Source organism: Lagopus leucura, unplaced genomic scaffold (assembly GCF_019238085.1).
Source record: "Lagopus leucura isolate 7727_CA_CO unplaced genomic scaffold, USGS_WTPT01 Super-Scaffold_100001, whole genome shotgun sequence".
NCBI classification, from domain to species: domain Eukaryota; kingdom Metazoa; phylum Chordata; class Aves; order Galliformes; family Phasianidae; genus Lagopus; species Lagopus leucura.
In genome coordinates, this window is record NW_024962262.1 from 42,327,952 (window position 1) to 42,400,040 (window position 72,089).

At 39.5% G+C, this 72,089-nt stretch overlaps 1 protein-coding gene across 1 annotated transcript; it reads right to left on the bottom strand.

Moving 5' to 3' along the window:
* Positions 1-5,133: 5,133 nt before the first annotated feature.
* TUBGCP3 (tubulin gamma complex associated protein 3) lies at positions 5,134-51,177 on the bottom strand. The gene is made up of 22 exons (XM_042867842.1): positions 51,029-51,177; positions 40,201-40,308; positions 38,346-38,413; positions 36,260-36,337; positions 35,485-35,702; positions 31,057-31,229; positions 28,555-28,673; positions 24,972-25,097; positions 21,523-21,591; positions 20,309-20,441; positions 19,002-19,168; positions 18,385-18,495; positions 17,879-17,987; positions 15,632-15,821; positions 14,331-14,466; positions 13,447-13,515; positions 12,128-12,263; positions 9,569-9,657; positions 9,301-9,432; positions 8,792-8,932; positions 8,030-8,146; positions 5,134-6,307 (listed from the first exon to the last, which is right to left on the bottom strand). The coding sequence occupies exons 1-22, from the start codon at positions 51,102-51,104 to the stop codon at positions 6,149-6,151; spliced, it is 2,724 nt and encodes a 907-aa protein (XP_042723776.1). The 5' UTR covers positions 51,105-51,177; the 3' UTR covers positions 5,134-6,148.
* Positions 51,178-72,089: the final 20,912 nt, after the last annotated feature.

A 72,089-nucleotide genomic window follows, 5' to 3' on the forward strand; every position in this document is an offset into this window, starting at 1 on the left:
GCAACCTGATCTGAATGTCTATGTTTGGTGGCCCTGCTAGGCAGGGGGGTTGGAACTACATGATCCTTGAGGTCCCTTCCAACCCGGGTGATTCTGTGATTCTGTGATTCTGTTGTCTCGTTACATCAGCACTATCAATCACTTGTCCAAGGAACTGCAAGAATGTCAGGGGAAGCTTAGTCCTGCAGTCTTGGTAATGCTTCCCAGTGAAGCTGAAATGTTTCAATTCAATTCAACACTGAAAAACCCATAGCAAAAATGTCTGTTTCATTTTAAGACTGGAGAATACCCAATAATAAAGAACAAAAATAAATGCATGCAAGCCCCTTTCTTTACAGCTTATGCAGCCAGACAGCTACGTGGCTTGGTCTATTTCCTGACTTCCATGCTCAGCACTTGTGCCCCAGTAGCCCTGACTTACCTCCACAGAAAAACAAGCAAGAAACACAGCTAGGCAAGCTGGGCCACTTTCATACGGAGAATAGCACACACATTTCCAACAACGTGTGTTCTTTGTTGATGCTCCAGCATCACCCATACACTCTTTGGCCTTAGGGTTCACTGTGTGTAGAAGCCATGAAAGGATAATACTTGTTCGGCTGTTCTCTCACTGTAAAAGCTTAAACATTGTTGAAATAGACCCCTTTGTGGCCTTAGAGATTTTATAACATAGATCTCATAGATCTCATGTTATAAAATCTCTAAGGCCACAAAGAAGTCTATTTCAACTCACCTGCCACTGACACTGAGAAGTAATAGCTCTCATAATGCCATTTGCAATGCTGCACTTCCCCAGCTTTATAAATGAGGTCAGTTATAAAGAGTGCTTTAACCATTCTAAAATGTCATCAGAAAGGCCTAAAAATGAGTATTCTTGTCTTTTGTCAGCCTACGAGGGATCCCCCATGGGTAGGAAGGAAGGAAGATACCACTATATAGCACTCAGATGAGCATACTGCAAAGGCATACCTTTACTAGATTTGAAAACTGATTCTCTTTTAAGACTTTACCACCAATATCTGGAAGAATTTGGATCAAAACTTTTCTGTTTCAGTTCACTGTTTTTGCACAGAAAGCAGATTTTTGTCTTTTCTACAGAATAAATTGCTTCACACCTGACAGCTTTAATATAAAACTTCCAGCAAGGTCTACATCAAGGAATAGAAAACTAAAAAGGTACTTGCGTACAAAAATTTTGAATGTTTCATGATCAGTGTTTGAAATATGAAATGACATCCAAGAATGTAAAATCTTGAGTGTTCATTTCTTCTCTTAAGGTCATTATATTCCCTTAACAATGATTTATTTTAATATTATTATTTCATAACTTATTTTGATAAAATGAATTTACATACAAAGTCCATTGAAACGAGAAGCAGAATATTCCTGAAAATAGATACAGGCATGTGCTCATTGACAAATAATTTGTGTGAAATATATATAGATCACAAACTCCTTTGGATTTCACCTCAACTGATTTCATCTTGACTGTTGTTACATTACCAGAAGAGCCCATAAGGCACTGCCAATGGAATCCCTTTCTCGTTCTGCCTGCGGCACGATGTGGTGGAAGCACACCATCTTCTGGCAACACAAGATTACTTCTTAAAAGCTTAAAAAAGATCTTTGTGAGTCACTCAGGAAATTAAGAACACTCCTCAGATGGATCAAGGAAACATCCTGAAAATCTGTTTTTCTTCTCAGTGGAAAAAAAAAAAATCTATATGGAGAAGGTAACCTGAGGATAGCACACGGCTTTCTAGCAAAGCACACTGCCAGTTAGCACTGCACTTCCAGCTGAGAGACACGAGAAGGTGACATCTCTCCTTGCTCTGGATAACTTGGATAGGATAGACAAGTGGTGTTTTTGTGATGAAACTTCCAGTAGGAAACTAACAAGGCAGCATTTGGGGAGTTGCCAGACCCCAGCCAACAGCTCACCCAAACTCCTCTGCAGTGCAAAGGAATGCAGACCTGTGTGATCCCTTCAGTATTTAATCATTAGGCATCTGCATTGCATCGTACCAAGCAAGCTTTTCTCCGCTGTACTCCATTCCAGATGATTGCGTTGGCAGCGCACGTCCAACTTCTCCCATGAAGACTGGTTCTGAGCCTCGTGGGAATCCCAGAGGTGAGCTGTCAGTACTGATGTCCTTGGAGACCTCATTCAGGCCCCTCCACACCTGGCAGAAGCCACCCAGGCGTTACATGATCCTCCGACAGCCTGTCATTCCATTATAGAGAAGCCTAGCACAATGTGGAAAGAAAAACAGAGCTACTAGGTCATATCAAGGAGGTGACCAGGCCCTGTGCAGCAATTACTAAAGAACCCCACCACAAAAGATCATAACATTTTCCATGTTTTCTTAGAGCTGTTCCTCTAGGGCCTCTGGTCTGGACATTGCTCTTGAGCTCTGTGAAAAACACAGGGATATGCTGTCCATGACAACCTTCTAAAAGCCATAAATATCTCTCTTTTTATATTTTGTTCCTCTCAAAAGTTCAGTGTTGCCCCTCCTCCAGTGTGGGCATCTCCACTCAAACACAGATCTTACATCCTCCCATCCTCACCTTGCATCAACAGCAGTTCCTTTTTTTGTGCAGCCTATTACAATACAGAATGAAAAAAACAGCGGGATCACAGAGGTGAGAAGTCTCACAGAACACACATTTCATTTCAGCTTTTGTTCTTATGATATAGCGGACCACTTCCTGCTAATGCTCTGCCATGCACAAGGGCCAAGTGGGATCTGCTGGGAGAAAACTGTGAGGCAATAATTGTGTATCCAAGGTGCATTTCCCACCTTTCAAAGCTGAGGAAGGATACTGGAGTGTTTCACAGCAGCCATTCTCTTCTGCCTCTGGTTGCAGATGCACCCACAGCTGCCAGCTCTGCAGCTGTGTGGCAGAAACCTGATTTTGAGACATTGAGGAATCACTTGTGTATGTTGAGAACATGAAGTTCCTCCACTCAGGTCATCCAGGCACCGCTGCAGCCTTGGCTGCCTAGATCTATGCATTTCCCCTGCTCCCCTTCCATGCACTTAACATAAAGAAGTACTTGGCAACATCTGGGGAACTTTTCCCTATGTATTTACGGTTGTAGCTGTAGGCCATGTTTATCCAGCTTGCGATTCAAATGCCATTCTAGATACTCAGGCAATATTCATCTTCCTTTCCCACTGGTTTTCTTTTTAATGACTTCAGTATATTTTATCATACTCCCAATGAATCCAGGGGCTCCAGCAAACAGCCCTTGTCCAAAGCCCAGAAGCACAGCTGGAGGCAGCAACAGTTCAGCCTTTCATTTGTGAGTGCATTCTTCTTTGTGGGTGACTGGACCTGATCATCCCCATCCTCTGGTGCTAAGACAGGGGAATGAGGGACAGAAACCAAGTGCAGAAGAGAACCACTTGGGCTCGTCAGTACACTGGGAGACAGACAGCAATGCAGAACTCACAAACAAGAATCATTTCTTCCAGGTACTGGTGCTGAGAGATCTCCAGAGGTCACATCATAAAGGCACAGAAAGGCTGCAGCTGTGGTGCTGGCCACCCTGGGGTCCATGCTTGGCTGTTGAGAACACACCACCAAAGAATAACTGTAATTCCATAGTGTCTCACTCACTAGAACTGTAGTCTCGCCTAAATAAGAAGTCATCTGGAAAATAAGTGTAATCCATGAAGGATAGCAAACAGAAAAAAAAAAAAAAAAAAAAAAAAAAGACAAACAGTTTCCAAATCCTGTTCCACAAACAATCCTGCTGATGTAATTCTTTCCAAACCCAAAGGAAGACTGGAAGTAGATGCTATTCAAAACTTGATGAGAATCTGGCTATAACAGTATAGGGCCAAAAGATGGTTCAAATACCTTGTTGTCTCTACAACTGTTTTGTTGTTCCATTTTATGCAGGTTGCTCTGAAAGTAATGCCTCCTGTTTATTTCCATGGAAACTACAACAGATACAAAGAGCACAGTAACACTACTTGAGATCAAATTCTCAGCTTTAAAACACTATTTTCCACACAGTCACCACTATTAGCTATGAATTTTTCACCAGCAATGAACAAGAGCCTACAAGCCACGCTCAAAAATCTGCATGGCTGTCTGGAACATGGCTTGTCTTTCACATCACTGTGGCCATTGATGAAAGGCGCCACCTACTGCCTCACTTTGCCCACATCCACTGTTCGGCCTCCATAAATGTTCAGCAAGCGTCCATGAATGTCAATAGGTGCAATGTTTTCCATATAGAGGAATTCAAGTTCAGCTTCTATTGCCATACCACCAACATCCACCTCTGATGCAGACCAACAGAGTAAACTAGGAGGCATTACTTTTGGAGCAGCCCTTGTACATGTCTTTCAAGAAAACAGCCAATAAGAGTAGCCATGCAGATACAACTTTTTCAGCAGTTTTGGGTGGAGGAGAGGTATTGGTCAAAACCCAACCCCCAAAACTTTTTAGTTCTTTCAGATATTGCAAGAACACTACATTATCACCACACACACAAAACCAGAGTATTCCTACCCGTAAAGTGGGTTTTATTGTTATGATGCCAAGCTCTGAAACCTTCAGCTTTTCCCTGGCACACAGATTATTACTTGCTTCAGTGTCGTGACTTTCTTATGGCTGAAATGCTGCCTGCAGATACTCTAGTGAATTGAGGTGCACTGGCAGGTTGTTTAACACAGGGCTAAAGAAAAGGCTTACATGTTTTATTTAATAAAAGTAAGAACCCCAAAACCTGTGTTACAACATTTTTGGGAGCACTGCAGCAGAATTCTGGAAGGCAAGCCTGCTAGTCCAGGCCTGCACGTTTTATGCATCATTCCCACAAGAGGTCCTGCCACTCATGATCACATCAGCTTTGCCTGAATGGCCTGGCCACTCCTTCTGCTTCCCAAGGTTTAGACAGAATAAGGGCAAAAGGCAAAAAAGCCCAGAGAGTTGTTTCATCAGAGGGAAGCTGTTAATTAATGAATTACATACAACTGTAAGAATGGATAATACCATACCAAAAGGCTGTAGTGAGCAGAGATCTGTAGGCCAATACATTCCCAGATGTGAGCTCCTCCTTTCTTACCCTGTCAAAGAATCATAACTTTCCAATTACAAAAAGCAAAGCCAATGTTTGAAAGATAGTTGTTTTTATTTTTCTAAGCTTGTACCTGTGGAACATAATAAATGACCTGATATAGTGACAACTTTGCAAAAGAAGAATCCCTCCTCTCCCCACATCTGGACAGCAATATATAAATATTTACAATGAAAAAATAGGCAAGGGAAGAGAATGAAATCGACATTATCCAATTTAGATTGCTTCTACACATCAGATTTTGAACACCAATTATTTCATTCACTTTAATCTTAATTGAAACTTTCACTTTTACAGTACTGAGTAATTTCAGTTCTTAGATCTTATGTGCAATAGATTTATTTCTGGCTCTATCTCTATAGTTTTCTCCTGTACAGTAACTATAGAATTTGCCAAGTATTTTTCTTTATTTCAAATTGTAAACTTTGAAAACAAAGAAAAAATTAAATAGAAGTTTATGTCTCCAGATACAAAGTTTCTTACACAGTCAAACACATCACAAAACTGAAAATCAGCATAATGAAATGCTGGATAGGTTCATAATGAGGACAAGAGGTCTGTGTCCTGATCTGTTGGCTTTAACAAAAGCTCTTTTCAAATAGAACAAGTACATATAGAAAAAATAACCTTTTTATTTTCTTGTTAAAAAAGGAAATGGTGCTTTCTGAAACAAAAGATGTGATTTTTTCGACACAAATATAAGTTACAGTGGAGAGAGCTTACAAAGCTTCAAATAAAAATGGCATTTGTTTGAAAGGATGACTTAAGGATAATTCTAACAGTTTCAAGAAGCCCATTTACTCTGATAATTCTATAAACATTAGTGTAAAAAAAAAAAAAAAACAAAAAAAAGAACCAAAATCCACAAACCTACTTTTTTGCTTCCTGTTATATAGTGTCACACAATCACATGACTGAAAACATGTTGTCTGCAGAAATGGTGGACACCTACTACACACAATTTGGTTTTATTATGTCAACACTGACTGCCTTGTCCAACAAGAGGTTCAACATCCTTCGGATACCGAGGTGCAGTCCTTAGCAGCTATTTCACATATGTGAGCTTCGTCTGCCTCTAGTGCCCAAAGACACACGAAGCCTTGGTTCTCTTGCTTTATAATGCTCATTGAAGTCCAGTCTAAAGCTAAGAAATCGAAGGCTTTCATCAGAACTGGTTGTCAGCAAGACCAAGAACTGCTGGACGATTCCCTAAATGAGAAAAAAAGAAAGAATCAAGAAACAGCTAAGAAAGCAACAGTAGTATGCTTCACACAGGTATTCTAGGTGGTGTCTAAGCCTGACAACAAGGTTTATTCAACAGAGGGAATCCAGGAAAAGACAAGCACAAGAATTTATATTCAAATGTTAGCAAATGAGTTATACACAGGACTTACTCTTTCTACAAAAAGCCCACAGCTTGCTTTTACCTTCAAATTTCTGCCATAGACACTTCAAAATTTTCAGTGCATATAGCTCAGTCTTTCAAACAGACCATCCCCTTGCCCAGCTAGGACTCTCCATCTCTCCTAAGGCTTCAGAGGCTGCAGAGGAGCATTCCTGTGTGCCTGCTCTCCCAGGGCAGCCCCACTACACTTAGGGTAATTCAGGACAAGGTGACCTTAATGTTTGTTTTTATGTTCTATGTACAATACAGACTAGAACAGCTATAAACCATTGCTTATTTCGAACATACTATTTGATATTTGGAACAGCAAAAGATCTGCAAAGTAGGGCAGCCAGGGCTGCAGACTCAGTGACTAGACCGCGTATTGGAAGCAGTTTTGACTTGGGACTTGCAATTAGGAAGTTGGAGGCACACTTCTGGCCAAGGGGCTGCAGGAGCTCCACAGCATACAGGAAAACACACAGCTTAGGGAGGATGGGAAAACTCCCATCAAGAGCTCATTCCTGATCTCCATTAAATACTAATATGGACATGCCTACGAGCAAGCACCTCTCATTTACCTTCCTAAATACTTCCAATGACAACTACGGATGGCCAGAGAGGTCCTTGCATGAGAAATCTGTGGTAGGGCTGACAGGAATACAGCCCAAGCTGACAAAGCTATGCTGCCAACTTGTAGCACACTGCTGACTTGTAGCAGTCCTGCAAAGCACACAAATTATGATCTATTCACAGCTTACAGCTCTTAAGTTATCTGACTCTATTTTTCTCTGAGAAAAGAGGAGAAGTACAACTGAGGGAGAAGTACAATATTTGGATGCAGGAGGCAAAATCCTCCCAGATTTGAAGTTCTCCTATCAAAGCCCAGGATCTCTACAGCCTTCAAAAAAAAGAGACACCAATATTTGCTATATTGAGCACAGTATTCTGCTTTCCTTAAAATCTGCATGCGAAATCAACACTCAGCATCACTTCATCCAGGACAGCAATAGTGCAGGAAGAAAGCAAACCCTGCAGCTTTAATTCAAACTTGGCATCAATATCATTAAAAAAATCTTATTTTCAGGTATGCCAAAGATGATATTCAAGAAAAGTTAAAGGCAGACTATACTATACCAAGAATTTCTCATATGTGAAAGGCAAGAGTGGAGTTTGGGGTAGGATTCTGGGTTTTCTGTGCTCTGACTCTGAAAGTCTGCTGTGGCACATAATGCTGTGCCCCCTTTTTCACTGCTTTCTGAACACTCTCCTCAAAATGTATCAGCTCATTTTCCTGGGAAATGGGAGCTCCAGTAGGAGATATAACATACTAAGACAAAGCCAGAATAATTCACATCACATCTGTGCTGTCTATTAAGGAATGGTGAACGCAGGCATCGAAGTACAACAAAGAAATAAAGACCTAGATCCACAAACAAAAGTTACCCTGTATGTGAAATTGATTTCTACACATTGTAATTAATGACTCATATTAAAAAAAAAAATATATATATATATATACACACACACACATATCTAAAGGGTACCTGGTAAAAGTGAGTGAGTATTCGGAGCTGTGAGCACATTTTGGGTATTGAGTCTTGAAATTCTTTTATCCTTTTCTTCTCTTCTTCTTCTTCTGATGCAGTTACACCCCATTTGCCCTACACAGAGATAAAATGAATAAGAATTCAATTGTCACGTGATAGAAGTTGTTAGCTCTGTCCACCTTCTGCCAGGCTGAACTACCATGTTCACATGGTCAAATGCAGCCAAAGAAAGCCAAACACGGACCTTCTAAGGCTGAAATTATCAGTCCTCTCCGTGGTTGTACAGCACATGAAAACATTCAAGGTGTGCTATTACATGATTTTTTACAATGGCAATTTAGAGAAGCTCTTCTCACATTCTTCACACAAAGACTTTTACTACCAAGGAAGTCTGAGATAAGCAAAGCAGTTGAGTCTTGTACCAGCACTGCACATCCCACGTGCCAGTATGCAGGCATTATTTGCAAGAAGATTCAGAAAATTCAAGGCTCTACCATTTCCTTCACCTAAAACATCCCCAAATGCCTTGTCCTTCCAAGCCCAGTGCAAACTCCATCCACTCAGAGATTTGAGTAAGACACAAATGAAACGTCATTTGGAGGTTTTGTTTAAACTCACTACTGCTGATGAGTTTCACATGCATCTCAATACATTTTTCATTTCTTTTGTAGCTGTAGCTGAAGTAAAAACCCTCCATACCAGACAATAATTAGATATTATTCAACTAGTTTTCATATTTTAGTAATGTTCTTACTGTACCTCAAGCTCACGCTGCTTCTTCCTCTCTTCAAATTGCAATCTTAGTTGCAACTCTTCCAGAGCAGCTCTGTACATTGCATCTTGGGCATTCTGAAGCTCAATGATCTGATCAAAAACAGCTCGAAGTTGGTTGAGAAGTACCTGTGAGACAGTTAAGTAACAAAACAATGAAAGAGTATTACAGTAAAAGCATTTCATTTACTAGCACTCTTGAGAACGTAAGTAAATTAAATCTTCTCATGTTTAGCTGAAGAAACTGCTTTGCAAAGTTCCCAGTCAATTGCTGCATAACAACTTTGCTTCTCAGGACTATAAGCAACTGGCCCACCTTGCAAAAGTTTTATAACCAGCATCTATTAGTGTGTGCAAGGAGCAGCCTCCTACAACAAGGTCTTATTTGAGAGGGAGAAAACTGACTTTTCTCCTTGGTCCTGGAATGTAAGAGAAGGTGGTTCGAAATTCATAAGATAAGCTCACAGTTACAATTTAATGCAAAGGAGAAGACTTACCCTGGAATCACTATCCAGCAAGCACCGAGCTATGATTGTGTCCAGAAAAACTTCATGAGCTGCAATGATGTGATCTAAGTCCTGCGCTTGCTGGACCTTGTTCCAGAGTTCATCCCACGAGCATTCAAGCACCTGGAGTACAATGATTCAGGATTGGGCTGTTTTGATTTGCTAGATGACAAGCTCTTTGAAACTTAAGACACACAACACACACAGAATATTAAAAGTACTTCATTTTTAAGCAACATATTGGATGGATAGAGTATACCTCAAATGTAATGTAATACTGCATTTGATGAATGAAATGGACCATTTCTGATGCCAGAACGTGACACTGATGCAGCACCCCAGAAAGCTCTGTAAAGAAAAAATTCAAAGAGATGGCATGTTAAAGACCACAAGGACAAGCACAGCCATCAAACCAGCTCGGTAATCTTTTTTCTACCAAACTGAATACCTCATAAGACAGCCACTAGTCTTGGATGGCAGTAGCAACACTGGAAAAAAACAGCTGAACAAAGAACGTTGCACAATTAGTTCCTCAAAAATGTTAGCTGAAGACACCAACTGCACGCTCAGACAGCACTGGAAATTCGCAGACTATCACAACTGAGACCCTTTTAGTCCTTAGAGGCAAAAATAGAGCATGTTCCATGCTCTCTTTTGGCTGAAAAATCTAAGGCCACAGATCTGCAGTTCATCTGGGACCTCTTGTACCTCCTGCCACTAGTCTTCATACTACAGGTGGCATATTTTGTACTACCACATTGAGAAGAGAAAAGAGGGGGGCTGCAACAGGAGTAGGGAATCTGTGGCTCTAGTAGTCCAGGCCTATTCACCCAGAGCATTTGTCTAAGACAGAAAAGGGTACCATTAAGATTATCATCAACTGCAAAAACCCTCTAGAATGGAGGATTCTTCCGTCTGGAATCAAGCAGATCCAAACAGAGGAAGTCATTTCTAAAACGCTGCCAAAGCTATGAGGCTCCAAAACAAAAGAAATTCTGCATTTTCCTATTTACAATGTTACAGACCCATCTAATGATCTCATTGACAGCACAACAAGGTATTCTGTTCATTTGCTATGCCTTTGTAGGAAGACTCTTTCATACATATATTGCATCTTCTTTAAATAGGGTCAATTAAAAAAATAAATAAATAAATAAATAAAAAATGCCAGGACTGGTTAAACAACAGGAACTGCCCAACATGCCTATGTGAGTTGCATACATCTATATTTTTTATCCAATTTCCTGATAAGAAAAAAGCAAGACTGGCACTACAGTTTAATAGTGGTCCTTGAAAGCATTAAAAACCCTGGCTGTTAGGGAATGCTGAGCAAAGCTATCCTACAAAGTCAGTGCTACCATATGGTGGTTGAAAAACAAAGACCCTCCTACAGGCACTTCTATCAATTACTGTCTTCCAGTTGCTGCTCTGTGTCTAGAAGGGTAAGGTACTGTTCTGGAGGAAGAGAAAGAAAATGAAGCAAGTTCTGCTGCTTCTTTGCAAATCAGTGCTGTGGCAGTCTCTCCACGTATTGCACATATTGGAAGAAAAATCTACCCACAGCTTCCAACTTAGACATGTCAGAGAATGAGAAAGCCTCCAGTCCCTTCAGGCAGAAGGCAGATATTTGTAAAACACACACTCCTCTGTCAGAGCATTACACTCAAATGCAACACTGAGCTCCATCTGCTAGCAATAGCTGTAACATCTTGGGTAGCATTTTAAATGCAAAGCATTACCTAAAAAGTAGCCAGATCTAAAGGTGACAACCTGTTACGATTTAATCTATAGAATGGTCCACAAAAAAAGCATAAGAAAGCTCTCCCAGGTATGTCTTCTGAGAGCAGAAAATATGTAGCCATAGGAGATGGTTTCAGCCTGAAGACCTTCAAGTGATGAGAATAAAACCACACCCTATTCTCAAAGGGAACATAAGGAGAGAACACAATACACCACAGGTTTTAAGTCAAACAAGGACTTCTTTAGTATAAAGGAGCAACAGTAAAGTAAATCTAAGGTTTACCCACAGAAAGGAAACTTAGTCATTCTGTATAGTCCAGAGATTAGCCCTGCAAGCTGATCTTTACAAGAGCTCCCGAGGCCAAGGTACCTGCTTCCACTCATCAAACAGTTCCCAATTATAAAAGTATTTCTGTAAACACTACTATGCCACAAAGAACTGTAACCCCCAATAGCTTTTTTTTTTTTTAAACAGAGAAAATATAGTTAGGTCAGAAGTCAACCTTGAGTCAGTACAGATGCTCAAACAATTCTACATTCTCTACAGGAAAACACAATCAAAAGTTCCCAAGCACAAAGAGCCACTACACTTAACAGCTTTCCTGTTGCTGCTCAAACACCTGCTTCTCTTATCTTAGTGTCTTCTGTTCTTAGCTAAATAACAGAAAAAGAAACAAATAATGGTAAAACTAGTAAATTTGGAAGTGCGTATGTGGAAGACTTAGTACTCCCAGCACAAGACAAAGGGAAGTAGAGGGTACAGATCAAGGAAGGGAGGGAAGATCAAGGAAGATGAATAAAAGGAGATGAAAGAGTAACGGTCTCTTTCCAGAGACATGGGATGTTTCATTTCCTCATTGCTACAAAAACCCATAATCTAGGACTAGCTTAAACAAGCAGGAAACTTCCATACACAATAAAGCTATTTCATCTTCACTCCCTATCATTAAACAGTCAATCAAAACCAGCAACAAAATACAAACTTCATTTGTCACAACTGATTTTTTTGGCCATTTAAAAATCAGTTACAGTAATCTAAACCCAGTTTATGAGTATGTCATCCATTCAGACCTCTCACCTGGCATACTTTTCAAAAGCTTTGCATTGCACATGTGTCCTTTCCATATATCAGTAAGAATGTACTCCATTCGCTTCGCTCTCCAAAGGAAATTAAATACTCTTAAATAGTGGCTCATGCACTCACGTGTAAACACCTACAAAACAAAGTATCAGTACAGATTTAACAGATCTCATGTGTTCTGAAGGACCAATAACATCTTCCCAGTTCATCTATTCTGATCCATGCAGTTCATTGTAAAATATCAGCAGAACAAAAAAAGCTCTTGGGAAAATGCTCCCTCAAGAACTGAGCTGAGCTCTCCAGCATTCAAATAAGCACCAAGCACTGCTAACAGCAGAGCTGCAGCACTCCATGGTCGAGCACTCTGGAGTATGTTCCACAGTACACTTCAACTGTGTCTTCTTACAGCACTGTCACTTTTAATTTTTTCCTAATTTAATACAAAAGAGATTCCTGCATTATCAGTATTTCCACACGGTATTTCTTAAGAAGACTGCAGAAAAATGGAATAAAAATGCACTAAAGTTTATTTGTTCTGCATAAAAGAGTCTTCTATTTAAGTACACTGAAATAAATGTAAATAATTCTCAGAACTGCCTTAATGCTTTTGCCAGTTCCAATTCACTGTACAAATGTATTTGTTGTTCTAGCAGATTGGAAACTGAAAAAGCTTGAACCTGCAATTGCTTCTTGAGAGGTTTTCCTCACTTCCAATCTCATGTGCATAGAAGGGTAAGAAAGGGTGAACAAGAAAAACCTTAAACATTTTGCACTTCAAACTACATACGTATGTAACAATTCCTTCATGTTTTGGTGTTACAACATTTTTACAGAGACTGAATGCATTCTGATCAATACTGCTATTGATTCTATCAACACAATTATTTCCTCAGTATTTCTTGTGAGCACTACCTATCAAATTTAATTTAGTTAGTGCAAGTTCTCCTCAGATACACTCTCCAGTTCCTTGCAAATTATCTCAGAGTAGCTGTTACAGTCTCGTAATAATGGTCTATAAGGAGCAGCACTCCATTTATTAAGTATCTGCCAAAATCTCTGCTAGAACAAATGAACTACTGATTTTCAGTAATTAATGTTTTGGATGTAATTTTTCAGCACTCACTGTTAATTTATAAGAACTGAGGTTTTGGCTCAGCTGTTGGATACATCCTTGATGCTGAAAAAAAAAAAAAAAAAAAAAAAGGAGTCTCTCTGATCGTACACTCCAGAGTAAGAAGGTTATTTCAATAACAAAATGTTTAGCAATCTAGCTCAGCATCTGAGACATGTTCACAACCAGCAATATATGACATTACCGTTGCTATTGGTCCGTCAACATGATAGTCCAAACTGAAGACATCCCATCCAGTGTCCCCAGGAGATACCTGAATTGAAAAGACGTGTAAACTTGAGTGCTAATCAGAGTATGATAGTGCAGAAGAGCTGCTGCTTCTTCTCTCATGATGAAATATGAAAAGCTGATATGAAAAAGCAAGCAACCACAACAATACGTGACACAGGAGTTCATTGTCAAGAGTAGTAGATTAAGCCAAAATTAACCTATGTTTTACACAATGGCAGGATTCACCTCACCCAGTTGCTGATGTTCATGCTGCCAGTGTTTTTCCACTGAAAATATTAAAATAAATGAAGGGGAGACTTCTCAGGCAGAACTTTGCCTAAAGAATAGGCTTACTTCAGTTGCCTGAGTTCAGACAGTTCCCACCTCTGGGGCTGGAACCTCCTCATCAACTCAAGTTTCTTAGTAGAGGTATCCTTCACAAAATGCACTTGCATTTCTCCACTCTTCATGACTACTGGTGAGAGGAAAAAAAAAAACAAAAAACAACCACCCCAAGATTCTTTTAAGAGCAGTGTCAGCAAGAGCTGCTTGCAGAACCCCAAATCAGGGCCATCTGCATCTATTACTTGACCCAAATACTTGACCTTGTTTTGTCAGTGAAATGGCTGTGCAAACACAATTCAAAATATAAACAGACAACAGGCAGGAGATGGGAAGAGAAGGCTTAAGTGAGGTTTGCATATTTCAAAGTGGACTTCAATGGAGAAAGGGGAGGACAAAATAATTACTATGTGTATATATCAAAATTTTGTTTCATGTAGATGCCTGCGTACACAAACACTGTATGTATTTTTATTCACTTCTGTTTCAGGTCAGAGTCACCATAATGCAACAAACCTCCAGAAGTCGAACATCCAATCGTTTGAGAATCTCAGGATTATCGAACTGAGCATTAGTTGCCCTCACTGCTGTTTCAAGAATTCCTGTTAGGTTATGCTGGTACAAGGTTGTGGCTGGTCGTGCAAGCTCAGGTCTGAAAGTTAAGAAACAAAAAAGTCATGGCAGACTTCTTAGATAGCCTGTAGCAGCAACTGGTTCTAACTGCAGCATGCAGTGAAATACTTTCCTGAAAATTCAAAACCTCTTATGTTACTCTTCCAGTCTTAACCACAAAGAAAATCAATGAGCAAAATATTTATAACTGTTTATATATGCGCAGCTATACATCTGAGCATCAGCACGAGGAGTAAGATTATCCTGCTTCAATGCCACTCATCTCAAATTACTAGCACTGCTATAAGAACGATTAAGAAATCTCACTTGCATTTGTATCTAAAATGAGGCAGATTAACTCATCAATGCATCAAACCACAAAAGCTGTTTCACTGTTTTGAGACACTTACTGATAGGCACCTCATGGGCTTCGAACTGCTGACAGAAGAACTCAAACCCACTCCCTCTGTGCAACCTTCCAAGGACAGCAACACGCAAGCTTTGCAATCCTCTCCCCCATGATCAGTGCTGGAAAGCCCCTCTCTATTTCTGTCTCAAATGTAATACTGACTCTCATGCACCAATCTTGTTCTGCTTCACAGTATTTTCCACATAAAAAAGCAAGGTTATGTACAAAGAAGTTGATGAAAGCTTTATTAGAAAGCCTGCCTTTCAGAACAAAGGAAAGCTTTGTTAAGGATATTTCTGGTAAACTAAGCAGCACCTGCTTGTAAAAGCAGCCAGCTTGCAAATTCACTTTATGAACTTAAACTTCTAGGTACTCTTGAATGCTTAAAACAGAGATTGGTGAGGCATCAATTAAATAAAATAGAAAGGAATTAAGGATGTTTTGGACCAAATGCATCCAAAATATAGAAGACTAACACTCAACAGTACTAACTAGAGGTGTCAGGAGCTCCAGAAACTGAACTTTGTTGCTTAAACTTGCTGACAGGAGCAAGCAAAGTATAAACATCCCTGGGCCTCTCACAGGCTCGATGAAAAGTGTAGCTTTTCAAGACACTATAAAATAATACTGAATGTACTTCCTACCTTCAGCCCTCGGGGTGCAAATAGGATTTCAAAGTTGTTCAGGTAAACCTTTGAGTAATAACTCAAGCATCATCTTCTGACAGCAAAATAGTACCAATCATGAACACTTGGGAGCATCAGAAATTCACCATAATTACCCTTCTTATTCTTACTTGAGCAAATCCATTAAATGTCTGATAAAGTCTCCTTGACCAAGCAGTAAGTAACGCCTCATGGCCTGCATGTGTTCCAGTAGATTGTACTTCCTATTGAGAACATCCAACAAGTATTTGCTGGTCTCAAAATAAGCTGCATCAATTTTCTCTTGAAATGCATTTTCCAGATCCGTGAACAAATCAGCAGCTAAAAAACAATAAATTAGAATTAAATTTGTATTTTTCCAAAAAAATGAGGCAAACAAGCTTTGAAATTGAAATGTACAAGCAGAGGAATTGCTATTTATTTTGATCCACTATATTACGCATTAGGTATAGCCAAAGCGAAAGCAAGTCTAAAGCAGCCCACAGTTCAACAGTATTACTTTTAGCATGTACCCAGCCTGTACCTTCCGAGCTCATATTACATTATCACTACTACACAGAAAGTGAATTTTCCTTTAAGTTTGTTGGAGTATGGCAGTTTACAGAATGAAATCATCTGAAGGAGATCAAAAAGTACAGATCGGGAAAATCTTTGTTGGGGACGGATCTAAATTAGGAGTCACATTTAAGGGTAGAAGAAAAAAACATTCAAAGGATCAGTCAGAACATCCAACAGAAAAGAGTTTCCACAGATACATCAGAACACGAGATGAGGGAATATGCTTGCATTATCTGGCGGACAGTCAGAAACATTTTGCTTTCTTCTCCACATTTAATGTACAGCAATTTGGGACCAGAAAGTAGGACATAAGCAGTGTATTTCACTCTTTTCTATAGCTATAAGCTTGTTAAGAAAGGGACTGCAATAAAGCTCCTATTAGATAGCAAAAGTAACATAGCTTCTTTCAGCAAAACTCCAAATAATGGATGATGAACTATCAGGCCTTCCTCAGCATTAAAGGATACACTCCCGTTTTTCATCAGTTTTTCATTCTACAGCAGCTGCTCTAAAAGGTAGAGACCAGAGGTCCAGGTATCAAAACAGCACGCTGCCTGTTCAAGAATTAGTTCCAATCTGCGCTGCAGATAGGAAAAGTTAGAACCAAGTTTCACGTGCTGCTCTGCTGAGATTCAGCCTCAACTACTAAAGTGCTTCTAAGCTTACTAAACAAAAAATGATTCTAACAAAGAATTCACTCTTTAATGAGGCAAACTTCACAAAGTCCTATCACCTTCTGCAAGAGTAGACAGTGATAGGACAAGGAGGAATGGTTTTAAGCTCAAGGAGGGAAGGTTTAGATCGGATGTCAGGGGGAAGTCCTTGACACAAGAGTGGTGAGGTGCTGGAGCAGGCTGCCCAGAGAGGCTGTGGATATTCCATCCCTGGAGGCATTCAAGACAAGGTTGGATGGTGCCCTGGGCAGCCTGGTCTAATAACAGATCTGGAGGTTGGTGGCCCTGCCTGCTGCAGGGAGTTGGAACATGATGATCCTTGGGGTCCCTTCCAACCCAAACCATTCTTTGATTCTTTGTCTCTGAGTCTGGTTCAATGGCACACTGAGGTTTCCCAACTCTCAGTAACCTATAAAGCTCTCCAAAGGATACCAAGTACAAACATATGTAAAGAATTCACAGATATTTGCAAAAGACATCACTATGCTCAAAATGAAAATCATAACTCTAACCTTTTTGTAAAGAATAAGCTACCACAGGATAACCATAAATACCATATACATTAAAACTGAAATCTCTTCTAAATAGCAAGAAATAGTAATAAATACTCCGAGGAAGTTCTGAAATTAACCTTAAGTTGGCTTAATGGTCAACAGCAGGCAAACCAATTTTCAAGTCTTCAAAAACAATTTTACTAGCATCCCACATATAATGGATTTTTAATTACCTTTTTTTAAATCACAGAATTAATTTATTATTATTATTATTATTATTATGGAATTATGTGATGTGTATTTGATGAGAAGTCTCAATTCTCATAGCAACACTCAAGAATATGCCTGCTCTCATCCTACTCCTCCAACTTAAAGTCAGCTGAAAGCAGGCTGATCATGCCTGGATTCATTCAGAAGCTCAGTACGTTAAAAACCATTCAGCAAACCCATCAAATTAAGAAAATTATACACACGCATCTCCATACCTGTTCTGCAAAATGAAATTAACCAGTTAAAAAAACAACCCTGCAATTTAAAGGTGGAACTTTTGTACTCCTTTCCATCTCATTATCTAAAGTGTGAATTTATAGTCTAAGCCACATACTGCACAGAGCTCAGTTGAAAGGGAAGTTGACCAACACTGATACCCTACCACCCTTCGAAGATTCTGCAGATTTAGCCACAGCAATCATCTTTGTGGATGGAGTTTGATCATGACAAACTTGATGCAAGAAGTTTATGGATTTTCCTATTAGGAGGACCTAAAAACAAGAAATTATTATTATTAATTCAATAGTTACTTGCATGTTAGGTAAAAGTTAACAAAAAGTCCACCCGCAATCACCACAACAATAATTTATCGTCACCTTTCTTCACTCTTAGCTTCGCAATCTCCACCACAGCAACCCAGAACTCCAGTGACACTCAAAATCTCTTTAAACAAAGACCACTAGTCAGAAAATTGAAAAAAAAATCCAACAAAACACAACAACAAAAACCCTGAAACAGTCCTTAGTCCTCTTTAGTACATAATTCTATTAATTTAGTTATTTTTAAGATGAATACCTACTGCTAACTTTGGTCTCCATTTTCTTAATAACTGTCTAAATAGCAGCACAGGCCAACAAATCATCGCAAGATTGATTTTTAAATATATACCTTTTTTGATTGCTCCATTGTAATAAAAGAAGGGATCATTGATTTCCTCAAAGTGTACTTGTCATGCCACAACCGGTCAGTTTTGACTGTAGGATCTGAAGCTACAAAGAACTGTAGATTGAAATAAATATTAAAATCAAAAGAAGAATGTGAGCCATAGAATAACTACGGGATTTCTAGAGGAACTCTGCAACCATCAGCTGTTCCATCCCATCTGACAAAGCACAGATACTTGAGGCTAGAGATAACAAGAGGTACTCTAAGTAGAATATTCATTCTAAACAGTTACAAAGAACTCTGCATACATTACTACTGCTCCTAAACAGGAGGATACAGAGATGATGCTTTGATCAGAAGAGAGAATTTATCATTATTCCATTATTCTGCATCTATAAACAGATCCAGGATATGATTTATTGAAGACAACATATTGTATCACTGTAACTTCAGGACATCACACTAATACTGAATTCATTAAGCAGAGTCACATTTCACGTTGTAACTGTATGCATTACTTACTTAATATGTTTACATCACAATTTACTTCTTCAGTTCTCCTCTTCCTACAAGCTTCCATAAAGCAAACGAACAAAGATAATATATTTCTTATATATTACCTCATGGTATGTATCCTCCAGCTCTCCATCATAAATCCATCGATAAAGAAAATTCAGTACAGGATGGGAGACCAGGCCAAGAATGTGCTGAACCAGAGATCTCATGTAGGGATCTCCTGTTTTAGTATAGGCATGAACAGCTGAAGCTAGTTCACCACCTTTTCTTCCTGTAAGTTCATAGGGGAAAGGAACAGAACTGTATGAAGGAATTAAAATACTCCATAAATAAATTCAGCAGCCATCAATTTTAAGTAGTCTCATGTCACTGAGAGCTTATTGAACACGCTTCTAAAATGTACAGAAAGTAAATTTTTTAGTGTTGACTGGGAATGCTTAGGTTTTAAGGCATGAATCATTAATCTCACTGAAGTATTAAGATGTGGCATTCTGTCTGGCATATAGTAGCTTGCAGTAACGTAAAATTTACAGAATCAGATCACCCACAAAGGTTGACTTGATGCTTCCTTTCTTTCCAACCACACCAGTAAGAGTGTTGGAGAAGCTATAGTATTTATTTTCTTTCTATCTTGTACTTGTCTCTCTCAGCTGTTCTGTGTGCATGTACAAACACAAATGTATCTTTCCTGCTTCGCAGTTACAGTCTCCTCCACAGTTCCCTTTATAGGTGTCATAACCCATCATCCTCCAATTGAAAAGTAAGAAGTTGCCAAAAAAAAAAAAAATAAAATAAAATAAAACATGTCTAGCACTTGTTTTGCTGTTACGCTGCATAGTTTAAAATGTCCTTGCAGTACAGGCCTAGGTTGGTTAGTGACCAAGTTTTGATCAACTTCAACACCATTCCCCAGCTCTTCCTTGTGGATCATTACCACATACTTCTTTCAGATTTGGGAAGTTTGGCTGTTTTGCATCAACCTGCAGACAAGTTGCAAATTGCTCCCATACGCCAGCTTGCATAGAAAAATACTCATACCCAGTGAAAAGGCTGAGCTAGTCATTTTGTAGTGTTAGTAGGGTTTACCACAGTACAATATTCTCTGAAAGATAACTAAAATAACTGAAAACAGTGTGAAAGGTATGTCCCTAAAATTTGAAGGATATTTTAAACATGTCCTAGTTTAATAAAAATGTTTCCAACAAACAAACAAAACACCCACCAATATGTTTAAGTGCATCTATTCATCAGTTTCCTGCTTGAAGTACCAAAAGAGATACTCCAGAAGATGAGCTACTTAAAATGTTCAGAAAAATATAACAGCAATATTAGTGATACCCACAGTTAGCAGGCACAACCACTCAGAAGTTAAATAACTTTCCCAAAAGTGTTAGATGAACATTAAACGGACCTTGACAGTGATCAACAAGTGCTGCAAGGGTCTTTAACCTTATTTTAGGATCATATGTCCAGACGAGAAGACGACGAAGTGTTAAGCTGCTCTCAAGTCCCAAATTTACACCCTGATCATCTTCCAGTTGGAGCTGATCAAATAAGAAATAGATAGACGTATCAAGGAACAAAACTGGCAAGTGCTGAAGCATGAAATGGTGTTTCATAGTTTTTGTCCTGTAATTAGCATTTTACTAATAAAAGCTCAGAGAATAGAGTAGGGAAAGCAGAAAAAAGTTCACTGTGACAGCATTTGCCTTCCCAAGCACACTGAGCCCTGCTTTCCAGGAAGAGATTGGACATCTGCCTGCTGATGGAAAGTAGTGGATGAATTATTCCTTTTGCTTTGCTTCTGCACAAAGATTCTGCTTTCCCTGTCAAACCATTATTAATTCAATTATGTTTTTGCCGTGCTTCCATTTTCTCCCCACCTTCCAAGAAACAAGACTGAGTGAGAAGCGGGATAAGAGCTTGGCTACTCACTGTGGTCAACCCAAGTGAGTGGCACTAGAACCTTCCTTTTTCCATCATATGCACCTCCTCCCACCAAAGCCATCACTTATTTGAAAGCAGGAAAGGTAAAGAGGTTTGAAAGCTTTATTTCAAAGAAATCAAATATTTTCCTGGTGAAAAAAGCTACAGCAAACCAAAAAAAGAAAATATCAAAGTTATTGTGGACAGAACAGGAAATAATTACTAAAAGATTAACAGGATGGCAGCTAGGAAAAAATACAAGAAGTAATAATGACAAGCGCTCAAAAGTTATAAATGTTAAAGAACTGTCCTTGTTCCCAGCTTCTAAGCTACAAGTTGCTTGAAATACAGAAAGAACATTTTTCTCCTTTCTCAAAGATGTGCCATGCCATTTGGGATTTGAATGACAGAAACATCACATAAGATGAAACTGACAAAAGCGAAGCAAAAAGGGACGGAGGCTTAGGAACACCTGTTACATTTCTTGCTCACAAAAAGCATCAAATTTCTGAGTGAAAAACATTTATGAATATCTACATCCAAAGAGTAAGTAATGTGCAAGTTACAGAGTATTGCATCTACTTTCAATAGCATCTGTTGTACATCCTTCCTGCTCTAAGAAGGATACCTACACGCACCTTTAGGAGTTGCTTTGTTTTAGACTATCTGAATGAGCTAACTAAGAATCATTTAGTTTACCTGAGAATGCAAAACAGACAGAAGTCGGTAGTATTCTTTGAGTTCCTGATGTAAGGCTGCACAAAAACTCTGTAAGAGAAAGAAAAGGAAAAACTGTCAGGAAACATCTTTCTGGTTTAATGTAGACAGCCCTTTTTATCCTACCATCACTCTGTAAAGGTGGTTAAAAGTTTTCTTAAAATAACTGAGCTAGAAGTTTCACCACATATGCTGAGTCTTAGAAAACTGGCCTACATGTGAGTGCTTCCACTAGAGACGTGCAGTTCCTTTTCCAAGAACAAAGTCAGATGACAACATGCCTGTATTATCATGGCAACGACAACATTAACCACTACCATAGGGAGTGCAAAGCAAAACTTAACCCAGAAGATTTTTTTTTAATTATAAAAGAGGCATTGTGTAATGAAGAATAGAATTTCAATTTCAAAAAGGCCTCTAATAAAGGAACACAGAAGTTAGACAGCTATTATGTGTATTGTATAGATTATGGCATAAACAAGAAAACACAATAGTCATAAAGGAATACTCCCATTAAGTGCTGCTGTATTGAGTAATCCAAGTTTCTGTCCTTTTACCCATTGACAGCTATAGATGATTTTTCCCTTCACATAAAGGAAATGATTAATACTGAGAATACACAAAGAAACTTGAAGAAAGTGCAAAAGTTAACAGGTCAGAACTAAAGAAAAGAATGTTCTCTGTATAACAATTCTAAGCATAGAGACTTTGGGTTACTGAAGTATAAATATATAAAGATTATTTTAAGATAGTTCTTGAAGGAATACTCATTTGTAATGGATAACGCCCCACACTTTGGGAGTCCCAGGTATTGCGTTTGTTATTTTTGTTCTTCACCTGGCCTGTAAACTGAAAACATCAGTGCAATGCTTTCTAAAACTGAAGTAACAATACAACTCCATTTTGCACCAAGCTGAAAAATTTGGACTGAAAAATTTGGAAAAAACAAAGCAAACAAACAACAACAAAAAAGGATGCTCTTGATATTTTAACAATTGAGAATTACTCATTTTAAGTAATGTGAAAAAAGAAAAAAGAAGAAAACCACCTCACATGAACCCAAGAGCTTCAAGTAAAATATTTATTCATTAAAATATGTATATGCATAGATCTACAAGAACAAGCAAAAAATAAATCTTTCCTGACAAAATGCCTACCTACTAACACACTAAGAGTCCTAGGGAAATAAAATACAATGACAAAAAAAAAACAAACATGAATCTTGGTATTATATGCTTTATTGAAGAAAAAGCCTTCCTTTCTTCAGCTCTACTTTATCAGTTAGAAAGCAATACAAAATTCATTTTATTCCAAGGATACTGAAGGGCAAAATGAAACCCCCTTATGTGTAATTGCACTTTTCATTTCTTCTCACTTGCTTCTTCAGTACATTTTGAAACCTATTAAAGCAGCATTTGTTAAGACAGAGGGCAGAGTAGAGCCTCCAATGAAACATCTGCACGCACTGCAAGTGCACACAAAAAGTGAAAACAGTACCAATGACTTTAAAATCAAAATTTACATTTGGTGCCAATTTCAGCATTGAAAAACACAGATGTTTTTTTTTCCCCAAAATGTCATGGAAAACTGGACACTGTCCTAGAATTAGGTTGTGGATGCCCCATCCCTGCAGGCATTCAAGGCCAGGCTGGATGTGGCTGTGGGCAGCCTGGTCTGCTGGTTGGCGACCCTGCACATAGCAGGGAGGTTGAAACTAGATGGTCATTGTGGTCCTTTTCAACCCAGGCCATTCTATGATCCTGTGAATTCTGATTTAGTCCACAGCAAGACAGCTCAGGAAAGAGAGAAAATGCTTGCTGAAGAGAAAACATTTTAAATGCCTGCTAAAAAAATGGATATTTTTTTCAAATGGGCAAAATGTCAAAATACAAGGCAAGTTTCATTTCATTGCCAATGATTTCTGAGGACTAACTAAAACTTACATATTAAGCAGCAAACACTGAAGTGCAGTATATAGATATACCTCTACTTCAATAACTGTTCTTCCTGATATTTTGTCTGGTAAAAACAGTCATCTCATTCTACGTACATCTTATCTTACGTGTTGTTTAAACATGTGTTTAGACAAGCATTCTTTTAAAATAGTAAGCAAATGAAGCTTTGAAATGCACAAAGCATTCCTGTGCGTAAATTCTTAAAGCACAGTGTACAGCACCTGAAATTGTCAGCTATATTAGCAGTGAAGAACAACAGAATATACTTTTTGTCCAGATACTGACAGTAGGAGTAGAAATGTTTTTATTTGTATACTTATGCACTAAAAATGAGGTAAATATTTTCCTCAAGCAAAATTAACAGCATTAGAACTATGCAGATTCATCTAGCTATCTGCACAGCCCTCTTCTGATTATCTGAAACTACATGTGGTAGCCAAGATACTGAACATTTATATTCATTGAAGAATTAAAGTCCTCCCCTTGCTGTAAGCTTATAGATTAAAGGCAGAGACAGGGAAAATAAGCATAAGTATGGACCTACTAGGTAAATAATTAAAAAATTCACCCATATAAAAGGTGGAGAGTCTGAAGGAAACGTATATACAGTAACTCTACTTTATAAAACATGGAAATCAGCACTGGATCACTAGAAAATATTTATTTGTAGCTAAAAGGATTACTTAGAGTAAGAGACAGAAGGGAACAGAATAAAACATTAGAATAGTAGGAAGCACTACAGTATCTCTACTGACCTCTTAAGAAAAATTAGATTGAAGGGAGAAGCACTTCAATTTCTTTGCAGATTAGGTAGGATGTAATGGCTAGAGGCAAGGACAACATTTCTGTCGACTCAGAAGGGATAATATCCAGTTTTACAGAGGAAGCAAGTGAGAGGAAACGAGAATGCCTTAGCAGTAAATGTGGTTTTGGGTATTACAGCAGCTGTGAAGTTACTGTAGACTACAAATCATGATGATGAAACCTATAAAAACAAAAATTGACATTCTTTTGATGTTGTATTCAAAAGAAAGGGCAGACGATAATGGGATATTTGCATTTTTATGTAGAGTTAATTAGTATTAACACATGACCATCAACATCAGCTGGCAAGACAAGAGCGTCTCCTCATAGGTCACCTGAACAACTGAAAGAGCGATTAGTTCAGAAACACCATCATCTCATTTAAGCAATGTTTTTGTTTGTAGACATGCATAAACACTTCAGTAAAAAAGTGAGATTAAAAAAAAAAAAGGATTCTTTACAAGAAACCTTCCTGCAACATCCCTTTGCCTTCAGTCTTTGACCCACACCAACAGTGGCAGTCCATAAAATGAATAAATTGAAGGATGAATGATCCAAGCCATGAACTCTCTGAAGTTTACCCATCATTCTAGTTTTGCATTTTACTCAGTAGTTTCTAAGGAAATAAGACCAAAATACTGTAGCAACATCTACTGTTTTCAGTGGACCTACCTGACCCACGAGTCCAAACGCACGATCCAAACTCCTTTGGTCTGTGTATTTTCTTATTTTATTATGTAGCCATCCCAACTCCGCAAGTCTGCTTGTGGTGTCTCTGAGAGATTTGGACAAGCTCACCTACAAAATTAACAGAAACAATACCTTGTAAGTTGAAGTCAAAGCATGCTAATCCATTTCTTCCCTAAAGTCTTTCTCATAAAACAAGCCAATTTTCAGGAATGCATGGTTTTAACCTATACTGCAAGGACAGTACCAAAAACCAGACAGCTGTGTAATCAGCATTAAGTAAATACACGTAACCTATGGAAAGGCAACAGCAAGAGATAAATTACTGGCAACTTTGGGATCTTCCTTTTTGGGAATCTTAATCTTGCAGCATTCACACATTCTTTTTACATTCATCAATTTTGACAGTAACAAAAAGGTGATCTAGTATCCTACTTCGTCTTAAACTGAAAATCAAGAATAAAAATACTGGGTCTCCAAAAAAGCTGCCAGTGACTGAAACAAGTGTAGAAACATAAGAGAAAATAATTAGTTACTACTACATGTGAAACAAATCTTTAACAGAATATAATAATCCAGTGCCAGAGTAGGTATCAGAAACCAAACCTTACTGAATCAGAATTCCAAGTTTAAGTTAGATCCACCAGTAACAGCTTTTACTCCATATTTAATCATGTGCATCTGAGCTCTTTTACATTGTTTCTACTTTTTTTTTTTTTTACTAACTGTCTCACTTCATGTTGCAAGCTTGCTTTAGTCCCCTGCAGTCTATTTAACTACCACTATTCTTTCCTGAAACAATAAGTTCTTCCTTCAGTCACCATCACTAACGGCACTGTTCTCCTCTCGTTCTTGCTTGAGATGTGCTTCTACCCCATTGTGTCACGTTACCAAAGAACACATGTAATCAAGTTTTAAAAATTTTGACAAAAGAAAACAAGGAATATGACTTATCCATTAGGCCAAGAGGCAGAAATTGACTTTCACCCACAACACTTGGGCCCGCCTTATCTTAACAGAGAATTTTGTCTTTGAGAGCCACCTGGAACAGTCCAAACACAAGCAAGACGAGCACTAACAAGCTAACAGACTGATGAACATCTAGCTCATTCATTAAGTGTCTTAGGTAGTAGTACAGAAACATGCTTTGAGAGGAAAATCAGCTACAAAATGAGACAGACAGCGTGGACTTGAACCAGGCAGCATCAGTTGATATTAAGATCAGAGTTCAGTCCTTAGCTTTCTTGTTTAGCCATGTAAACACGGCTTCAAGTGCTTGAACAACTTCTGAAGAATAAATTCAAGCTCAAACAAGTATGGTTCAACACACAAAGAAATGCAGCCACAACATGCAATAAGAACTATTTAGAATTCCATGAATTCTAAATTCAACAATTCTAACGAATGGTTGACAAACACTAAACACAATTACACATCCGCAGAAATCAAATGAGGAACAAGCAAAATTGGCTTAGTGTTATTATATTTGCATCTGTTAGATCTAATCAGAAGCTTTCAGCTTATACAGTGCTGAATGTCATCAACAGATCTAATATTAAGGCTGACATTAGAAAACATTCGAGTAAGAATCAACAGCTTGGCAAGTATGTTACTGACTGGAAAATGACTGCATGTTACAAGCATTTTTAAATAGAAGATTGCTTCCATTCTCTGTTTAGACAAAATTGTGCAGCTATGGGAAAACTACATGTTTTGACTTTTTTTTTTTTCTTAACAAGCAGTCAACACAACTAGAGCAGGTACAACATTGCTGGTCCTTTCTCATCAGTAAGTACCAGCTGCAGCTCTATCTATTCAGTCTCCACTGTAGCTCAGTGCAAGTGCAACAAAGGAGGAGGGAAGACAATTGACTCCACAATTAAAACAAAGACAGATAAAGACACAAAGCTCTAAGGAAGCAGCATTATTGACCACGAAGGACTCAAATAATCAAAATCCCAGATTTAACAGAATTAGGGGTTTGAAGTAGCACAGTTGTTTACCTCAAACTAGCCTATGCAACGTGGAATTCATGCAGAAAAGTCGTAAAATCCTTAGCACTAACTTTGTGATCAATCATTACATTTTCTCTATGTTCCTTTAAAAAAAAAAACCTGTTGCCCTATCTTTCCTTTGCCACATATAATCTAAATAAGATATGGAATATAATTATCACAGTGCAAGTGTTGAGGAATTAGAAATTTTGCAGCATCTGCAGGTTTAAAACATGACATCCTTAATCAACTTATTAACACAATTTAAATGAATATAAGGTTTCCATTCCCACAAGCAGCCCTAAACGTCATTACAAACCTATGGGAGGAACAATGAGATATGTCATTTTTTGCTATTATTACAGAGAAAAAAAAAAAAAAGACAGTTCTGATATCATCAACATTAACATAAGTCTACTGTGCTGTTGGACATGAAACGGCCCAAAAGTAGTTCCCAACACTTTTACAATCGTATTGTATGTACTCTTAATGCTAGTGAGATTCGGAGACATCGTCTTTCCATTTGAACAAGAACATAAGAAGCAATTAGCGAGCTGAAACTGAACTGTGATGCAGTACCCTCTAAACATTGAATAAGATGTTAAAGCAGCTAGAGCCAACTGCATGACCTCATCTGAACCCCTGTAACTTGCAACCAAGTCCATAAGGTCAAGTGGCTGCCTAGCATCCATTCTGTATCATAGCTGTTAGTCTTAGACCAACAAAAATGTGGTCAAAAGCCTGCATCTACTTTACATTAATTTTTTTTATACACTGAGGAGGGCAAATGATGGCAGAAGTCCTCAAATAAAGCTGCAACTTAGGAGTCTTTGTACTGGCTTAATATTTTGGGTCTAACTTGGTAGTTAGAAATTGTTGGCCTGGTACTACTTCTGAACAACTTAGAAAATGCAGGTTTCTTTTGGGAAGTAAGTTCAGCCATTATTTTTAAATTTCTATTGGTACATTTATGTTGGTTTTTGATACAGAAACACACAAGAACTTTCAGCCTTCACTATGAAAGCTGTTCCTTAATCTCGCTCATTTACTCGGCAGCCAGGAGAAAGCAGTCAAAAATATTTCCAAAGTTGTGATTTCACAATATTTTGTTTTTTTCCACTTTTCAACTCTGATATTACACTTATCCATTATAATTATGACACTATTTGTGTGCTTATTTCTGAGTGTAAATATTTAGAGTATGCAATATACTAACAGCTGCCATAATATAAAAAAACAGAATTCCATGTCTTTGCTTCTAGATGTAGAAGAGAAAGTAGGCAAAAAACCACGTGGATTTGAACCACCTGAATTTCCTCCTAAAAAAAAAAAAAAAAAAACCCACCCCAAAAACAAAAAACAAACAAAACCCCAAAATGCTAACTTCACTCCATACTGCCCCTGCATTTGTTTGATGGTGACTTTCCTTCTGTCCATCTGAATGCATAAAGCAAGAACTTGGTTTGACTGAAAACAGAAGGTTGCTTAGTAATACTTGAAACTACTCTGTTAAAACTAAATGGCTATTCTTTCCCTAAACATCAACACAAAAAATACAAATCCCCATACAGTACCTTCCCCTCAACTTTATAGCAATTTTCAGAATTGCACATTTTGATGTTTTTGCCATCTATTCCCTGGAAGACATACAAAACATCTCTTACAAGGTTTGCTTCAGTTATCTCAACAGAGCCTAGAAAGGAAAAAAAGAAAAAAAGTGCTTAGATTTGCCAGGAAAATTAAATTCAATTTGATCACAACTTTAAAAATGTATGTAGATGCTCAGCCAAATAAAAAAAAAAAAAAGCTTGTAAAGAATAAATAAAGACATTTAATCCAACAAAGTGAAAGGAAAGTCAAGAACTCTTCAATACCTGGATCAGGTCAGGTAGTATGTTATATTTTAACAAATACTTCAACAAGTTTTAAACTTGTTATTTTTTCTGATCCTATCAACAATGCAAGTTCTGAAGTAAGCTTTATAATAAGTTCACCCTTCTTAGAACAGTTGAAATACTTAACTGGGTCTTACAAGAATAATCTGTAGCTTAGAGTATATCAGAGTTAATTCAGAATAGAGAGTTGCTTATTTAAAAGCATCTTACAGTGTTGAATGTCACTGTTCAGTGTAAAAAGGTGAATAAAAATCAGTCCATCAGCTGTGTAACAACTACAGAAATGACCAGCAGAAAGCAGTATTGTTTGTGAATCTTTGATTTAGTAAAGCTTTTGCTATTCCAGCATTCATTCTTCCTTCTGGCTCATATCTACAGTTGGAGGTTAGATTACATTTGAGATTTAAAGGAAATAACAGATTGAGAAAGATGTTATACAGGCCACTGAAACTATTCCCACCTCCTCTGGGCTATAAAGCTTCATCTCTTTTCTTGACTTCACTTAAGACATCAAGAATGAAGCAATTTCAACTATCCAGACCATCCAGAAATTGAGATGTTACAACATTCTGCTCCCAGATTTGACACTACTCTTATCCTCACCACTTTACCTCTCATATAGATCCACCTACCCAGAATAAAAGCAACAACAAAAAAAAGGCATTCTTCTTTTAGCAAAAGTAGCCATTGCCTTAAGGTGCTATTCAAAACTCAAATTTCTTTCATTAACTCAAGAGATGCACAAGTGTAGCTATTCTCTTTTAGGAGCTCTTAGTGAAATTGTAAATAGTACAGCAAAGCTCCCTGTCTATAATGTCTGTGTATCAATAACCCACAGCAAACAACTTTAAAAGAAAAAAAAAAACCTTTTAATTAGAAGAAAAGATATTCACAGAAATATATCTTCTTGAAATATATCTTCTTGAAAACAGCCTTACACATTCTGAGTGCAGTTCTACTACTTCAGCAAGCAACTACATGTGAAAGAACTGCTGGTCCTTATATCCATTCCACAATCAAGAGTTGCAGTTGACCAGTTCAATGAAATAAGTCTCTACTACTCTTTGTAGCTATCAAGACAGCAAAAGTAGGAGGCAGTACTAGATTTGAGAGAGAGAAGTGCACCCATTCTCTTCCACATCAACAGTAGTGTTAATTTGGTTTTAGCTGCCAAATCTCACCCTCATCTACAAGAGCACAACTCTGTTCTATTTGCTTTGTGTCCTTTTAGCAGTTAAGAGACCTCAACTGCATTTTAACATATTTGACCAGTTCAGCAGAAGCTGGTAGATAGACTATTGTGACTACTTATGATTTTTTACAGAAGAGTTATTAAACAAAAATAATAATAACAATAATAACATTTCTTTTTCTTTTTCTTTTTCTTTTTTTTTTGCCAGAGAGCAGTAGTAATGTAGCATGACATCTACTATTAACTCTCTTATTCAGAAGTCTCCCATTTTTATAGTAAAAGTAGAGTGGGTTGAAACTTCTACAGCAGCTGCTGCAGAGATGACCTGCTAAACAGCTTATCCTCAGTTATGCTTCTGTAAAATTAGAATACATCCTTTAGACATCAGTTTCAAGTTTACAGCCACTTAAAGGACTAAACTGGTTCTTTAACTAAAAATTTATCTATTTTTAATTTTACTGACAAGATTTTTGGTAACTTCTTCAATTAAAATCACTGTAAACACTGTACTAATTTAAATAACAAAATAGGATTAAAAGTTCTATATTCTAATGCAGTTTCAAGTTTTGAAATACAGAATCACAAATGATTTGCTGTATTTCAGCAAGTTCTATTTGAGCTGTTGTTCTGACTTCCTAAAAGCATAGCATCTTTTCATCTACACTAGAATGACCAAGAATGCAGTTATGATCACTTAATTCTGACAAACATTGCAACGAAGTCACAATCTTGTCAGAAGACCAAAATTCCTTATCAAACCAAATATGGGAAAAATAAATTAAAACCAATCAAAGATACTGAGGCCACACAGACTACTCTATTGCATATTTATTTGTATCCTTCTATAAAATACATTTTAGAAACGTTCCTTGTAACATTCAACATGCTACAAAGCTATTTCAAAAGCATTTTAAAAATGCTGGTGGCTATTAATACCAAAATTATTTCAGTTGTAGAAAGCTAACTTTAGCAGACACATCTGTGCTTACCACTTGTATCTCCTTCTCGCCTTGACCTTGGTACTCCACGTGAGACAGCATTTGAAAAGCCTTTTGAGGTAGTGCTTTGTAAAGAAGGCTGGCTTGCAGTTAGAGTCCATGCAAGACGTGACCCTAATTGCTGACGGAGGCAATCTCCAACACCAGGAGCTTGATAGGATTGTCTAAAAGGACAAAAGAAGGAAATATCTTCAAAACTTTGACTCTATAGTTATCAACTAGTTATAAAGTTATACAAGTTATAAAAGATGGCCTTAGCTTGGGAGCAAGGAATGCCTCTGCTCCCCCACTCATTGCACCGTAAGGCCATGCATAGTACTCAACTCCATTGTAACTAATGAACAAGAACAAAGCCTCCAAAACACTGCAACTCTGTTGCGTTCAGCATTACTAAAGCCTCAACAGTACAATACTGAATTTAGCCTGTTATGGTTCAAAAAGAAGGTACATCAAAAAACAAAAGGCAACGTGTATAAAGAGAAGTACAGGAGGAATGATGCACACAGAGCAATGTAATTTGGGTTGCCCAGCTAACTAGCTACAGGCCTAAGGAGAGAAAGTGAAATTGCTATGAAATGGTAATCATAGAATCATAGAATGGCCTGGGTTAAAAAGAACCACAATGATCATCTAGTTTCAACCCCCTGCTATGTGCAGGGTCACCAACCACCAGACCAGGCTGCCCAGAGCCACATCCAGCCTGGCCTTGAATGCCTCCAGGGATGGGGCATCCACAGCCTCCTTGGGCAACCTGTTCCAGTGTGTCACTGCCCTCTGTGTGAAAAACTTCCTCCTAATATCTAACCAAAACCTTCCCTGTCTCAGTTTAAAACCATTCTCCCTTGTCCTGTCACAATCCACCTTCGTAAACAGCCGTTCTCCTTCCTGTTTATATACTCCCTTCAAGTACTTGAAGGCCACAATGAGGTCTCCCCAGAGCCTTTTTTTCTCCAAGTTAAACAAGCCCAGTTCCCTCAACCTTTCCTCATAGGAGAGGTGCTCCAGCCCTATGACCATCTTAGTGGCCCTCCTCTGGACTCACTCCAAGAGCTCCACTCTGTACTGGAGGCCCCAGGCCTGGACGCAGTACTCCAGATGTGGCCTCACAAGAGCAGGGTAGAGGGGAACAAGCACCTCCCTCTCCCTGTTGGCCACTCCTTTTTTAATGCAGCCCAGGACACAGTTGGCCTTCTGGGCTGCAAGCACACACTGCTGGCTCATGTCCAGCTTCTCATCCAGCAGGAGCCCCAAGTCCTTCTCTGCAGGGCTGCTCTCCTGGAGATCTTCCCCCCGTTTGTATAAACACCTGGGATTTAGATGAAAAGTTGATTCTGTCATCACAAAACCCCACATAGATAATCCATTCTGACACAAATCTAAATACCATTTATTAGATGTCCAAGGATGCTAAACTGATGTTAAAACCAGTCACAGGATTTCTGCCGACTTCAATCTAAATATGGAGTTCTTATTCTTATAAATATGAATAGGTCATTATCTCTAAGACCTTATTACCTTATATAATGTAAGGTCATGACCATTGGGTAAGACCTTACATTAACAACAATCCTTGTCAGTTATGAAGTAGTTTTTTGTTTGTTTTTTTTTTTTAAATAAACAATTTGTAATAGCAATGGGATTGTTATATAACTACCTAAAGATTAAAATATATATTTCCCAAGATAGGACTTATTCCACTCCCCTTTCATCTTAATAAGGAATCATACAGAAACCCTTATTTGTAAGGGAAAATCCCTTTGTAACCCAGAAGAAAAGACATCACAGTAGTCTTTAACATCTTTCTAACTAGCTGTATGAGCCATCAAAAGGGGTCTGAAAGATTGGCTAGCCCAGGAAAACTTAAAATTGAACTGCACATGTTTAACAAATTCTTTAGAATTCTCATGCCTTTCATCCAATCAAATCGAAGAACACCCCAGTGAATTACACCATAAAAGATGAAGCAAAAAAATAATGATACGCAAATACAGTGATGTCACACAGAAGAAACACTGATAGATTTGGTCACTGGTCAAATACCACACAAGAGGAAGCAGTACTAATGCACGCATGGGAAAGAAGTACAAAGATCAGAGTTCCACTCAACACAGAAGGACCTAGTCTATAGATTCTGCTGTCAGGAAACTCGTAAGTCATCAGGAAAAAAGAATTTGCAGCAAAAGGACACTGGCACAGACATCTCAGTAACTGCAGGATCCAAATAAAATCTCACTTCTTTTGAGCAGTTTTCCACTGCTATTTCTGGTTATCTTGAAAGTACCCAATAAGCATTTTTCCTTTATCATGGAAAACATCAGAAATGAACGTGCAATCGTAACAGTAATCAATACCTGCAAATTTGAACATTTAAGAAAAGACTTCATCTATCAATGATGTGCACTATTTAGTCAGCTTAGTACGCTGTACTCAAAAAGCAAATTTCACCTGAAATCCTGAGCTGACATGACAGAAAAGAATCCACCTATTTTGTGTCTTTACTAAAAGTTCTGCAAGACTTCCCTTTTCAAGTCTTCTTGTTAGCTTCCTTAGCCAGTAGCCACTATGAATCAGAAATATTAAAAGCCATCTGAAAGGCTAAGAAGAATCTCTTACTGCTGAAGAGCTAACTGTTAGTTTTATCTTCAATCACCTTAAAACATACAGTATGAAAGATAACTAACATGCTATAACATAATTTTCATCTTGGAAGAAAAACTGTAAATTTCCCCTTCATTTATTTGTTGTATCTATGCAAAGCACTAAATACATCCCTACTGCTGCTAGGATGGTTCAATAGCGTATGACAGACTCAGTATTTCCAGCTTCACTAAGTCTGGTTAGGATGGAGTCTATTTTCATCACAGCAACATGTGTGGTGCTGTGTTATGGATTTATATTAATCATAAAATCTAATTAATGCTAATTTTTTTTTTTTTTTTTACTGTTACTGAGCTGGAAGGGGACACAATGAAGATGATGAATCCAAACCAACCAATGGGATATTTCATACAACATAATATGCTGAGCAAGCAAACATCAGGAGAAAGACGAAGACACAACATTGCTGGTTTTGCCGTTTGTCTTCTCAAGGAACTGTTACCTGCTTTGCAGAAAGTGGCTAAGCATCTTTCTCCTTATGGGGCATTAAATAAATATTTTGCTTTGCTTGCGCGTACAGCTTTGATTCACATGTTCAATTGTCTTTACTTCAACCCACAACTTCTCCTCCTGTTGTCCTGACATGAGGAGTGGGAGCTGTGAGTAAGCAGCTGGGTGGGTCTTTAACTGCTAGATCAGGTCAATCCAACACATTAGGAAAAAAAGCTGAAAGAAGCTTTGTCTCCTCAAGTTTCTCCATCACTTCCTGCTGTGTGTATCTAACGTAAGCAAGAAGTAACCAAACAGCTCAAACTCCTACCCTGAGATTCAGAGATGTAGATTGACTAAAAGGTTAGTCTACCTTTCAATTTAACACATTAGATGAAACAGTCATAGCTAACTTAGTACTGCTTTGCTCTGTGCTACTTTCTCTGAAGAGTTCAATACTTTCTCTGAAGAGTTCAGTTGACTAAGACTGTTGTGGATGCCCCATCCCTGGAGGCAAGCAAGGCAAGGCTGGATGTGGCTCTGGGCAGCCTGGTCTGGTGGTTGGCAAACCTTCACACAGCAGGGCACTTGAAACTAGATGATCATTGCAGCCCTTTTCAACCCAGGTCATTCTGTGATTTTGTGAGATGCCGGTCTCACTGGCCTGTTCAGTAGTATATTGGATGGTACAGATGTAAATACCAGGGAAGGTAACTGCACTTCAAGATCGAACTTTAGGCCTGGGTAGAAAAGAACAAGCAAGAAAACTTGTCCACTCAAGATGCAACATTGTTTCAATATAGTACCCAAGTAGCAGAGAATATGCCTAAGAGCCAGATCTTGACTTGAAAATGGTAAACATCAAGTTTACTATTTCAGCACTGGCAGAGGAACACTTACTTGGTAAAAGGAGCTTGCCTGAGAAAAACTCTCACGAAGTTTTTTTGTTTTTTTTTTTTTTTTTAAACAGAAGAAAAATAAAGGTGGTTTTAAAGGATTTCAGAAAACTAAGACATTTAAGACAAGATTTGGCATTAGAATCCAAGAGCAGATTCAGTAAAACATCAGCTGCACAACAGGCACTTAAGCTTATGAATAAATAAACTTGGCCAGCCAATTACAGTTTCAGATCATCATATAACAGCACCTGACATTCAGAAACTTCCAGCTGAACTCTTCCACCTACCGAGGAATTCCCAAAGGGATTCAACCAGAGAGAATGGGGGGGGGGGAGGAACAAAATAAAACAAAAAAAAACTCCAAAAGGAAGAATAAACAGCTCATTGCCAGTCTTCCCCAAACCCATCTATCAAACAGAAAGGCTTAATTTACCCTGGAAGGAGTGACTGTGGAGTTGGTGTTGGGCCATTCAGGGCATACAAGTTGATGCTGCTGATCCCACTGCTCCCCATGCTGCCAGAACTCTGGGCAGACTGAGCACTGCGGTCTTGGTAATTCAGCGGAAGGCTCTGAGGTCTGGCATAGTAATAGGGAGTTGAGTGAGCATCCCGTGGCAACGCTTGAGCAAAAAGTGTGGCATAACTTGACACCTGAAAAGTGATTTGGAAAAAAGGAAAGAGATGTGAATAAGTCATGTCTTAATTGCACTGCAACAGTCAAGAATACAAGAAAGAACTGAAGATCATGATTATGCAAAGAAAATAATTTTGTTACAATTAAGACAAAAAAGCAAGTCCCTGACTGTAAGGGAAAGTTCCTCTAGAAATACAGCTTATTTTTGCCTGTGAATTGTCATTAGCTATAGCTGCAAAAAAACTTTGGTGCTAGCAAAGCTGCAACTAAAGAAGGAATTTTCTTCTTATCATTCCACTTCAAACTTACTTGCACATGAACAGACATTACACCACCAAACAGAAACTAAAACCATCTAGCAAAGTCAGAAGTCAGACTACAAATGATAAACAGCTCATAATTTATAAAAATGCAAACACTTGTGTGCAAGATTGAGAGAAAGAATACATTTGACACAACCACACACACAACCTTGTTTCCAAAAGTGTTCATCAGGTCTGAATAGCAACTCTGTGACATCTCAACTAAGCAACAGATTTATTGTTTCTAGAAACTAACAATGTCTCTCGCTTACCTTGTTAGATTGTTTACGTGGATCTTCACTGAGGCTAAGCAGGAGGTAGAGTATTGACCATTTATTTTTCAAAATGCCCTTTCAAAAACAAAAACAAAAAAATCAAGTTGGTCGTAACTCTCAATAGTTTTATGTTTCTTTTTTTAAGTCATCCAGTCAACTGTGCACATATAAATAACTTTACCACACAAATACAATTAACCTTGAGTAAACCAGGAATGTGCAATGTGGATTCCGTAACAGTATTATATGAACTTTCTCCACTGTGTTAAAACCATGAACTCTCTCACCTGCCCTAAAATCAGCAAGTATATTCAATTTAAAACTTATAGCTACTAAGAAAGGCAATTATACAGAGCTGAACTTCGCTGGCATTCTTACATACTTCACCATTTAAAACACCTTGGACTTGCATCTAACACCATAAGTAAAGACAACAAACTTCTGGTATGACTGTTAACAAACAGCATTTTCTCCAAAGGTTCTTTCAGAAAAGAAGTCTTTTCTCCACTTTCCTCTTCAACTTTCTTAAGGGAGGCTTCAAAAGTTTGAAGCTGAAATAAAAACTAGGGCAATTTGACTGTTATACAGAAAAACAGCAGGCCCAGCACTGCTAGCTGGGTAACTGGAGGAACTGTCCTGCTCTGCACAGCCTCACCTTGAGGTACTGGGTGCACATTTAGGCATCAGAGTATAAGAAAGATAAAACTATTAGAGAACATCCAAAGAAAGGCAACAAAGATGAAGGGTCTGTAGGGCAAGATGTGTGCTCAGCACAGAGCAGAGGAGCTGAGGGGAGGCCTGATGGCGGTGCAGCTCCTCCCAGGGAGCGGAGGGGCAGCGCTGAGCTCTGCTCTGTGTGACAGCGACAGGGCCCGAGGGAACGGCATGGAGCTGTCAGGGGAGGGCAGCTGCGGGTCAGGGAAAGGGGCTGCACCACAGCGCCGTGGGCATGGAGTGGGATGCACAGGGCTGTGGGCACGGACCCAAGCATTCAAGGTGTATTTGGACAATGCTCGCAGACACAGGGTTTGAAAGCTGGGTGCTCCTGTGTGGAGTTAGGAGACTTATTTGAGGATCCTTGTGTATTCCTTCCAGTTTAGGATATTCTACGATTCATTTGTTTTTGTGGAAAAAGACAAAACAAAAAAACCACAAATGTACGAATGACAACTGGAAGTCTTATTTTATTAAGGCTCAGCATATTCTACTGTGCTGAACATTCAACCTTTATGAAGAAACCAGAACAGATTAGCAGAAGTCATTTTTCGCCTCCCTAAGCTAAATTTCTCTCCTCACATCTTTCCCTCCTTTAATTCAATATCCATTGTTCTCAGCCATGGCCTTTCTATATGCCAACATTTAGTCAGGAAAACAACAGACAGTGTTCTCTGACAAACGCTGGTTTTAGCACAGCTATCACATTCAGCAAGCCCTTAACCTTGAACAACAAAGATCTGGAGTATTTAAAAACTCAGAAGCATGAGGACTCTTTAAATCTGAGATTAACTAAAAATGTAGAAACTTACAAAGCACTGCCACAAAATGAGAAAATTCTTCAATTTCGTATACTAAAAAAGTAAACACTTCTATTTGTACAGAGTTCATTTCTTCCTATAAAGTATCTTTTTAAAAACTGTAGTCAAAAAATTGTATCCTTTATTCTGTTCAAATTTAAAATGTTTAATTACAAGCAAACTGCTGATATTTTTATATATAAATACATACATAATTAAGATATACACCCAAGTTTGTAATTTTTGAACTTTTCACCAAAATTATACAATGGTTGAGGCAGGAAAAGACCTCTGATGATCATCTATTTCAATACCTCTGCTCAAAAGCAAGACTATATACTGCAGACTACCCAGAGCTGTGCCTAGTCAGCTGTTGAATTCATTTCCAAGAACAGAGATTCCACACCTTTCCTTGGCAACCTGATCCAGTGCTCAATCTTCCTCTCAGTTAAAGAAAAAAGGAAAATAAAGAAGTTACTGACCTGAGCACTGAAAACAACTCTAAAACAACCCTAATATCAAAAGAATTTGAGTGTGCTTTCAGTTTCTTCACATGTTTTTTACACTACCTGTGAACCGAGCTTTCTGTAGAGTTCTGAAAACAAAGCAGCATCTGCTTCCCTTCTTTGTCGCACAACTGAAAGAGATAAATATAGATGAAAAGAACTAGAACAAGAATAATAATCAATAATAATCATGTCAGAAACTATATTTTATTTTGGTAAATAGGAAAACATAACCAAGAAAGCATAACGATGCTTAACTGTTTTGCATTACTTACTCAGACTTCTGAGTTTTTCTTCACATTATCTGCATTTCTACCCTTGAAAGTTCTTGCAGGGGATATGACAAAATGTAAGTAGTAACCGTTTCTCTTATTACAGCAACAAAGATGTTTTTCTAAAGATACATATAACAAAAAAAAGCCTTTTTAAAATCAATCGTGCCTTTCTGTAGGGTTTGGGAATCAGCACATAACTGAAAGCAGATATGGGTTAAGAACACTATAAAGCAACTCATTAAAACTATCATTCCTTTCTTGCTTTCACTGCCTAATACAGAAATAAAGTAGCAATGCCACTTGTTCCAAGTTAAGAAGAATTTCAAGGTCGCAGAACTTCAATATATAAAGGAAAGTAAGTTTTGATCCCTGTCTGTTATGTAACAGAAGTCTTTGCTAAGAGGAGTATTTTTAAGCTTAAAGATATCTTCAGAAAATGCCAACTTTACACCAGAAAGAGTCATGTATAAAAAAAGGTAAGGCAAACATTAAAGAAACATTAATCATAAAACAGTTGCTGCTAGACAACAGAAATGCTAATTAGTATTAAAAGGCACTACCACGTACTTTTTTTTTTAAATCAATTAAGTCACCTACCACATAGTAACTCCAAAATAAATGTAAAGTTGGGGGATATATGCAGTCAGTTATTCCATGGCACTAAAATCAACCTACAAGCTGAAATTGAGGGGATGGAGGATGATGGAGATAATCAGCTTCACGGGGGCAACAGGCCCCAACAGAAGAAGCTTATACACTGCGGTGCTGCCTAGTGCTGGCCAAAAGATACAGAAACTCAACATGCAGGAAAGTGTATACTGTAGAATACAGGGTTTTACAGCTGTATCTAGAGAAATTCTGATGAGCTTATTTGCCTGTGAGTAAGTAGCGGAAGCCCTGCATTACCAAAAAAAAATACAAAGATACTTCAAAAGGTTACAACCACAGGGTTCAGTTATTCTAATTCAATCATCCTGACGAAATGTTCAAAGTTCCTGAGCACAAATAGAAGCTTTAATTTAATCAGTAACTGCTCCTGAACATCCTACTGTAGAGCTGAAAGCATTACTTGGCTTTATAAGAATGCCTCACGCTCCAATGGGATTAAGAGCTCAACACTCAGAGCAGCACAGAGCAGAGTGGAATGTAACTGCAATAACTTACTATCACAGTCTAATGTTTTGGCTTTGGGAAGATTGTTGTAAATAAACTTCTAGGAAAACAAAAGGCAAGAAATATCAGGTAAGTTGCATGAACAGTGATTCCATCCATCCCCAGGATGGTCATTCATTAAGATTCACATGCTCATATGTGCTCATGAAGTTAATTGTGCAAAAGCATACCTCAAAGGCATCAGTCTTCCAAAAAGAAATATGAATTTATGAAGTCAGAATAATATTAAAATGAAAGAAAAGTAATGTAAATTGCTCTTTATTTCTGTGGTGGCTAAGATGGAAAGTCAATGGCTTGTACAAAAGCAAGGGAAATTTAAACTGAGCATCTGAACTCAGGAGAGCAACTGGGAGATTCATAGAATTGCCATCACAAGATTTTCAGGGGCAGGCAATAACAACAGTAATCAGTATTAGGTAAGTGAGGCAGAACATTTCCACCTTCAGAGGAATAAACAGAAACGCACGTACGTTCTTTCTTGATTTTCTCTGCCACGAGAAATTCATCCCGTTCGACAGTAGGAGCAAAGTTGCTTCCGATAACTCTCACTGCATACTGGAACTGTTGGGCTGCATCAGCTAAAAAAGAAAAAAAAAAAAAAAAAAGGGAAACCCACTCAATTAAGCAGACTGCTAAAGTACTGTTAAAAGACAAAAAAAAAAAAGCAAAGAAGTTAAAGGCACAAGATTACATAGCTGTGAATGAACTTGGCATAAAGCGTACTCAGCTTAGATCAGATACTGTTATATTATGCTACTCAGATACACTTCTAACCAGAGGGCAGTGAAGTCCAGCTTACCCTGGGGGAGATTAACAACAGTTCAAACACACCTGTACACACTCTGCAAATTAAACATATGCAATTTAATATTTCCTATGCTGTGCTGGTTGAAGAGACACTTAGGCCTGCTCAGCTATTAGATTTCAGGAGGCTCTGCAGCACCCAACAGCCTGAAAAGCTGTGCAGGACTTGCCACAGTCACGCAATTCAGCCTGCATACAGAAAACATTGCTGTGATTGTTCCTAAGGAAAATAATGTTTAGAAATTAATTTTCATATCCACTTCCACTATTCTCTCTTATCACCCTTTAAATTAAAAAATAATAACATTAAAACGATTCCCTGAGGTCTCCATGAGAGGACTGGCAGAACAAACTTCCAAATAACCTTCCCTGAGGGTTCAGAATGTAGCATAAGCTCAGCAGTAAAGCATTCTCTTTGGTCTGCCAGCACAGCTTTAGCAATATCAGACACCACCTCCTGCCCAGCCTGCAGCCAGATAGCATGAACGAACAGATGTGGAGGATAGAAGATCTGAGAAATTTCTGAAGAGCCACAAGGAATAATAGCACAAGCTGGCAGTACTGCAGCTGAATAATTCTGAAGTATTTCTGAAGATACAACTTAAAATAGAGCTCTACCAAAAAAAAAAAAAAAAAAAAAAAATGTAACCTTAGTGGATTTACAGACTTCCCGTACATTTATGATCCCGCAGTATATCACAAAATGTATACCTTAACACTTTTGTTTTCCCTCCAATTTTACAGCAATTAACAATGCACAGCTTTGCCTTGCAAGCAATGATGTATTTACTGTGTTGATACAACTTTCTTTCCCCCCTCCTCCCCAAGAAAATTTAAAGAAAACATAAGTCAGCATTTCAAAAAGGTTAAAATGCTGTGTTTCCTCTCTGCTGTTCCCTGTGTTTCTACAGTTTAAGGTCAAATTCAAACAAACATACAACTGAGTTTACTATCTCCAGTCATCTGCTGCAGGGATTACAAAATCCAGCAGAGATATATACAGTCTCCAAAGGCTCTCTGGAATTTTATTTCTCCGTAAGAACTGACTCAGGATGACAGCTACACATAGCTGTAAGGCACTTTTTTTGTTGTTGCTCTTGTTTGGTTGTGCACACCTGTGTGAGAGACTGATATCATAACTGGGACTTACCTCCCAGCTAATGGAAGAAAAATCTTCAACTTGGCTATTTACATGTTTTCCAATCTCCCTCCAACACTAAAATTTAAGACTACGTGTGCTTTTTGCGTCGCAATGGAATATTGATGATGAGAGAAGCAGAAATATGTGTGAAGATCTCCAGACAGAAGTTTTGGAGATTTAAACTTAAGTCCTCAAGCTAATAAAAACACAATAGATATGTCATCAACAGTAAGTAGCAGGGTTGTTTTTTTCTGTAATAGGAAAGCTTTAACAAAGCTCATAAATAACCTCATAAACAACCTTCTATGTCAACATTAGTGATAGCAAAACTAGTCAAAGCACAGAAACCTAGCCAAGTTTTTCCATACTGTCCTAACAAGGCATCTGAGAAAGTCTCAAGTCAAAAACTTACAATTCCATTAAGGAATGCTGCAGATTAACCGTGCTACATGACTAACGGTATGGTTCAAAGAAATCCACTCCTTACACCATAGAATGGCTTGGGTCGGAAGGGACCTCAAGGATCATCAAGCTTCAACCCCTCCACCACAGGCAGGGCCACCAACCTCCACATTTAACACTACACCACATTTAATACTAATACACATACAGATTTGCACTGGAAATTCAAAAGTACCATAGTAAGACTTTACGTTTTAATTTATACAGATTTTCTTGTCTCATTCATACAGAGCCCAAATTGTCACACAAGGAGAACACATCGCTAAGGAAGGCTCCTCAGCAGCAGATTATTTGTTATGAGTGTGTAACATAACTTCACCTGTAGTGCTTAAATGTAATTTAATTCAGATATCTGTCAGCGGAATAAAGAATCACGTCATTCACAACTAACAGACGTATTTAATTGCTTCAAAGATCATTACGATGGCACGCAAGCGTAAAATACATAGCCGTGTGTCAATATATGTGTACACACTTTCCCATCAGAAAGTGATTCAGTATGACTCTCTCACCCTAGAGCAGAGCAAGCTATCAATAATTCAATATCTACCATCTACCCAACCATTTACACTTTCCTACAAACAACACAGGATTCAAGATGAATTACAGCCAAAGGCAGATGACATTTTAAAGTCATAGAAAGTACAAGTGGAGCATGGAGAAGCAATGCATAAGAAGAATGTGGTGGAGACACAGCACAAGATGAAATTCAAAGGAAGTGTTCATGAAAAAGGAAGGTAACTTGGCCATTATATTTACAAGAAGCCAGTAGTTCAGAGGAAACACTGCAGTTCAGAATGCAAGCTAAAACTCCAGGACAACTGTTTTTAAAAGAAGTTCAATAAATCAGAGAGTAGTTAGTTTCTTGAAGAAAGCAAACTCTCTCCACTAGTAATTCTTCTCGCCAGCTGTCTCTTCTCACTCAACACTTCATAAAGTCATTGTGAAACAATGACACACTAAATCACATGCAATGGTCCACACGTGGCTTTGAATGACTACTGCTGGAAACTACTCAAACACAACCACTGTAATCTAAGACATGCTCAAGAAAAAATGCTCATTAGAAAGGAGTCTGTACGTAACATGCCAGTGCTTGTGGGAGGGGGATGTGCTAGTAAGATTTGTACCCTGGTGAAGGAAAAGGACAACACACCTTTATGTAGGAAGAACACAAGGGCTGCGATGAGGTTGGTGGCTACAGAAACACCTGAACATGGTCAAGAGAGTATTAGAGCTTATCCCACCCAAAAGGTGGCCCAGCTCAGGTGCATTTACACTGCATGCAGCATGGATAACAAACAGGAGGAGCTGGAGATCATTGGGCAGTTGGAAAACTATGATACAGTTGCCATTATGGAAACAATGTAGGATGACTCACACAGCTGGAGTGCTGTGACTGATGGCTACTGACTTTTCAAAAGCAACAGGCAAAGCAGGAAAGGCAGTGGCGTAGCCCTCTGTGTTAAGAAAGAATGCAAGTGCGTGGAAATTAATGATAGTGATTATAGGGTTGAGAGCTTATGGGTCAGAATAAAAGCAAAGGCCAATAAGACTGACATTATCATGGGAGTCTGCTACAGGCCACCCAACCAGGATGAAGTGGATAAGATACCTCATAGACAGTAGGGTGAGGTCTCGAGATCTCTCCCCCTTGCTCTTGTGGCGGACTTCAACTTCCCAGACAACTGCTAGATTTATGATATAGCACATAGGGAACAGTCCCAAAGGTTCCTAGAGTACATGAGAGATAACTTCCTGACATAGCTGGTGAAGGAGACAACAAGGGGAAGCAAAATCCTGGACCTGCTGTTTGTTAACACAAAAGGTCTTGTGGGGTTGTAAAGGTTGGAGGTCATCAGGAGCAAAGAGATCATGAAATGATAGATTTTTCAGTCCTTGTTGAACCACAGAGGGGAATCAGCAGAGCTGCTACCATGGACTTCCAGAGAGCAGACTTTGGTCTCCTTTGGACCGTGGTTTAGAGAGCCCCTTGGGAGATAGCTCTGGAAGGCATAGTAGCCCAGGAAGGCTGGGAACACTTTAAACAAGTGTTATGGTTTTATGATTTGTTACCAGTATTCCACATCATAATATCATGTAGTGCACTGAGAGTTAGAGTCAATGCTCCAGTTCCAGAACAGAATAACTATATCTGCTAGAGGACTGTTTGTTGTTCTGTTACCATTTCCCCCCAGAGGGAAAGAAAAAAAAACTGATTGCAGATCATGGGACTCCCCTTCTTTTTGACCACCTGACTCATCCCTGTTGTGGGTGCCATATCACCTCAGCTTACTTAGAGTAAGGCCTTAAGCTTTTCAGACACTCATTTCATCTTATTTATTAGCTCCAATTCTAATTATATTGTACCACAGCATGTTATTTTGCATGCCAATAACTTATTGAGTAAATCAGTTTGTTGCTCCTCAGATCACTGCTTCTGTTTTGTTTTTAGGCCCAGCTCTTCATCCCTTTTCCTGGGGCATGGGTCCATAGTTCCCCTCCCCCCCCCTCCCCCCCCCATTAGTCATGGAACCAGGCTTGAAGCAGCCCATAAACCATTGACAGGAAGTTTATTTCAAAAGTGCAGGAGCTGACCACCCCCACATCACAGAAGATGAGCTGATGGGGAAGGAGACCCGTCTGGCTGAACAGAGGCCTTTAGCAGGAACGCAGGAACAAAAGGAAAGTTTAGGAAACTTTAACAGAAGGAAAGGTCCTTGGAAGATGGGGCAAGCAACTTTTAATCCTCATAAGTATGTAGTGAAGCTGTGCAGGGAGAAAATTAAAAAGGCCAAAGCCAGCAAGTACTGAACTTAGTCACTAAGATGAAAGACAACAATAAATATTTCTATAAATATACCAATAGTAAGAGGAGGGCAAGAGAGAATCTCCATTCCTTATTGGGTGCAGAGAGCAACACGGTGACAAAGGATTAGAATTAGGCAGAGGTGCTTAATGCCTTCTTTGCCTGTCTTTAATAGTAAGACTTGTTACTCACTGGGAACGCAGCACCTTGCACTGGTAGACAGGGATAGGGAACAGAATAGGCCCTGCATAATCCATGGTGAGATTTTTGGACCTGCTCCAAAAGCTGGATGGACTGCACTGTGGAGTGCTGAGTGAGTTGGCGGATGTGGTTGCAAAGCCACCCTCCATCATTCTTCAGCAGTCCTGGCTATCCACGGACGATCCAGTGGACTGGAGACTGGCAAATGTGATGCCCATCTTCAAAAAGGGCCAGAAAGATGATCCTGATAGGCTACAGACCTATCAGACTCACCTTGATGCCAGGGAAGGTTATGGACTGGATGATCTCAGAAGCCATCATGGATCAATTAAAGGTCAACCACAGTATCAGGTCCTGTCAGCACAGGTTTATGAATGGTAGATCCTATTTGACAAACTTGATTTCATTCTATGACAAGGTGACCCACTTAGTGGATGAAGGTAAGGCTGCCGATGTGGTCTACCTGACTTCAGTAAGGTCTTTGACACTGTCCCCCACAACATCCTCATGGAGAAGCTGCCTGCCCATGGTTTGGATGGGCACATGCCCTGCTGTATGAAACACAGGCTGGATGGCCAGACCCAAAGAGTGCTGGTCAATGGAATTAAATCCAGTTTGCAGCTGGTCACAAGTGGCATCCCTAGGGCCCTGTACTGGGGCCGCTCCTATTCAGCATCTTTATCAGTGATCTTGATGAGGGGATTGAGTGCACCTTCAGCAAGTTTGCACTATGTTGGGAGGGAGTGTTGATCTGCTGAAGGGAGAAAGGCACTACAGGGGGACCTGGATAGAGTGGATCACTGGCCAAGGTTAACTGTGCAAGTTTCAATAGGGGTCAATTAAATAGGGTCCTGCATTTTGGTCACAACAACCCCAAGCAATCCTACAGGCTTGGGGAGAAGTGGCTGGAAAGCTGCCTGATGGAAACGGTGTACTGATGGACAGTCAGCTGAATATGAGCCAGCAGTGTGCCCAGGTAGCCAAGAAACCCAACAGCATCCTGCCTTGTATCAGGAATGATGTGATGAGGAGGACTAGGGAAGTCATCCTGGGCATTGGTGAGGCCTCACCTCGAGTGCTGTGTTCAGTTTTGGGCACCTCAGTACAGAAAGGACATTGAGGTGCTGGAGCAGGTCCAGAGAAGGGCAACACGGCTGGTGAGGGGCTTGAAGAATATGGCCTATGAGGAGAGACTGAAGGAACTGGGGCTGTTCAGTCTGGGGAAAAGGAGGCTGAGAGGAGACATTATTGCTCTCTTCCAGTATCTGAAAGGTAACTGCAGTGAGAGTGAAATTGGTCTCTTCTCACTGGTGATAGGATGAAGGGAAATGGCCTCAAGTTGTGCCAGGAGAAGTTTAGGTTGGACACTGGGAAAAACAACTTTACAGAAAGGATTGTTAAGCACTGGAATTGGCTCCCCAGGGAGGTGGTGGAGTCACCATCCCTGCATGTGTTTAAAAAGCATTTGATGTGGTGCTCAGGGACATGATATAGTGGAGGGTTGTTAGAGTTAGGGTAGTATGGTTAGCTTGTGGTTGGACTCCATGATCTTTAAGGTCTCATCCAACCCAGCAATTCTATGATTCTATGATCAAAACTGTAAAACTTAACTGCCACACTCAGCTGCTCTCTTACTTATGCTTTTCAGCTGTATCAAAGTTATATCAGTATGAATTACTATCAGAAAAAAAAACCCAAAACAACTACATTAATATTATGCCATACAGAATCACCGAGCAGCTTTGGTTGGAAGTGACCTTAAAAATCATTATGCTCAAATCCCTGTTGTGGGAAGGGCTGTCACCCACTAAATCAGGCTGATAAACTAATAGAAAAAACTGAGAAGCTAAAATGCCAGTTAGAATGCTGTTCTACACTGTTCCTAGTTTAAGCTAGTTATGTGTAACAAAAACAAACAAACAAGTTATAAAATGTAAAAACATTCTCTTAATGTTAAACATTTAAAGTATGCTGCTAAATTTTTAATTAGCAGTCCTTTTAGTTATCCGCATCCCTCTCATACAAAAGGAGGAACAGAAACAATTGCAGAAACAGATTTGAGGATGGTCCCATTGACTTACCAGCAAACATGGGCAGGCAGTCTGCCTGGAACTCCTTGCTATGACTTTTTTCTAAATTATCAACTTGCATTTGCTTCTGTTATTACATGCATTTCAATCTCCATCTCAATTTTTTAAGGAACTCTGTATTCTCTCTCCCATGAAAATTAAACATTTATGCCAATAGATCTGAACTTAAATAATAAAAACGCAACAAGAAAACCTCTGAGATTATACATACTAAATTAAGACCGTAGAGCAGACTTTAGATAGCAAACTGCTGCCTAAAGACTCAAATACCACCTTCTAGAGCATGCTCACCTCCAGAAGCACTAAAGGAGTCTGGCATATAAAAATCTTTTTACGATTCAAAACCAAACAGACATAGCCTGACTAGCAACTACAGTACTGTTTGATGTACTCTTACAACTGTCATGCTAGCATAGCAGTGTACAAAGTAGGACTGCCCAAGACTTCCCAGAGGTTTCTGAAAAGTAGCCAAGCTTTGTCAGGAGCATTAAATTCACACTCACAGAGCAGCATGCAACCTTGTTTAACTGCTGGAGTCCCCAAGCAGGGATAACTGAAAACTGAATACCTCAGTTTGCCCAAAAACAATCACAAGCCCTATGCAGGAAACTCTCGTCCCTTGGAAACAAAGGAAGCTATCCATATAGCAGATGATCTCAGAAACAGACAGAGAGAGAAGGCAGATCAGCCACTGGGAACCTCTTGTGGTCACACTGCATTTTAATACAAATTCACTTCAACATGGATTTTCAATGAGTGGCCTTGAGTACCGGGTGCAGTTTTGGGCACCAAAGTGCAAAAAGGACATACAGCTATTAGAGAGCATCCACAGGAGGGCTGAAAACATGGGGAAGGGTCAGTAGGGCAAGGTGTGTGAGGAGCAACTGAGGCCCTGGGTGTGCTCAGCACAGAGCAGAGGAGCTGAGAGGAGGCCTGATGGCGGTGCAGCTCCTCCCAGGGAGCGGAGGGGCAGCGCTGAGCTCTGCTCTGTGTGACAGCGACAGGGCCCGAGGGAACGGCATGGAGCTGTCAGGGGAGGGCAGCTGGGGGAAGGGAAAGGGGCTGCACCACAGCGCCGTGGCCATGGAGCGGGATGCACAGGGCTGTGGGCACGGACCCCAGTGCCAGAGTGCAAGGAGCACCGGGATACCATTCTCAAGACACAGGGTTTGAATGAAGAGTGGTGCTGTGTGGAGCCAGGAACTGTACTCGATACCTGTGAGCTCCTTCCAACTAGGAATATTGTGGCATTATGGTCACAGGCAGGAGCTAGAGAACGTCCAGCAGATAAGGGACTCAGACTTGTTGAAGGCTTCAAGCACAACACTGCAGGCTGCACACACAGGTATCATCACCCACACCAGCTACAGCACACTCCCATAGATGTTATATGAATGGAATCCTTCAGCTCCTGCTGATGCCATGGCTTCCGCATGAACATAATAGCAAACAAGCACTGAGAACAAGCACAACCAAACAGCTGAAGCCCTCTGAAGCACAGAGAGGTCCAGGGAATGCACAAACAGGAAGATCCATTAGATCATCTCAACTCATTTCTATTATTAGTCCACAACATTTTTCCTAATTACTTTGATAACTTTTTTTTCATTTGAGTGCTTATTCTAGGAGGGTACCAAAAGCTAGAATTTCAAGCCAAGTTCACAGCAAGATAACTACACAAGTGCATAAAGATGATTGTCTGCACTTAGCTTTTGCTTCTTGTTACTGATTTAAAAAAAAAAAAACAAAACAACAAAAAAAACTTCTTACTGGAATTTGAATTTCAATCTCCTAAGTAGCTAAGCCTCTTTTCCTATGCTGAAAGGTATTCAGAGTTAAAAGCTTGAAGAACAAGAAGCTACTGGTTGCTACCTGGCCACCAGGGCACACACATACTCTAAAACAGAGGACACTGGCAGCAACACAGCTCCCTTATTGTCTCAATTTGTCCCTTGGTTCCCTTGGTCCCAGAAAAGAAAAGGAGACTCAGGCGAAAGACACAAGAGGAAAAAAACCAACAAGTTTGAACACCTTCCACGACTGGGATTTCTCCCACAGAAACTTTGTATTACAGTCTCCCAGAACTGTCTACCAATAGCTGGGTTGATGGCCAGCTAACAAAACAGTCGCCTGTTCCCTGAGAAACTTGGTGTCAGAAGTGCTTGGGTCTCTTGTATCACAAGAATAAAGAGCAGGTAAGGATGGTCTGCCTATCTGCCAAACACAAAGAACTATAGCAACAGTAAACACAGCAGAGAGCCCACACAATTTTTAGTCAATATTTTAATAAATCCTTCAGTAGGAGCTGACAGAGTCAAGCAAATCCTCAGATAAGTGAGCAGACACAGTGCATTTGCAAGTGGCACAAGGCAGCCTACCATGACTATGGGCAGAATTTCCCTTTTCTTCATCAAGTACACAAGACATCTTAAGTGAGTGGAACCCAAGCATATTGGAATAGATTCAATACTTTTTTTTTTTTTTAATAATACCTGTATTCTCTTCCATGCTTTCTGCAAGCAATGCTTGCAAATAAAAATAACACTCCTGACAGAAGGAAATGCATAGGAACTAAGGCTTCATCCAAAGTCAGGGGAAGCATCCCACTTTTTCCCAGTACTCACACCATGAGTGTGAGCTTGTGCTCTCACACCCTATGTGTCATAGGCCTAAATAAGATACTCAACATCAAGAAACCATCCCAGATTAAGCTTAGGTTGCAGCTCCTCTCAGAACTAAGGAAAAGTCATCAGGAAAACAGGACCCAGCAACACAGTATCAATAGCATAGAAATAATGGCCGCAAAGAGAGCTCTTCTACCCCAATAAATTAAAAATAACAATAGTCTTAGGTAGAATTAACACAATAACTACAGATTTTAGGCAGTGAAATGCTACAAGTGCCATTGCATGTGAACATATACACTAATTGAATAATAAAACATTTTCCAAAAGAAAAATGAAAAACAGCTTTCAAATAAAAGCTATTATAGTATCTTTGAATGGAAGGCTGCTGTGAAATACCTTTTCATATATAACCAGACTAAAATAAATGTGATTACATAAAAGCATAAGAGGCGTTACACAGCTTGTAAGCTAACATTGACTCGAAGGAGGCTGGGGAAGAGTAGGAGCTGAAAAAGCTTCACACCAGAAATTCCTGACACTGAATTGTTAGAGAGTGACAATTCTGGAAATGGGAATTTATGGTGGTTTTGGAGATTCAAACACACAATGCTGAGGGTAACTGAATGCAGACCTCTGAAAGCACAGAGGGGGGAGAAAGGGAACGGGGTACACTCAGAGCTCATCTCTTGTTTTCCATACTTCAAGGAGCAGGAATTCAGTCAGTTCGAAGTTGTTCACTGCTGTCACGGAAACACCTCAAGGTAACCTGGGGTGACTTTCCAAGTGACAGTGGCACGAAAGGAGGAAAAGAACATACCGGACTTCACAGCTACAAAAAGGGGAAGAAGCCATCACCCACACGTGGAAAAGGCGATCACGAAAGCTTGGCCACAAATCGGGAGCAGCGCTCACAAAGAGAGCAACTCTAAGGGCGGAGGAGCGGACGCAGCTCTCTCTTTCCGCCTCCCCGCCACAGAGAGCGGAGCCATCCATCGCCTGGGCTGCACCACACACAACTTACGCAAGCGGCCGAGGCTCCCTCCCGCCTCACCAACCGACACAGCGGCCCCGAGCTGAGGCCGGAGACGAGACAGCGGAACGCGGCTCCGGCGACCACCCCCGCCCTGACGGTCCCAGCGACCCGGAGCTGAGCAATGCCGTTACCTTCGCTCTTGCCCAGGATGCGGCAGCAGAGGTTCTGCAGCAGAACATTGGGGGATTTTTGGTCCGGGGTCGCCATCGCCGCCCAGCAGGACTGAAAAGCGGGGCGGTGGCGAGCGGCGGCAGGCAAGGAGGCAGGCGGAGAGGCGGCGCCGGCAGCCCCGTGCAAGCAGCCAGCTGCACGCTGGGCCGCTGCCTACGGCGCCATTTTAACAGAACCGCCGAAAGCCGCAGCGGCGTCCGCTCCGCACCCACAATGCCCCGCGCGGGGGGCGGCATCGCTGCGCGCTGCTCCCAACTCCCTCCGCCGCCGCGCCGCCGCACCGCCGCCGCCGCGTCGGGGTTCCGACGGTCCGCCGTTCCGGGCGTGCTCCGGGTCCGCACAGGAAGAACAAGTGGCACATGGCGGTGGGTTGGAATTGGGTTATCCTTAAGGTCCCTTCCAGTTAAAACCGTCCCGTGATTCTCTGACAGAAACATGCTATTAAAACAGCGTGATTGATGTGTGTCTTCAAGCGGAATACAATCACTAATTTAGACTTGTCAATTTCACTAAAACTGCATCCCATGTTACACTGCTGAAATAGTGTCATAGCAGTCAATTCTGTTACGCTATTAAGGAATGTATTACAATGTATAATTAATGTATCAGGAATGTATATGTAATGTACTATATAGCCTCATTTCCCAAAGGATTGAGGTGTATGTGATTTTGCCATGTGTCAGTTTGTCCTGGTAACTGTTAGGTCTCTTGACAAATTTAAAACAAATTTAGTAGAAGGATACAGCTCACAAATATATAAACTGAAAAAAACGTTGTCAAAGTCAGCAGATGAGAGTTGTAAGATCTCAGTTAATGCCCTCTCAAAAAGAAGAGGACTTAGTTCTCCCTGCTTGATCTGCTATTGGCAACCCACCTGATTGGCATACACATCCTGGACAGCATGCTGTAGCTAGCTCTGATCCAGCCAAAGTATCGGCTGCTTCTTGCCTGGCTGAACAGATCTCAGTAAATTTCACCCTTAGTGAATTTGCAGACAATGCAACGCTGGGAGGGAGTGTTAATCTGCCTGAGGGGAGAAAGGCACTACAGAGGGATCTGGATAGACTGGATCATTGGCCAAGGTTAACTGTGCGAGTTTCAATAGGGCCAAGTGTTGGGTTCTGCATTTTGGTCACAACAAACACAACAACCCCAAGCAACCCTACAGGCTTGGGGAAGAGTGGCTGGAAAGCTGCCTGACGGAAAGGGTGTACTGATGGACAGTCAGCTGAAGTCACCATCCCTGGATGTGTTTAAAAACCATTTGATGTGGTGCTCAGGGACATGATATAGTGGAGGGTTGTTAGAGTTAGGGTAGGATGGTTAGCTTGTGGTTGGACTCCATGATCTTTAAGGTCTCTGCTTCATGAAAAGAACTGCCCTGCAATCCTGCCTTAGAAATGCTAGCTGATGTGGCAGTTGGCTACCATATGCAGGTTATCTAGACTCTACCGGTTCCAGTACTAGTGACCTATGGTCAGTTAAATAAAGGCTTAAGGTATTCCCCAGCATTTTTATGGACATGCAGAATAATGTCTTAATTTATTTCATTTTTGAAAAGTGAGAATGAAAAAATATCAACTATTTGTTCTTATCATATAACTCAGGTCACGTTGCTGCTTGGCCTCTGAGCATTACACTGTTAAAAAACTGAAGTTCTTAACCTTCAGATTTTTTTAGTGCAGAAAAAACATCAGCAAATGGGATTGAGTGCATTCTTTTGAAATACCACCAGTGACTAAAGAAAGAATTTAATTTATCCACAGAAGCTTAAAGTGACTTGTGTTCAGAGTTCCTACATAAGGAAGAGCTTTATGACAGAAGAATGTATAGTGAAATCCCGTAGAAGATGGAAGCTGAATACTGGCAAAGTAAGGCTAGAAAAATCTGTGTTTTAAATTCAGTGAACATATTTAATTAGCGGAGAGAGATGTTGAAGGGCACAACGTTTCTCCAAATCTTGAACATTTTAAATCAGGCGTCTGTTGCAAGCTTATTGAGCAAACACAAACTGACTCAGGAGCTACCATCTAAGTGTTGAGTGTATGCTACTCACAAGATCAGACTAGAGGGCATTACAGTCCCTTTTGATTGTTTAGTTTTTTATGTTCATACAGCAATGCTAAGAAAAGATTCTTATTCTTCTAAAAACCTGAGGCCTAATTGCTCTGGTTGTCTTAACTCCTTTATGATTATGTCTGCAGGGCGCAGTACGTTATATAGCTCTAGCTTTTGGAGGAATACCAAAAAGAGTAATCATGCTGACACCTCCAGCATTTCACTGTGCCAGTTAGACATATTTTCAGTGTCATATAACAAATGTCAAGAATTATGGTGGCTGGAGACAATGGAGGATGCTATCTGTGCCTTAGCGAATGGAAGTCCCTTGAACCAGCACCAGTTGGCTTCTGTATCTGAGCACATATTTTCCTCATCTGCAGCCCCATAATGCCTACAGCCCTACTATGCTGCATCTGCAGTGTTAAGAGGCTCTTAAAGGTGTCTGCAGATCTAACTTTGGGAAGGCCATATGTTTTAGAGTGAAGTATTGTAACTGGATTTCGGTGGATCTTTTCCCTGTACATGAATAAGCCTCAGATAAAGAGAGAATTTGATCCAAACAGCTTAACCCTCCTGAGCATATTAGTTCTGCATTATAGCCTACTTGTTGCAACATTAACAAAATCGTGGCCAGTTCTTTGCTTTCACACACTTCACTTTGACTGTTCTGTTGATTGAGGAGCCTGAAGTGTGTTCCGTAATGCTATGTACCTACAGAAAGTCACAGTACACAGTACAGAATTGACATGTGTATCCAAAAAGAAACTGGTTTTGAAATACTTAATAGATGCCAGAAGCCTTGATATAAACTGTATGAAGGCAAAATTAAGGATGCTTTCATTTTTTATTTTGAGACTCTTTTCAATATATAGAGTAAAATACAAATGCTGTGCTGCCTGGTGATCAGAAGGAACCTCCTATGTTCCAGTTTGTGCCAATGGCCTTTTGTCCTGGCACTAGGCACCACTGAAAAGAGCCTGGCTGTCTCCTCTGTGCATCCTTCCCTCAGATGTTTACACTGATGAGATCCCCAGGGCCTTCTCTTGTTCTGACTGAGCAGCCCCAGCTCTCTCCGCCTCTCCTCATAGGACAGGTGCTGTTAATCATGAACAGAAATCCTTTCCAACACAAATACATACAGACACACACCAAAACCCACTCAATGTTAAATGTGATTTATTACACAGGGGCATGCAGCATTATGTATCTTTCTAATAAATAGTTTAACTGCAGCCAGCAAACAGGCAGTTCAAACTACTAGATATTTTCTAAGTTCCTACCCTTCCCATAGTGTCAATGGCCTCAAGTCGGCCAGGGGAGATTCAGGGTGGACGTATGAAAAATTTCTTCTCCAAAAGAGTGGCCAGATACTGAAATGGAGTGCCCACAGATGCGGTTCAGTTACCGTCCTTGGAAGTGCTCGAGTAACATTTAGATGTTGTACTGAGGGACATGGTTTAGTGGGGAAATACTGGTGGTAGGTGGACAGTTGGGCTGGATGATCTTAGAGGTCTTTTCCAACCTTGGTGATTCTGTGATCACAGCTATGCCTCATATATAGAGTGGGAGGGAAAAAAAAGCAGATCAAATTGTAGTTTGATGAAAATGTTTTGCAAGAACACTTCTGTTTTGTTGAAAACTCCAAAAATACTGTCAAAATATTTTTCAAAGTTCGTGACCAGTATTTCGTTTTTAAAAGCAGAATAATAATGTTGGAAAAGAGCCTGGAGAACGAAACTCTTTAATAAAACTGGGCTAGTATTTCCAAATGTATGTTTCATGTTGTGTTCAGCTTTAAGAGTTTTGACCATGTTTGGCTTCAGTATTTTAGAGCAAATGCTTCTGATCTTTCTCACACTGTATTCAGTGTTGGTGCAGCCTCATCTAGAGTATTACTGCATACAGTTCTGGGCTCCAGAATTTTAATATGATGAGATATCTGAATGCATCCAGAGGAGGGCAACAAAGCTGGCACCAGAGCTGAAGACATGTTTTGTGAGGAAAGGGTGAGGACATCATCCCTGGATGCACTCAAGGCCAGGCTGGATGTGGCTCTGAGCAGCCTAGTCTGGTGGTTGGCAACCCTGCACGTAGCAGAGGGGTTGAAACTTAGATGATCATTGCGGTCCTTTTCAACCCAGGCCATTCTATGATTCTATGACATTTGGGCTGTCAAGTTTGGAGAAGGCTGAAACATGACCTTACTGCTCTCTGCAGCTTTCTGGAGAGGAAGTGGAGAGGGAGGTACCGGATTCTGCTCCCTGCTATCTAGTGATAGGATGTGTGAGAATGGCTCAGAGCTGTGCCGAAGGAGGGTCAGACTGGGCATTAGGACAAACCTTTCTACCTCGTGAGTGGTCAGACACTGGAACAGGCTTCCTAGAGAGGTGATTGATGCTGTCACTATTCAAGAGGCATTTGGGTAATGTCCCAGAGGAAATGCTTTAACTTTGGATCAGCCCCAAAGCAGTTTGAGAGTTGGACTCTGTGATTGTTGAAGGCCCCTCCTAAGTGGCATTGCCTTTTTCCGTACTCAGCCCTGCACAAAGGAGACAAGAGAAACTATCAGATTGAGATGCTTTGAATACAAAAAATGCAGTGTAGCAGGCTAATTTAAAAACGTGTATTTATGTATTTGTAATGGGATTACTTCAATAAAAGCAATAATACCACTGAGCAAAAATAACTCATTAAATATAGCGTAAGTCAATAACAAAGCTCTACAGAGCCCTGCAATCCTTTGCAACTAGGTGGTTGGAGTTTTTTTGGATCAATTTTCTCTTTTGTTGTTGTTGTTGTTTTAGCTAATTTCACTACAGAGCAGAAAGGTCAGAGATGATTTTTGTATTCTTTTAACCTTACTTTGTTTACTCATTTCCCCAGGTGCAAAAGTCTCGTGCCAGAGCCAACTCTCACATCTGTGTGAAAGCCTCAAGGTCAAAGTTTAGGTTTTTCCTCATGCTGTGGGGGAAAGAAAGAGCAACCAGTTGGCTGGGGGAAACCAATTCTAGCCATGCTTTTGTTTAAAATGTTTAAAAATTTGCAATTTTATAAGCAAGGGATATTTTTGATTGTATGTGAACCTGTTTTATTTATGCACTTTTCTCACAGTGAATTCTTGAAGGGATCAATCTGAAGGTACTGCTATGTAATGTTCTTAAAAATAACTATTGATTTTTTTTATTATTATTTTTTTATTTTTTGCTTTCCTGTTGGTGAAGAGAGAGTTTTCCTCACATTGATTCTTTTTGTTTCTAATGAAGTGGTCAGGAAAATGATGGAACCAGCTATATCTGTGGCTGTACTAAATGTATAAAGTAAACAATTACTTAAAAAACAAGGGAAAAAAGAAACATTTTCCTTCCCAAAACTTTGTATTGACTATTGTAATTAGTCCCTTGAAAGCAGTATGTATCAACTGCTCAATTGTAGAATTGCTCAGGTTGGAAAAGACATAAAAAATCATCAAGTACCACATTTCTAGACAGAAATGATTGTCAAGGTAACAACATCTCCTGCAGAACACATCCTGAGATTTAACTTCCTACAAATAATGAAAGAAAAAAATGCATTTCACTTTAGTGAAGCATTCATACCTATGAAGCTGATCATCCATCTCATAAAGTCCAGCTCATACCAGCCTGAGAGTTTTTTTTCATGAGAATTCTTGAAGGTTACTGACTTCAGTCACAGTACAAGGAAGAACTTGTGTATACTCACGGGTATTTGCAAGGAAAAACATAAACTAACTTCAATCCACAGTCTTCTTGAGAGAGTAAGACAAATTCTTGGTGTTTCTGCCATGTCCTGTCCTGGTGATTAATATCCTGTGTATCTAAATTTGTGAATTCTGTGCTTTTCTTTCCTTCCTGTTATAAAATATTGAATTGTTTTGCTATTCCTGGTTTTAAAAGCTACCTTATTGCATTAAATTAAGAGGTGCAATAAATACGTCTAACAAGGTGACTTTTAAGACCTGTATTTACAATGTAGGAGTACATCCCTTGGCTTCAACATGGCTTAAAACATCAGTAGATAATGGATTTGTGGATATGTTTGTAAATTGAAGCTTCTATCATGTGCTCTCAGATGCTCAGATGAGTGGATGATGCTACAGGATACTGAAGTGCAAATTGTTACCACCACTGCTATAGGAGTGCTACAGATACAAAGAGCAGCACTGGAGCTACAAAGATTTGCCATTTTTCAAATGTGTCTTTTATCAAGGAAGCAATGTTTGCTTCCTAACTGCAGAGCATTTCCCACTTCTGTGGCAGGACAGTTTTTTTCTGTAGGTAACTTTCACTGTACTCTACTGTTCAGAGCTTTCTTGAAGGCACTGATAGCTGGTGGGTTGGAAGCAAATCTCAATGCTTTCTCCCTCCTGAAAATCTGAGAGACTGATAAAAGCATATTCTGGGATAGTGAGGCTCCCAGATACAGACATAAGGACACAAGAGCAGAAACACGCAGATAGTAAGTGGAGACTCTGTGAATGAGGTTTGTTTCGTGGGTTTCCTCTATGTAATTGCATCAGCTTTTAACTAAGAGCCTACGTAGCCATAACTTGTGTTTCCATTTATAACAATAATCAGATAACAGCTTCCAGCTCAGAGCATCCAGCCCTGCACAAACAACTTCAGCATTCTCGGAGGCAGACAAGGGCTATAATCCCCATTTCACAGAGAAGCAAATATGGAAACGTGAACAGGCACCAAAGAAGCATTTTGCCCAAGGTTTTAAAGGAAATACCTATCCAGTCCGGGTTTACAACCAAGCACTTCTCTTTTTCTTATACATTAACCACAGAATCTTCTTTCCTTCCCACTTAGAATGCTTTCAGTGTTTTTAAAAGCTGCAATTATCCTTTGAATGTTTTCTGTTTAAAGACAGGGTTGTGTACTTGGTGTATCTCAAGAAGGCACAGCAGCAAAATAAGTTTGTATGAACAGATTGTTCGGGTTTCCTAAACCTGATGAGATACATCATTATCCATCTAAATCCATAAGCATTTTAAAAGTCAGAAAATGGTATTCTCCTCAGTATGAGAAGGAGCAGTGAACGCTACATTCCAAATGATTTAGATTGAATCATTTTTCTTGAGAAGAGTTGAATTCACTCGGTTATGATTATAGTTACCACTATTGCTTTATGAAGGACAGAGTATAGTAACAGTGACATAATCTCTGTAGTGTAGAAGTCTTCCAATAATCTTCTTCAGGAATACATTTTCTCCCATGTGAGTTGCTGGTTATTTGAATAAATGAGATTTGCCTTCAATTGTTTCTGATTTCTTACAGATCTCAATAGCAAGGATTATCATCCTGCCTTATATGGGCACTATGATACAAATATGTGATTGAATAATCAAATAAAGCAGAATCTAGTCCAGGACACTGTGCAGATTCATTTCCTTTCCCAGCTGCTTCCTCTACTGCATAGAAACAGAGAGGAAAACAGATGGAACTGCTCATCGAACAGTTAAGATGAAGAGCTCTACACAGAATGAGACCATCTCTACTTTATTGAAAGAAGGAAGTATTTCAACAATCTAGACTGAGCCTACACCTGAAAATATTGGACAAAAGTCAGAAATGTTCCTGAATTGTCTGATATTGAGGCATCTGACCTCTGGGTATGGGCAACATTGATTGCAGGTGCCCAGGTATATTTACCTAAAAGCAACTCTTACTGTGGGAGAACTTCACACCATCTTCACAACATTACAGAAAGGGTTGTGAAGCACTGGAATTGGCTCCCCAGGGAGGTGGTGGAGTCACCATCCCTGGATGTGTTTAAAAACCATTTGGATGTGGTGCTCAGGGACATGATTTAGCGGAGGGTTGTTAGAGTTAGGGTAGGATGGTTAGCTTGTGGTTGGACTCCATGATCTTTAAGGTCCTTTCCAACCTAAGCAATTCTATGATTCTCTGATTCCATGATCTGAAGCTGTTGGAAAAAAAGTGTTATCCAAGAGTGACTGTGGCTGTACTACAGTAGACTTGCCTGCGTACATGAGGCTGGAGTACTGCCGCACATTCAGCCTTAGCTTATTGCTTCCATTTTCCCTTCACTGTTGCTGTGTAATGTCTTACATTACTGCAGGCCAAGTGGTGCTGGGGTGGGATGCAGCATTGCTCCCCTCCAGGCCTTGCACTCCTGCTGCTCATTTATACACAGGGAAGGTTGTCCCAAGAAAGCAAACATTTTTTAAAAGTGCAGCTCTCAGATGGAAATGGTGGAAAGAGCAAATAACCAGCAAGCTCTGGATTTCTGATATCTAAAACAGAGTTAGCCTTCTACCATGTAATTTAATAAGAGCAGAAGGCCGGTTGGCCGAACGATAAGCAGAGTTACAGTGAGCCATCCTGCTCCTCTACAGAGCAGCTAGTGAGAAGGTGCAGCTGAACCACTGCAACATGAGCCCACAGGGGTAACAGAGCTGATAAAGAAGTGGGACAAGCAGAACAAAAATGATGAGTCGTGGCATTTGGTGAAACAAGCACCAGGATCTGAACCTAATATTGTCTTGCTGTAGAAAATAGAACAACACCCAAACCATGTTTGAAAGCTGTTCTTTGTTTGACATGGCAACATATTGGTAAGCTGTATTACTAACCTGTTGCTGCTTATCAGCACGAACCTCTGAAACTGGTAATGTTAACATTAGCCCTGATGTAAGATGGGAGAAGAACTTAACAGCAGGTTTATTTTCTCTTGGATGCATCCCATCCCCTTGGATGTGGGCCCTGGGCAGCCTGATCACTAGATGGTGAAGGGTGGCAGCTCTGCTCATGGCAGGGGGATTGGGACTAGATGAACTTCAAGATTCCCTCCAACCCAAACCATTCTATGATTTTACAATTATTTGAAGTCTGCAGCTGAAGTTACTGTGGGAGCAGAAAGGAGGAGAGCTGCAGTTGGCAGGACAGGCTAACTGGAAATTGCTGGTTGTGCACCTGCAGTAACAGGGAAAGGATGCTTGCGTACATGCAAAGATCGGGCTGGAAGCTTCAGAGTGCCTTCTGAAAAAAAAAACCCTTGAGACTTAAATCCATCCTCATTCAAAGAGCCGACGCCAGGTGGCACTACAGAAAGGAAAGGAAAGACAGCGGCTGCGAAAAGCGGCCGGTGCCGGCCCGGCTAAGACTCAGAGCCTTGGCCGCGCTGCCCTGCCAGCGGCCGCACAGTGCCCGCATCGCTGATGCCAAGCGTCTGTGCAGACCTGCAGGGATGGAGAGAAGAGCACACACTATCTAGTTAATAAATGGCCTGCGTGATACATTTGTTTTGAATGCAGGCTGTGTCTGTCACTTGGCAGAAGAGAGCTGCTCAGTTCTGCTTCGCTGTTACAGGATGCATTAGCTGCTGCTCACTGCAGTCCTGCTTTCTGCTCACTGTCTGAGATGCTGCTATTTGTGTATATGCAAGGGACAGTCCAGACACCAAATCAACCCCCTGCGTGTACCCCAAGGCTTTGGATCTTCTCAAAGCTTTTCTTCTGCTGCTCAGGCAAATGACACAGCAGTAGCCTCACTGTCCAGACTGACACCACATCATCTCAGCTGCTAAAGAAGATATGTGGTACAGCAGGCAGAGATCTTTATTTCCTTCCTACTGTTGTTCATCTAAGGGAGGAATGTAAGCCATCCCCTCGTGACAAGCCAGGATGTCAGTTCCCTCCTTTTCTCACACCAGGTGATGCTAGAAAAGCAGAGCAGGCTGAAGAACAAGATGCACTCTATTTACAAGGAGGCTGCCTCAAAAGTTGGAGAAGAGGATACTGGAAGGGGAAAAGGTCTTCCATCTGCACAGCTTGCTCAGGGTTCTATGTTACCTTGTCTCACTACTTTCCAATTTCATAAGAAAACAGTAAGGTTTCTTACACCAAAAGTGTGTCTTTTTTGTCCATGTGACTCTCATTTTTGCTTCCTGCACTTAGGAGGGTTTGACATGAGCTGGACTGCACATATGCTCCACACTTATTTGTGTTGTGCTCCCCTGAAGGCATTAAATATGGAGCAGTACCATCTGCCATTCACTTCTTTACCACATATAGTCCACAATAGCAGGACTTTGCAGCAGCGGGGGAGGAGAATAAGTTATGAAAAGAGAACAAATACAGAAATAGTCTTGAATTTGATTACGATTTGTTCAATATCAAATGAACTGTCAGTGCTTTTTAGGCGAGTATCTGAGATTTCAGCTTGTGACATCAGTGGTAGTCAGAAGAGATAGTAACATTCAGAATATAAATCTCAAGAGGATGCTCAGCTTCGGACTCTAATAAAGAGTTTGCAGAAATCAGATCTGACTGCTCAAAAATATAAAACCACACCTCCAACATTTTTCCTTAGAAACCTGGTAAAATGACGTGCTTCTTAGAAAATGATGAGCCCTTCAGTCAATCCAAAGCATCATGTCCCAACACTGTGGGAATCTGCAGAGGAATCACAAATGATCTTTTGTTAATCTCCTAGATCAACAAATTCCCCCAGTGCATGAGAAGACAGGCATCTCAGAGGAAATATATCAAATCAGAAAGGCATGATGTCACATTAGGGTGCATAAGACGAGGTATGCAGGACACCTGCTTTCACTGCTTTGGTGCATGAGAGCCTGAGGTCGAGAGAATGACCTTCAGAACGTTCTGCAAGACTCAACTGCTTACCCAACTCTTTTATGCAGGTGTGAGGAAGGGTCTTAAGATTTATTGCACACGTTTTGCTGAAGTTGTTGGGTTTTTTTTTTGCTGTGTACAGCTCACCCATATGATGAAATAGGTCTATCAAAAGTCAAAGTGCATTGCTGCTGTCAGATGATAAGTTCTGCCTTGTCTTTTAGAGCAATTTGGTTTTGCAAAGAATGATGATGTAAATCAGAAGCACATTTAATGGGCTTTGAGGTATTATTTCAAATTTCTTTTGTCTCATGTTCTTTTGTACCTATTTCTTAGAAATAGGAATAAAGTTGTAGAAAAAGCTTGACAATATACTGGAAATGAATGTATAGGATACTTACTCAATTTAAGTTTTACTCATAAAAGAGGAGAATTTGAACATAAGCTAAAAGAATTGGCTGCTGTTACTTATATTCATCTATAAGTATTCCAAAGTGGCTATAAATTCCAGGAAATAAAAACCAAAAACATAAAGCTTAATATTACTCAGGAATTGAATAAAATAACTCAGTGAGGAAATTATGATGTTGTATTTTTCCTACTTCAAAGCTGTGTCATCATGTCAGGAGGCAAAGCGTATAGATCGTATGGTTAATTGCATATACCAGAGATAGGACATCATGATACAGAGCATGAGAATATTCATATGCTGAAGGGTTTTTTTTGGTAGGGATACAACTTACAAATAGTACAGAGTTTTCTGTATCACAGCGAGATGATCAGGAATGATCAGGAGCTCCCAGAGCTCACTGCAGAAGAGCTAAGAAACAGTTAGCTTCATTAACTCTACAGTGTAGAAAAATAGCATTAGTTTTGGAAATATATTCTCCACCGTTATTCAGTGAACCACATCATGTATTTTTGAAGGCACAAGCATATTGAATTGGAAAATTTCACAGAGAATTAAATGCACATGTCAATTAAGCAATCTTTAAAACATCTTACGTCAGTATAATTGAGATCAATTTTAGGTGCAGCTGTCAGCTAAATAAAGGAATCAAATTATTGATAGAGTTTTCTTTCTAGCTCATGAAAGTTAATCTTTTGATGTTGTTGTTATCTGTGCATGATTGCTGCTGCTCTTATCCAGAATAGGTCTGTTCTGTGCCATCCCTAGCTTTATAGATGCCATTGCAATGCCTCAGTATTCTTTCCAGTAAACAAATTCCTCCAGCTCAATAACACTTTTCTCTTGGTTTATTTGATGAGGCTGAGGTCAGGAAACAAAAGGATTTTGTTCTCCCGATACTGCATATTGCATTGCTAGAGTTGCTTTTAGCAGTCTATCCTGTTCTCCTATTTCAAATTGAGATCAAATAAAAACATTCCCACTCTCATTTGCAGACACGTTCTCCTTACTGGTGTCTTACAGCACTTATCCATGGAAAACATGTTCTTCCCCGACATCAATTTCTAGAAGTTCAGGAGGAGTTTTAATAATAAATGAAATAGGATCCATCTGGTCTGTATCAGAAGAGAAACAAAGGACATGCAGATCTTCAGAGTTCATTTGGTTTTTGGTTGCTTTCTCCTTTTTGTCTAGTGACACGTCTCACAAAAGAGTATATACACCTCAGCTGCCTTCTCTACATTCTCTACCTATAGCCCATGCAATTTTAAATGCAGTTTTAGGTATTTCACCTTCCCTTGCCATGGAAATACAATTTTTCGGGAAGGAAGTAGAATAGGCAGACAGGGATGGAAACTATTTAAACATCTTAACATAATCTGCCCATGTTCAGTGGTATCAAAACTCAGCTACAGAGTCTGGGCACACACTTCAGACAGAGCCCAGACCCCAGGGAGACCCCAGTATGTACTTGTAATTCCAGCTGTCTGCAATATCTGGTTCATCACGTACTTTTAAACAATTATACATCCAAAAGCAATTCGTTTCATAACATGGGTTTTTACCAACAAACAGCAAGATTGGTAATGGAACCAGACTTTCACAACTGTGATGTGCAAAATGCAATTTATAATGGTTTTAAAGAACATTTTAACTATGTTTCCTACACATTTCTTATAAGATGCAGATTAAGGCTATCTTAAAATTAAAGCAACACCACCAATCACAGCATTTATACTGTGGTTTAATCTTGTAAATAGTTGTGTCTGAAGAACAACTACAATATAGGATTTAGTTTCTCTTCACAAAGACAGTCTTCTTTTCCCATTACAAACTGACAATGGAATTACTGTACTCTCTGCTTCAAACTGATTTTTGGTTTTGATATGGATTTTATCTATCAAATAATTGCAAGTAAGCTCTTCCTTAATATGCTTGCCAGGAATTATGTCCTGAGAGGGCTCTGGGCTCTGTAGCTATAGTGCTAGGCAAAGTATGTGTGGTTACCAGGAGCTGCAAGCAAATTTCTTGAGAAATTACACAGAACTAAGTACAAATAATAAAAAAAAATATGGGAACAATTCCTTAATCTTCTTTAGTCTTGAATGTTCTGTGTAAAGGTAGGGAAAGATAAAAGCCTAAAAAGAAATGATTTTGTTAGATCTTCTCTGTAAATATAGAAACATGTTTTTCTGGATCTGTATTATTTTACTGATTTAATGATTTATATATACTTGTTGGTTTCACTAAAAAGAAGAAAAATCTGATAGTAAGGACAAAAAGCTTAAAGGCCTCTAATTAGAGGTCACTGACAAACCAGTTCTAAAGATGATGAGTTGGATGCAAGATGAAGCAAATTTATTTGCTGCTAGGAAGAGTTTCTCATCCATTTTGCATAGCTGAGAGCCATCCTCATAAAATCCTTGGCCATTTTCCTGGAAATCTACATCTGCTGCCAAAAAGATTCTAGGTACGTACCACAAAATTCTATTTTAACTCTTTGTGGCACTGGAACTCTACCTTGTTTTGTTTCACTGTCTACATTTAGTTGTGATGCAGCAACGTGGATTTCAAAGTAATTTTTCTCGTTTGCTTGAAAGATGAATATGGGTAATTCCATACGACTGAAATTCTGCTGTGGCCTCATGCACCTCTCAGTACTTATGTTTCCTGAAGTCTACACTTTCCTTTTGGCCCCTGCGGTTTCTCTTGTGCAGAATGCCCTATCAGTGGCCAGGGTGAACTAACAGACCATAATGACCCTCACATGGAACCTCCACCCCACACCTCCATGTCACTGTGTCCACAGGGCTGAGCTCTCAGGCTTATCCTGCTCAATGTTGTAGTTTATACCTGTTTGCTGCCTGTGCCTGCTCTGAGACTGTTGATTCAGACCTTTGGACTTCCTAATCTGACCTAGGCCCTTCTCTGTAATCACGGACCTGCTCACTGAGATCTGGGTGGTATTTGACCCAATTAGCCTTTTTAGACTTGCCCCTGATTTGTGGTTTGACTTCTCGACCAACTTGCCTCAGCTGCAGGGCAGTGAGGTGCGTCCCTTACTTGCGAGGTCCCTACACTGCAGGCTATGTTATCTCCTGTGATTCACTGCCCCTTAAGAAGCAGCTGTCAGTTGCTGCACCATAGAGTCACTGGTAGAACAACACTTGGAACACCATGGTTACTCCGAGGACAGTGAAAATGCTTGCGTTGTCTGGATTTGCATATTCTAAATGGTTGTCTGGATTTGCATATTCTAAATGATACGGCTGATTGTGCTGGCTGAGAATGTGTTAGAAAGCAAGCAACCTTAGGGCGTTGAGGAAGGCACACCCACATTCCTCCAGCATGAAGAAAGCAACGACACACAATGTCAGCCTGACATAAGGCAGATTATTTCTGAGATTCCTGCCAGCTGATGAACTGATAAACTACAGTCATGCCTTATGTCTTCTCAGAACAAAGAAAGGCAAGGAGAAAACTTCTATTTTTGTTCATTTTTACAGAAAATTAGAAGTTTTGAACAAATCAAAGCAGTATTACGGATAGGCTTTGACTGTAATGATGTGGCTATGGAAGAAACCCTGTTGTACAAGCATTTTTTTCACCATCACGATGACAAATAAGTGTCAATAGGGTAGGCTGTGAGAAGAGAAGAATGGATTTACCGTTCCCTTAGCCAATCCCAGTAAATCTGCCTCTGATAGATGGTGTCTGATTTAAAGATTTAATGAGACACACACTAAAAATGATCGTGTATTTACAACACACCCTTCATGCATCTGTAAAGAGACTGAAGTCAAATAATGACTCAAGATGCCAGCAGAAGTCTCATTTTGAAGCACACCTGAAAACTGGCAGTAACAGCTAAGATTTTTTTTTTCTCCCGGAGATGACTGATATCTATTATTAATGGAAAATATGAGCTGTGGCAGAACCATCTCTTATTATGAAAATTATGATCTACATTCTATTCATTTTGAATAAAAATTGCTCATAGAAAATGAAAACAGCCTGCTCTAGCTGCTACAGGTTTGAAACTGGTAAGAATGAATCTGCATGAGATAGTTCGGGTCACATTCCTATGATTTAAATGATAGGATTTTAAAAGAATACTTCTCTATTTTATATATTTTGGAAGAAGATATATTAAATTCCCTTTTAAAATACATATTATTTCCTGCCCTGGCCATGCGCATATGCATACACATACACATGCACACATACTACTCTAAGTTAATGTATTTACTCAGTGATATTTGCCTTGGTCTGAAAATACAAAACCTATTAGTAAGAATAACTACAGTTTATACTTGATAACAAGTTTTTAGTCTTCTATATTTAAATATAAAATTAGAAGTAACAAAAAAATAAGAAATTTTGAAAGTTTGATATTGTAGTGCATCAGGGTTAACTTAACACCAATTTGAATATTTCTGAATATTTTCTGAATGACATTATTTAACTTCACTGTAAATGTAGTGAAACTAGTTGCCAGCTCAGTACAGATGACTGGCAAGTAGAGATTCATGGAAAGACCATGTTCTTTGGGCTTGGAGAATCTCCTTTATGAGGAAAGGCTGAGTAACTGGGTCTGGAGAAAAGACTGAGGGGGGTCTGGTTAATGTTATAAATATCTGAAGGAAGATGGGAGGCAAATGGATGAGGTGTGTGGATAGGACAAGGAGCAAAGGCCTGAAATTTGAACATAGGAAATTCTCTATGAACATGCAGAAGAATTTCTTTATGATAAGGTTGACAGAGCACTGGATCAGGTTGCCCAGAGGGGTTGTGGAGTCTCCTTCTTTGGAGATATACAAGACCTGTCTGGATGCCTACCTGTGTGACCGACTATAGGAAACTAGCTTTAGCAAAGGGGCTGCACTCAGTAATCTTATGAGGTTCCTTACAACCTCTGCAATTCTGCGATACTGTGATTCTTCTCCACTAAAGGAAAAATTCCCTCATGGAAACCAGTACGTACAGGAGTTTCCTTGAGCTAAATACTTTATACCCTATTAGCAGGAGGGTTGGCACTAGATAATCTCAAAGGTCCCTTCCAACCCTAGTCATTCTATAATTATATGATAAAAGAAATAGCAGTGCAGTAGATAAGAACACAAGGTTCTAGCTCTCTGTTTTCATGTAAGTCTGTGGAACCCCAAAGAGATACTGCCTTTATGCAAGAGGTATAGGCCTACCTATTGTTTTTCTACTACTACCTAAAAGCATTAGTTATTCACTATTGATTTCCAAATGTGTGCATGCTTGAAAAAGTTAGTGTGGAAAAGTTATCAAAGGAAAAACACACAGTATATGGTAATTTCCTACACCATTATTAGCTGTGTATCAGAAACAAGGTGAATCTTATCAAGTTAATATTCACATTCTCTGTCTTGGCATAGCTTTAACAATTCCTAGATGTTTTTTAACTGCCACAGATATCCACAGAATGTTATTCATGTACATGAGTTGTAGTAATTAGGGCGAAAATCATTATATTGTATTAAAAAAATAAATAGCATTAATGAATTTATTTGTGTTCTCCTTTGTGTTGAATTTAAGTCTTTTTAAGAGGTATGACCAGTTCTTAAAAATAAAATTAAAAAAAAAATAATGCCAGCTTTTTCTCATAAATAAGAAATTTAATAATTTTGCCTTGAAATATGGCTAGTTTCAACCTTAGTAATGCCCCATTTTACACATTCCTATAGCAGTTATATAAATGTCCTCTCTTAGAGAAAATCACGATTCACACAACTGAAAAAACCAAGATGCCTCAGTCCATGACTCTGTAAGCAACACACGGTCATGCACATCATGGAGTCTCAATTGTGTGATGCTGATATAAGTCCAATCTCCAGGCATCTAGATATCTATTGTGTTCTGAAGGAAATTGAATACAATCAGTGCTGGCAGCATGAGGTTCCATTGAAACACGATTTAACTTGCACTTACTCTGTAGCTTTACACCCATGTGCGGTCTAGTGTCTTCCAAGGCAACAGCAGGGTAAATAAAATAGACTTGGTCCAAAACCAAGTGTGTAGTCTGAAACCAAGTGGTATCCAGTGACGTTCATTGATGTTTACTGAATGTTTGCAGAGACCAAACAGTGTTTGTGAGCAGAGCAACCTGGTGGCTGGTATGTTTTGGTGGCGGTGACGGCAGTGTGAAAGATGAGCCACTCCTACATTTCATTCCATGTTATACACTTGCATTTAAATAGCATGAGCAGTTGGGTCTAAAATCAAGACATAAGACGACATGAAATATTCCATGGATGATTTTTCTACAGTTTCCTTTGGCATGTGAAAAGAAAAGGATTTTCTCTGCCTCACAGTGCTGTTCTGAAAAAAATACATTGCTATTCTTAGGTAGTTACTATAAAACCTAATATCTGGCATATGCTTGCCACTGCTAGGAGAGATAACGCTAGCAGTCTAGCAAACTTCAAAACATACAATCAAGTATTTTTAATATAATATCCTGTGTCAGTACAGGTCGAACTCTTATTTATATCCTTTAGTCTATGCTCTGGTAACAACTACTCAAGAGAAAGCACTTTTTTTGCCTACTGCTTTCAGCTAAGAATGCCAAGTGAAAGGCAGTAGGAGTTTAACGTGTTAAGGTCTAAGCCTGTTAGGAATTGAGTGCCGTTCCCATTGAAACTGTTCTACCTGTAAATCCAAAAATAGGAGAATGTAATTCAAATGGTTCATTCATATATCTTGTCTTGTCTTGCCTCACATGGATGAAACAGTAAGGAAAACACATCTATTCTGATCTCCATAATAATTGGCTAGGTCGTATCCAAAAACGTGGATAATTTATAGCAACAACAACAAAAATTTACTTCCCTGTAAATAGATAGACTCTTGGTAGTCTAAGTATTTTGGGCAGCTTTCAGACACACTCTTCTCATCCCCTCAGGCATCCTATCAATCAAAAGAATGAGCTTTTTGCCTTTGGTATCCAAAGATCCTTACATCTAAGTTCTTTTACTCTGTGAATAATTTTGAAGTTGAAGTTGTTATGGACTTCATCAGCATATGAAAGATGCCAATCTAAGGTTCTTTAGAATTCAGTAATGCAATGTTGGTTCAGAGAGATCATTTAGGTCAGGAAGATTTTTTTCTAGCTTTTTCTAATCACCATGTCTTTTGCATCTTATAACATTCTCTACTCATCTCTCAACTCAGGTTCTTCTCTGCCGTTCTATAAACTGGACACATTTCCTAATTTTTCCTCAGCAGAGCCAAAAGTTTTAAGGGTCTTTTTGATCTTGCTCACAGCTGGCTGAGCAAGAACAAGCAAATGATTTGCATGTCAGCTATTACAGTATGATATTCCAGACAGTATCAATCTACCTCTGCCTTTGAAGCTACAGAATCTGAATTTTTGTCATAGTTTAACTAGATATGAACTAACAGACTAAAACCTATCTGTCACAGCAGGGCAGTAGATAGGATATAAATGTAGTCAACCTCTTCCTCTATGTGCTTAGTGTCTGGACTGACTGGCTTTAAACATTCCTTCCATGCAGGGCCTTATCTGAATTATTATGCAGAGGTGTGTCTGACTTCTGTGTTAGGCCAGAACCTTGCTGGGAATAGCCATTCCTAATCCTGCTTTTTCAATCATTTACAAAATTACTTTTTCCCAAATTGTATGTGTGAGAGGGCAGAGATCAAGAAAACAAGAGATACCGGCTCTCACCAGTATTAGGCTAATTACAGCTCTTGCCTCTCCTCATTCTTGTATCCTTCACTGAATCTGCAATTAGAATTCATGATTTTCATTCCCTTTGCCTGGGCTTCAGGCTGCTGTGCCCCATACTGAACACCACCTACTTCAGCCTTTCATACATATACTTAGTTTCTGTATTTATCATTTTCTTGGAAAATAAGACAGTGGTGAACATCATCTTTAACGTTTCCAAGTAACAGGTAATCGTGGGAAAGGAATTCTAGAATCATAGAATCACAATGTTGGAAACGACCTGCAAGATCATCTGGTCCAACCATCCTCCCACTACCATTGCTACCACAAGCTACTAAACCATAAAGTGTAAATGCAAACAGACTTACAAATCTGATGAAATTTCATGCAATAACATTTATCTTGAGTTTCTTGATACTAACTACCTTCAGTGTCTCTGTTCTATATGATATATATTTAAACATGGTGAGCATACAAAATTGCACCCAGCTGAGGGAGGAATTACTGGATAAGGCAGCAAATATTTGTCACTGTCAAAAGAATGTTAAAGGAAAGGCTGTAATAATACACAGAGCAGTGGAGATAATACAGTCATTTTGCTGGCAGTACCAGCATATTTTTGGATTAATTCCACTTAGCTCCAGTTTGGCTGAACAAGCAGAATTTTCTGAACAGAATTCAGCAATTTAATTTTAGTTAAGCGTGGTTGAAATCAAGCCATATGCATGAAACACAGCCAAAATTTGTGGATTTGATTTATTTGGACTCAGATTCATCAGAAAGTACTACAGACTATGTTACACTGAAGAGCATGTTCTTCTAATAATCCTTCTTTGAATCTTTAAAGCCAGGTTAATAGAAAGTAGAGAATATGTACAGAAAATTGCAGCTAATTACTTAGTTTGAGCCTGAAAACTATAGAAACAGTAGGAGAACTGGATGTAACTATTTCCAGAACATTGCAATCCCTGGCAGGCAAACCAAGATGAACAGAAATTGGTACGTTTTATAAAGTTGCACAGAAAGGAAGAGAAATAACTGTCCTTTATATTCATACATTTATTGCGTTCTTATCTAGAACAAACACTTTTAAAAATGTATTTCCTCTGGGAAACAATTGCTTTAAGGATTGCTGTATCTAATCTCTAAAATCTTTCCTGACCAAGAACTTTTAATGAAGGAAAGGACTCAAGTATGACAGCAGATTAAAATACCATAAGGAAAGTTGAATTCAGAGGCTGAAAAAAACATTTATATTCCTAATCCTCCTCTGTTCTTCAGGAAGACTGACTGCACTCTTCAGAGAAAAAGACTGATCTCATTTCATCTGTAATTCCAATCACTAGAATCATAGGATCATAGAATCACTCAGGTTGGAAAAGACATTAAAGATCACGGAGTCCAACCACAAGCTAACCATCCTACCCTAACTCTAACAACCCTCCGCTAAATCATGTCCCTGAGCACCACATCCAAATGGTTTTTAAACACATCCAGGGATGTGTGCAGCATTCAACCACCTCCCTGGGGAGCCAATTCCAGTGCTTAACAACCCTTTCTGTAAAGAAGTTTCTCCTGATATCCAACCTAAACCTCCCCTGGCAACTTGAGGCCATTTCCCCTCGTCCTGTCAAAGACAGAAAGGTCATGGCAGCATCAGGTATGGAAACAAGGCAAAATCCTGTAAAAGCAAAGACATTTCCTTCTTGACTCATAACTGTATGCTAGGCTATTCTTATCTGAAAGCCAATATCCTGCTTAATTGCTTATCATTACAGCTGTCTGTTCTGAACAGGACTACTGCATTCACTCTGGATGAAGCATAATATCGTTTTACAGTGATCTTACTGAACCAGGGAGTTGATGCAGGATTAATAAAATTCCATTTGCATTCCTAAAAGATTATCATAAAATTGAATCTTTTTATTGGCTCTAATATATGGCTTCATTTTTAATATGCATTTGGCCTCATCCTGTCAAATAACAATCGTCACAACTTCAGTATTAGATTTTCTAGCATAAAGTATCAATTCTGATGTTATCCTATAAATCACATTAGCACAAACAATAATGTAGTTTCTGGAAGCTTGAGTCCTTTGAGTAACAGAGGGATTGTAGTGTATCCTAGATGACTGCAGACTGCTTTGGTTCTTTATTGTTTTCTTTCATAAGAGATTTACTTTTAATAACTGATTCTGTAAATCTGGCCAA

What these genes read in the sequence shown, in the direction of transcription:
- TUBGCP3 (XM_042867842.1), bottom strand. Translation starts at nt 51,104, where the DNA reads ATGGCGACCCCGGACCAAAAATCCCCCAATGTTCTGCTGCAGAACCTC. An exon ending in CGTTTGGACTCGTGGGTCAG is followed by an intron (nt 21,592 to 24,971) that starts GTAGGTCCACTG and finishes TTTCTCTTACAG; the next exon opens with AGTTTTTGTGCAGCCTTACA. An exon ending in GCTTTTGAAAAGTATGCCAG is followed by an intron (nt 9,658 to 12,127) that starts GTGAGAGGTCTG and finishes TTTTCTTTACAG; the next exon opens with AGCTTTCTGGGGTGCTGCAT.